The 68,418-nt window shown below is 36.3% G+C and overlaps 3 protein-coding genes across 3 annotated transcripts; all 3 read left to right on the top strand.

Moving 5' to 3' along the window:
• Positions 1 to 11,648: 11,648 nt before the first annotated feature.
• Positions 11,649 to 13,377, top strand: LOC110027584 (UPF0481 protein At3g47200-like). Its single transcript, XM_020729073.1, has 2 exons — positions 11,649 to 12,362; positions 12,445 to 13,377. The coding sequence occupies exons 1-2, from the start codon at positions 11,739 to 11,741 to the stop codon at positions 13,096 to 13,098; spliced, it is 1,278 nt and encodes a 425-aa protein (XP_020584732.1). The 5' UTR covers positions 11,649 to 11,738; the 3' UTR covers positions 13,099 to 13,377.
• Positions 13,378 to 13,590: 213 nt separating this feature from the next.
• LOC110027583 (protein REDUCED WALL ACETYLATION 4-like) lies at positions 13,591 to 42,835 on the top strand. The gene is made up of 14 exons (XM_020729072.1): positions 13,591 to 13,833; positions 13,900 to 14,046; positions 26,868 to 27,005; positions 27,132 to 27,188; positions 27,273 to 27,345; positions 28,163 to 28,321; positions 37,413 to 37,562; positions 37,641 to 37,896; positions 37,985 to 38,106; positions 38,204 to 38,290; positions 38,390 to 38,478; positions 38,560 to 38,622; positions 40,884 to 40,940; positions 42,700 to 42,835. The coding sequence occupies exons 1-14, from the start codon at positions 13,718 to 13,720 to the stop codon at positions 42,818 to 42,820; spliced, it is 1,635 nt and encodes a 544-aa protein (XP_020584731.1). The 5' UTR covers positions 13,591 to 13,717; the 3' UTR covers positions 42,821 to 42,835.
• A 9,201-nt stretch (positions 42,836 to 52,036) lies between these two features.
• Positions 52,037 to 54,172, top strand: LOC110027585 (glucan endo-1,3-beta-glucosidase 13-like). Its single transcript, XM_020729075.1, has 4 exons — positions 52,037 to 52,177; positions 52,740 to 53,324; positions 53,525 to 53,555; positions 53,663 to 54,172. The coding sequence occupies exons 1-4, from the start codon at positions 52,120 to 52,122 to the stop codon at positions 53,811 to 53,813; spliced, it is 825 nt and encodes a 274-aa protein (XP_020584734.1). The 5' UTR covers positions 52,037 to 52,119; the 3' UTR covers positions 53,814 to 54,172.
• The last annotated feature ends 14,246 nt before the right edge of the window (positions 54,173 to 68,418 follow it).

Genomic DNA, 68,418 nt, shown 5'->3' on the forward strand with positions numbered 1-68,418 from the left:
TGTGTGCGCGCGCGCGTATCTAAGTTTAAATCATAGCAGCTCTTGTGGTCATATGGTTTTGCGATTTCTATTGTACAAAATTAGTTTAGATTTGAATCCAACACCCTACATCTATTTTTTCCAATTAATTTTAACAAGCAAATTTCGAACCGAACACGAACACGAACAAAAATATTTAAATCGAGCCGAACATGAGCACATTGTTCACGAGTCAGTTTCGAACGCGAGCAAATTTCGAACATGAGTAATTTCGAACGAATCGAACACAAACCTAACCTGCACAATTAGTTTACAGCCCTATGTGTGCCATGTGATATGTGATCAGCCTTCTTGGCGTTCGATGTGATCATTCTTACCTCAATCGAACAGTCACAATATGTTGGGTCTTTTGCATGCAGTATGCACATCGCCCAACTGCCTTGATGACAAATCTTACTTGTTAGAGGAGGGGGCGGGACCCCCTGTTGGACGTAATGCTTAAACGAGCATTGTTCATAAGCATATCTAAGCGAGCAATGCGAGTTTTTATATTATGGCTACCATTTGTATGATTGTTCTAAGGATTCAAGAACTCAAAAGTGTCGCATTTGCATATTACACACCCTTATTTAATGGTTCTATTTTAAAATATAAAAATAGATATTTTCTATTATGCAATATCTGTCCTATTTTAACATTATGAGTTTGGTCATATGTGAGGCCTCTTAAAAATGACATCCCCTAGTGGCGTACATTAGATCATTTGGATCTTTAGAACGAAGCCAGTGTCGGTGACCCTGTCAAAGTTATGTGGTAGCCCTTACCCACACTGTGCACACACTTAGATTTGTCATTAGGATACCTTGTGGTAGATGGTTTGCTAACTAAGGCTAGTGTGTAGTTAGGCTTTTTCAATGCTTGACTATTGTGGTAGATGCTTTGCTAGACTAGGCAATTTTGTGATGCCTTGAGAGTTTACTGGGTGTGGACTTGTGCTCCAGCATATTATGGCGGTCTTCTTGCAGGGTGGCATGTTCAATAGAAAAAGGGTTGTAATGATTTAAACAAATCATTTTGCCTGCAGGTGGTGCTTAGCCCCCTCTACCGATAACCCATACTAACTCTATGTCGCAAGTCGAGTCTTTATTTTATACTTTTATATGTCTTTTTAGAATCCTTAGGTAGTTTGCATTGGGAAAAAGAGACGGGCATAGGTTCATAAGCGCTTGATGAGAGACCTATGCGGAGGGGACCGAGAACAGTTAGTATGTGTTATGTATCTTAATTCTAGATATATATTTGATGTATATCATTAGAATCATATATGTTTATGCGGAAATTGGCGGCTTTGAGCCCATTCATCCTTTATAATTTTATTGATGTCTCATTTTGCTGACAAACTTTTTGTCCGTTTGAATACGGTGATTTACCTTATACCCTTATGACTCAATTAAGCTTCGAAGCGGTGGGACGAGCGTGCTTAATGACCTGGTTATTTTCTCGGCCTCGATCTTCGACATGCTGCCGACCATTCATGGATATGAGGACTCACCCCCTCCCATGTGGCTTAGTATAGGCTATCAAAATGGCGAAATATTCCAATGGAATAAACATCCTTTTTGGTAACATGTCCGCCAATTATCATAATAATGTAAGCAAAACCCCCCTTTTATCGATAATATTTTTGGGTATCCCTCAAGATGTAATTAACAAAAGTGATACATTCATTTGGGAGTGCTCTTGACCCCAAAACAATAATACTTATTTCTGGTTCTCTGGTTATGAGTGGCTTATGTAGGGATTCTCTTCGTGGATATTGTGTTTTGAAGTATTTCGATCCTATTCTGTTATGAGGTATACTATCGATCTATCACACAAGGATTACCTTATATAAGCCTTCCATGTTTCTTTTTGATGTGTTTGACTATTTTTATTGTATATATTTCTTTTTTATTCATCTCCTCATTGCATCAGTTTTATAATTCGAGAAAGATTTATTTGAAAAAAAGAATCATATGATAATAAATAAATAGAGAAGCCGATGACTCCAAATTCTATTAAAAAGAACTAAAAACAGTAACACTCGTATGTGTTTTGTCCCTCATTTTAAATACTTAAATTAAGCGTTTGAAATCGTTGCACGGGTTAAATTGCACAATTATGTTAAATATAATCAACCTCGAGAAATGTGCAATTATTATATTTTTTTATAAAAATCTATTTTCAAAATCACAATTTAAAATATAAAAGTTTGCACATTCTAGAACAAGCAACGTTTCCTATAAAACAAAGTCATAAGTCCCACAAAGTCTTTCGATCTCTTATCTATTGCCATCTTTATTTTATGTATCTTGTTTTCCTCCTTCTTAATAGAAAGATTATGATATAAATTATCAATAGTTATAGCTTTTGATTTAACTATTCCACTTTCTGCAAGATTTTTAATTTTCTTCTAATCATTATACAACTTAATAGGGTTCATCTTCTACCGTCCTTTAAAAGTGCCTTTATTTTTCTTAATAACATTTTTTTTAGTTTCTTGTAAGCAAATAATATTTATTCTCCTTCCACTCCCCTGAAATCCAAACAAAACAATAATAAAGGGTCACTGATCTTTCACTTCCACTGAGGCAACTACTCTCATCAACATCTTAGCACAACTAGAAAGCTACTTTTACTTGAGAAGAATATTCCATCAACAGGGTGCAACATGTTTACCCAAGCAACATATTACCAGTCATAAACTTCTAAACCAGAAAAGGTCGAAGGGAAGGTGGGGGAGTTAACCCCACAAAAGGGACCTCGCCACCAGAATGTGCAAGTAATCAGCAAGGGTATTACCTTCCTTAAAGATAAAACTCCAAACCACAGTAATATGATGTTGGGAAACTAAAACATTAATTATGTTAAACAAATCGAGTAAATTCCAAAGAGGGGGAGAGTGCCCTGATAAGATCTTGTAGAGTATTTGAGAGTCCATTTCCACAATAAGCTGTCGATACTTAAAAGAAGTTGCAGTCTTAAGAGCCAAAAAGACAGCCCAACATTCAGCAAGAAGTGGGCCATCAACATCAATGGGAGAGGTAAAATAACATAAGAGGCTGCCCAAGTGATCTCGAAAAACACCCCCAATAGAAACAGCCTAGGATGTCCAACGACCATCCACATTCACCTTAACCCAACCCGAAGGAGGGGGATGCCATGTAACCAGTGTAGGTGATTTAAAACATTTAGTGTGGGGGCGGGGGGATATATTGGTACCAAGTATTTGGAAACACTTGTGTTATATTTATAGCTATTTCGAGCATTCTAGATGAACCGGAGAACCACAACTGGGAAAGAGAGGAGAGTAGCATTTAAATCCTCCAAGTGTTTCCAAATCCACAAGTAGTTCACCAAGGTGCTTCTAATAGGCCAAGTAATGCCAAAATGAGAACCAAACAAATTCCAAACCTCCACAGAAAAAGTGCAGTAAAAAAAAGTGTGCATGAAACTTTCCTCAGACATCCCACATAAAGGGCAAATGGAAGCAAGCCGTAAACCTTTCTGTTTCAGGATATCATATAAAGGTAGTAAAGAAGAAAAGTATCTCCAGAGGAAGAATGAGATAGAGGGTGAGAAGATTTTATCCCAAACCTAGCCTCCCCAAAACCAAATGGGGATAGAATGTTGCGTAGCATAAATCACCTTACTAATAGACTGAGAGGAAACTTTTTTCCAAAGAGGTGTGTCTTTCTTAGTGTCCTTCAAAGGTATAGTTGCAATTTGTGAAGCTTTGTGCTCATCAACCAAAGAAAGAAGCACATTCATATCCCATTCTCCATGAAGCCAACAACCAGAGACTTTTAAGTGATCGGTGTGAGAGGGATGAGGGGAGTCCTGAAGGGAGGTAATGCTCCAATTATCATGTCAAAAGGACAAATTCCCCTTCCTCGGGTCCCAATATATAAATTTACTAGCCAATGTTCTAGGATTAACAACAACCTTCCAAATTTTGGAGTCCCCCACCTTCCAACTAACATGGGAGGGATGGGAGGATCTACAATATTTTTGATACATATAAGTAGACCAAAGGGAGTCACCCAAACAAAATTTGAACCAAAGTTTCCACATATTAATCTTCAAAATGTGTTGTAAAGCCTTAAAACCCAAGCCACCAACCTTCTTAGGTTTACAAAGCTTATTCCATGTTACCCAAGTCTTTTTAGCTTCATCACCACACCATAAAAATTTGTTAAAGCAGTTCTGTAAAGACTTTAAAGAACTCTTTTTGGGGTTTAAGACCTGCATAGCATAGAGAGGGATACTTTGAAGGACACTAAAAAGAAGGGTTAACCTGCCCCCATTAGAAAGAAAGACATTCTTCCAATCTACAAGTCTCTTCTTGATTTTATCAATAAGATCATTCATCTAAATTTACTTCCTCCTGCCACGGAGCAAATTAACACCAAGATATTTAAAAGGAAGAGAAGCATGCTGGTACCCGGTAAATTAAGTACCCCAAGATGTAGTAGCGCTAGAAACTTTTTTGCCAAATTAGAGAAAACATTTCTCCCCATTAAAAGTTAGGTCAGAGCATTTCTGAAATTCACCTAAAAGCAACATTAATCTCTGGGTAGAAAGCTTAGAAGCATTAGAAAAAATAATGACATCATCAGCATATGTCAAATGACTAACCAACACATTAGCCTTATGAGAAAATTGAGTGTGAAGATGATGCATCTGAAGGCGATTAAGAAGCCTAAAGAAGTAGTCAAAAGCAATAATGAAGATTATGGGAGAGAGAGGGTCACCTTGCTTGATGCCTCTCAAAGCAGAGAAGAAACCATGAAAGGTGCCATTAACCATGACACTATAATGATTGTGAGCAAGCCACTTTTAATAAATTTGCAAAAGGAGACATCAAAGCCCCTAGCAAGTAAAACATTAATGATGAAATCCCAGTTTATAGTGTCAAAGACCTTTATAATATCCAATTTAAGAACTAAATTGCCCCCCTACATTTTTTATAAAGATCCTCAATTAGTTCTTGTGCAAGTAAAATGTTGTCAGAAATATCCCTGCCCTTAATAAAAGCAGATTGTTGTTGTGAGATAATAACGTTTAAATGAGGTTGCAGTCGAGAGACAATCACTTTACTTATAATCTTGGAGAGGATGGTAGTAAGGGAGATAGGTCAAAAATGTCTCCAATGAGTTTTATCATTAGTCTTAAAGATTAAAACAATCATGGAAGCCATGAAATATTTACCCCGATTGTCTCCACGAAAAAAACTTTGTATAGCCGCTATTACCTCGTTTTTGACAATGTCTCAACAGTGAATATAGAAAGCAGAGGTGAAACCATCTGGGCTAGGGGCTTTGTTGGGGTTGATATTTTTGAGTGCCTCATAAATTTCGACTTCAGTAGGAGGGTAAGAGAGGGATAAAGAGGCAACATAATCCCTTTTTGCAGTAAAGAGATTAGCATTCACATTAGAAACTTGCAGGTTATCAGCATAGAGAGAAGAGAAATAGTTCACAGCATTAGCACCAATTTGTTCCATATCAGTAAGCACCACCCCATCATCAATAAAAATCTTAAGAATAGCATTTATATTTCTCCTATGTTTGATTGTAGCATGAAAATATTTTGTGTTACGATCACCTTTAGCAAATTGCACGTCATTAGCCTTTTGCCTCAAGTAGTCTTCCTCAATGGATATTGTATGTAGCAGATGTTGATGTGCCCTAGCCACACAACAACAAGGGAGGGATTTTCAAGCACTTGAGCTTCCAAATTATCAGCTATATTTTGTGCATTTTGAACATTAGAATGAATATTCCCAAAAACATCCAGATTCCACCTTCTCAAAGCATCAGAAAGCCTTTTATGCAAATGCCAGAGGATAAACCAAGGGGTGTCAGCCATGTCCGGCTGCCAAACCTGCTTAACCAAACTGAGAAAAGAAGAGTGAGAGGTCCAAGCATTAATGAAATTGAAATGATAAAGTGCAGGTTTAGAATGAAATGCCAAGGTCAGCAAAATAGGGTTGTGGTCAGAGGTGGCATGAGAGAGGTGTGGACCCTACAAACATTGAAATGCTCAAGCAGAGAAGAGGTCCCCAAAAATCTATCCAATCTTTGCAGCAGAGTGCCCCTGCACCAAGTATATGGAGAGCCAAAAAACCCTAAATCAAAGAGACCCGCATCAGTAATAGCATCACAAAAACGAGTAATGAGACCCTCTTCTCTCCAAAGGGGACATCATAATGTTAAATTCACCACCAACAAAGCCAATTATCTGTGATAATGGAACTCATGTGAGAAAGTTTTTGCCACAATAACAACTTATCATGTAATAAAGAGCTAGCATAAACAAAGTTTGCCCAAGAATGGAATTCCTTCATACAAAACTGATGAGAACAAACTGCTGATCATATTGGACAATCTGGAGGTGCAAACAAGGCTTCCAAAAGATCCAAATTTTATTGTTAAGACTGCAGTAGTGCGTATAACTTTTAAACTTCATAAGAATGGAATCCTTATGCAGACTAACCAAAGGTTCCAATAACGCAAAAACAAAAGGTTTGTAGACCCTACATGAATGTTTTAAACGTTTAAGGGAGTTAGGGTCAGCAACTCCCCTAATGTTCCACACAAATATGTTAAACACGAGGTCTTGAAAACCCCCTTCTGGTAACCCCAGAAGTTGGATGCAAGAGATCACTTTCAGAGTGATAATCTGGCTCAATAATATCAGTTGAAGAAAGCTGGGAAATGTCAGTTTTTCTCTTCCCACGTTTCCTACTTGATTTCTGAATTTGCCACTCAGTGGACAAAGCATTCGTAGCCTCATTGACAGTCATAGCATCATTGACAGTTTGGCTAGTCCTAGTATCTTGAAATAAATTTGTGCTAGTTGCTGCAAGTTCACATTCCAAAATGGGAATGTGAATAAAATCATCATAATCATCATTTAAAAGAGAGGGTTGTTGGGATACCGTAGGGGGTAGCTGCTCAATATCAGTTAAAATAAGAGAGGCAGGTGGAAGAGCAGGTAGGGGAGGCAGAAGTTCAGTAGAATCATGTTGGACAGGGATGGGTAGCTCAATATGGTCCCCAAAGCAATTGGTAATCTCAGTGGTAGTGGCTAAATTAGGAGGGGTTCCAGAAAATTCTTGGTAATCATGGGTAATCAACACAGGGGCAGAGGAAGTAGAAATTGGATCAACATGAAGGTTATCAGTGTAGCTAGGGTGAGGCAAGGAAGGGGGTTCAGAGGTAGGGTGGGGGATGACAGGGAGGTGGGGAGGGTCCTGTATTTCAGAGCACACAACAATAGCAAGATCGGCAGAGGGAAGAGGGTATAAAGGAGGAGGAAGCTGTGTAAGAGGAATATCAGTACGAGGATTTTCAGTATAAGGCTTCTCAATTGGAAGTGGGCACAGATTTAGATGTAAACAATAACATACTGAAGAATTAGGACCAAACATTGCACAGTAGGAACAGTAAGGGGGGTGAGTCCCCATAACGACTTTCTGTCAGCAGCCCTTATGGTTGGGTCCAATCCAAACTTCATCAATATATATATATATATATATCATTAATTTTATTAAAATGTCCAATCCTTAAATTTCATTACATTGATTGGTTGTCACGGGTTCTATTCCCGGTGGCGCGGGGTTCTCGAATATTTAGACACATGACGCCAGACCCCCATCATAGGGTTGTAGCTCATAAACAAATCAATATTTGGGCATCTGTCAAATACTGATATATATATATATACTCATGAGTATTATTTAAAAAAAAATTAATTGAAAAAATTAATTGACTACAAGACTACTACAAGACTACACATGATACCTGATTAGGGTTGTCAAAATGACTCTTTGTTCGTGAACAACTCGTGTTCGGCTCGCTAAGCAAACAAGTCGAACACGAGTACACTTTTTGAGCTCGAAATATAGACGAGCCAAACACGAGCTGAGCCTGGGCTCGCTCGTGTTCGGCTCGTTTACACCCCTAGGGACAGACACGAGAAGTTATTCAAGTTCTCTTCCATTAATTTCAATCGACCTAAAAAATTATTTTCATTTGGTAAACAAACTTCTTCTAATATATTTTCTTGTATTGTCATGAGATTTTTAAAGGAGCTTCGCTTAAACAAAGCCTGAGATAGGAGAAACACCAAAGGAGAAATTACATCCACGATATTTTTAAAGGAGCTTCGTGAACGAAGCCTGAGATCAGAGAAATGCCAAAGGAGGGATTGCTATTGCAGAACGCACTTGACAGCTACGCACTTGACAGCTTTATGTTTGGGTCAATTCATATGTATATACATTTACAGCATCTAAATTTTATTTTTTATATTTGTGTCATCCCAATCTTTCATGTCACATTAAAAATATTATCATTTTAATTTAAAAAAAATGAAAGTTCACATTTATGTGCACATATAAGGTTGTATGCATGTAAAGATTGATGTGTAAGTTTTAGATATATATGTCCAATGACAGAGTCAAACTCAAAATAGGGGCAAAGCTCTGCGGGAGGAATAACAAAGGTGCAGGACGAGAACACTGTCACCAGAATATTGTTTGGCCATATGGGGTACAAATCTACGTGTGGCATACGTCCAATTCTTATGTAGTTAGATATTTACATACCTAACACCAAATATTTGCTTTTTATATTTATATCATCCAAATCTTTTATGTTCCATTAAAAATACTAATCAATTTTAACTTCTAAAAAGTGAAAATAAATGGATAAGGTGATATGCATGTAATACATGAAATTTAGGTGTTAGATATATAAATACATATGAATGAGAAAGCAGTAATGAGAGTTTAGTAGGGAAGACAACGATGGGACTAACAAGACTACAGAGAAAGAGGAGTTTGTAAGACTAGGGAATTTAAGTTATGTTTGTCCAAAATCCTAAATAAAAAAAGAAAAAAGAAAAAAAGATTTAGAATTTCATAAAAAATTAATTGATTTGTTGACAAGCCAATATGTTGAATATTATCAACACTAACATAAGCTCATATGTTATAATTATGATAGTGATTAAGGGGAAACTCAATTACTCTTTTGTGAAAAAAATGGTTGTGAAAATAAAATATTGATGCCACTCTTCTTCTCTTATGACAATTTTTCCTTAGTTTTTGACTTTTGTATAGCCAAATGCAGTCTTATCGTAATCAGGACCAAGACATGGACAAACCCCCAAAATTCCTCAGCTTCGCTATCCATCCAAGGCTAACTGGTTGTCAAGTACTAACTGTCGAGTACAAATTGTCGAGTGAGCATTACTCGTCCATCTTCCATGCTAAACTCGACCATTCGACAAAGCGACTTGATCAGCTCCATGGAGATCAGTTTAATCAAAGGGGGCACAATTCATTCTAAGGCCAAATTAGCTTAGGGTCAAATTATCTCAAGGGTCGAGCAGACTAACAAAGATGTGACCCAATGAATGTATGAGGAACGGATAACGAGATACAACACTGCTAAAGAATAACACACCAGCGATAATATTAACTATTATGTTAATGACAGAAGAAGATAAAAAAGCATAAGTCAGAGATGCCTTGAGATTTGTGTGCAAAAACTATATGTTTATATTATATGAGAAATCTTTTATAAATAGAGGAGGATTTATGCAACAAGTCACAATTGATTAATCCGCGGCCGTTGTGTCACTAACTTTTTTCTTCCTTGGTGTGTACAATGATCCACTTCTCTTTTACTCACTCTATTTCTTCTTTGTAACTATTTGCTTGAGGTGTGAGCTCGCAGGCATATTGAAATTCAACATCCTTTTTTTCTCTTCTATCTTTTTTTTATATTTACTAGTTACGAGATGTCGAAGGCCATTAATTTATTCCACTTTGTAGGGTTGTAGTATAACATAACAAAGGTGAAGAATTGAGTATGAATGAAGTTTGAGCTAAATAATCATCTTTTTGAAACATTGAATATGAATGAATCTTAAGTTGATAATTAGATCAATACTAAAAATTTGGAATTTAAAAATGATGTGTGTCGGAAGATTTGTAGCGGTAGAGTAATAAATTTAGTGTCTTAGCATTGGACAAAAATCTAACACACAGGTAAAAGAGAAGTAAGCACGACGAAACACCTTAATTTTTTATATGAAAAATCCAAAAAAAGGAAAAAATCATGGAGCTTAGCATTGTTGAAATAATCCACTATGTAGTTATGAGTATACAGACACACACTTCTCCTGAATTAGGAAAGATGGAATTACAAAGTTGATATACAAGTGTAGTTCAACAAAAATAGTTATAATGCGATGCAAAAGTCATTGTTGATTGATATAAAAGCAATAGCCCACCATGAATATTGCGGACAGTAGTTGTAGCACTAGCTTGTCGTAGATGCTATGGTTGAAAGTTGTCGCAGTAGTTTATCATGTAAGTTGATTCAGAAGCGTCAGTTGGCTATGAAGGCACTAGTAGGGAGCTACAACACTTGTGAGCCATGTAGGTCGTAGTTGGTCTTGCAAGCTGTAGTGGTGAGCTACGATAGCATTCGTATGCCGCAGAGGCTAAAGTTGGGGGTTCCATGAGTTGTGTCACATAGGTCATAATGAGGAGCTGCAATAACGTTCGTAGGCCAGTGACGCTGGAGTTGGGATTTGTGTGAGCTGTGAACCACGTTGAGCATAGTGATGAGACGTGATAACATCTGAAGGTCATAAATGTTAGAGTTTGGAGCTGCATGAACTGTGGACCACATAGGTCGTAGTTGGTCACGTAGGCTATATTAGTGTGCTACAATAACGCTCGTAGGCCACTGAGGCTAAAGTTGGGAGTTGCATGAGTTGTGAATCACGTAGGCTATAGTTGTGAGCTGCAATAACGTTCTTTGGTCATAGAGGCCGGAGTTTGGAGTTGCATAAGTTGTGAGCCACATAGGCCATAGTTGGTCACATAGCCTATAACAACGAGTTGTAATTACGTATGTTGGTCGTAGAGGCCAGAGTTAGGAGCAGGTAGACTTAGGATTATAGTGACTTGGGATGACGGGTCTGTGGTACGCTGACTCAACAACATCAACCTCTAGCTGCCAGAAGCCAATTTTGCATAACCTTCATTTTTTCTCTAAATTTAATCATTTTTTGCTCCTTTCATCACAATCATTCATTTTAATCATACCTACAAGAAAAACACATAAATACCTTCCATTAAAACGCAACATCATAAAAAAATAGGTATAAAAATGTGTACAAAAATATTATATATTTTAAGTGTATCACACAACTGCAGCTGCGCCAAACAGACCCTCACTCTTAGCCAAGATAAAACACAAAAGCCCAAAAGGCTTTAAGAAAACAACACTTTCTTGTGGTTAAATTTTTTAACTGTTTAACTGCAAATCCAATGATTAAAAATAACCTAAAAGGAGAGTTTCTTCGCCCATCTGTTTAACTGCAAATCCAATAATTAGAAATAATCTAAAATGAGAGTTTTTTAATAGTTAGAAATAACCTAAAATGAGAGTTTATTCGTCTATCTATTTAACTGTAAATTCAATAATTAAAAATAACTAAAAAAGAGAATTTTCTAATAATTAGAAATAACTAAAAGGAGAGTTTCTTTGCCCATATGTTTAACCCCAAATCAAATAATTATAAATAACCTAAAAGAAGGAGAGTTTCTTCGCCCCCGGTGACTCCGACCAAAAGGAGAGTCCATCCCCCATCCATCTAAGCCTTCCTCGTCTCCGGTGAAACTAGATCTGAAGATGGCGGAGCAATGGATTTTAGATTGGGCCGAAGAGCTCCAGCGTTCACTTGACGCGCTGGATCAAGAGCTATCTGCCAAATCCATCTATCGCGTTCCCAAAATCCTGACGGACGTCAACAGCCAAGCCTACGAGCCCCAGCGCGCCTCTTTTGGCCCTTACCACCATGGCTGCCTCCGTCTCCGCCCCATGGAGCAACACAAGCATCGTGCCCTCATAAAATTCCTCCGCCGCATCGCTAAAGCCTCCAAAACCCTCAGAGATGTAGTCGCGGCCATGAGAGATGTGGAACCCCATCTCCTCGCTTCCTACGACAGCCTACACATCGAGTACGAAGAGGAAGACTGCTCGGAACGAAGCCGTTTCAGCCACCGCGACTGGCGCAAGGAGACGGACGAGTTTCTTAAGCTAATGATCGTCGACGGCTGCTTCGCCTTAGAGGTCATGCTTGTCGAAAAGAGGTCCGCCGCAGGGGAACAGAGCGATTACGACTCTCACGATCGGGTTTTTGGAGTGCAAAACAAAAACTACGTGTTTCCATATCTCAAGAGAGACATGCTTCTCCTTGAGAACCAGATCCCGCTTTTAGCCCTAACTACTTTGGCAGCTATCGATGGTTCAGGGGTAACCTTCTTATTAATTAGCTTATCTAATTTTATAATTTTGTATGCTCAATCAACCATTTGACTTAACTTTTGCATATCAGATTGGAGATGTGAGTACTCTAATCAAAACATTCTACAACGTCTCTTCTGATTCACCTGATTATGGGTTAGCTGACGAGGGCTTAAAGGGGCCAACCGTAGAGAGCTTTCACATCTTGGATTTATACAGAAAGATTTTGACAGATTATGGAGAGTACTTTCCGAGCTATGAGGCGAATGTACAGTCAGCTACAAAACTCAGAAATGCTGGAGTATCATTCAGTAAGAGCAATACCAAGTCCTTTAGAGACATAAGTTTCAATGACGACGTTCTATCTCTGCCGCCGCTAGAAATTGATGACACCACCGAGTCATTGCTGCTCAATCTCATGGCCTTCGAAGGCTTGCATGCGACTGCAGGCAACGAAGTGACTGCATATGCCTTCTTTATGAATGGGCTCATCAATACTGCCGACGATGTTGCTTTGTTGAGGAGTGAAAAGATTATTATGAATCGGGTGGGTTGCGATGTAAATGTAGCCAACATGTTTAATAGGATTACAAAGGAAGCAACTTTGACTTTTTTTAAAGTTGATATACAAGTCGATGTGAATAGTAGGCTGAATAATTACTGTAAGAAAAGAAAAGGATGCATAGGTGCAGGGAGAGCTTTGTGGAGACATATCTTAAGAATCTTTGAGTCTTCACCTCACTAGGCGGTTTACTTCTCATGGCTATAGTTCAAACTGTCTACACGATGTTGCAGTTTTATGAAGCCTAGTCATGATTGTAGAAGTTTTGAGAAATTTTTTGCTTGTATTATGCATGTCATCTTAGTTTTAAACTATTGAGAGTTCAGCTTTCAATTATGAGATATTGAGTTTATGATTTTGTTATCTCAGGTTCGTGATTTTGTACCTGCGTTGTGTGTGTGTTTGTGATTAAATTTATTAAAATGTCTAAAAGATGAGAGAATTTCTACTTAGGTTCCGATGCTTGTTTGTTGATTTTGTAAGATTTATCAGTCTATTTTTCTAGTTCCTGAACGATGTTTGATCTTGGAGAATGGTTTTGACGTGTTACAGTCTATGAATTTCTTATTGTAAAATGATGGAAAGTTTTCTCATGGAGAATCTTGTACTCATATGTATTGACGTGCTACTGTCTATGAATTTCCTATTGTAAACTTTCCAAAAAAAAAAAAAAAACCGGGTGAAAATTCTGTAATTCAAAAACTATGGCAGCATAATGATACCTTTCCACTATCTATCCACTCCTCTATAGTAGAAACGAGAAGGAATGCTTTAACTTACTGCACGATAGGAATGCGTTTGCATGAGTCTGGAGGAGGTTATTGGAGACGTAAAGAATATGGATTATTCGCCATACGATCGGTCGATCTCTTATAACGACCGATTGAAGAGAATGAACGGCCCTTCAAACACTATACGGTTGCATTAGTACTTACTTCTAGATGTTTTGGATTCAATTCTCTTGTTAAAGTTGATTGAATGCAGGCGGGGAGAGATGGAGCAGAGGCTGGCTAATACCTGGCATATGGCCATTAATGAGAAGAATTTCATAGAGACGGCACTCAGTGAAAACATCCGAGTTGATGGCCGCAGTACGTTTGATTACCGCCAGTTGACTATCAAGTTCGGAAGGCAAGCTTCTTTAGTTTCATTAATTCATTTAACGCTGTTTTTATTACTTTCTTAGATTTATTTATTTTTTTTCCAGTCACGTTGTTCTGGTAATTTAAATGGTTTTCTTGCCATCTAATGCAGCATAAAAGCAACTCCAATGGATTTGATTTTAGGAAGATTTACATACATGCTACTCAATTTTTATGTATTTACATATCTAACACCTAAACTTTTACATATCTAACACCATATCTAACACCTAAACTTTTATTTACATACATGCCACCTTATCTATGCATGAAAGTTATCACTTTTTGAAAGTTAAACTAGTGGGATTGTTGATGTGATATGATAAATTTGGTTGGTATAAAAGTAGAAGGGAAAATTTTGGTGTTAGATATGTAAATACATAGGAATTGGGTGGGATGTCTGCAAATGCCCCAATTTTGTTGGTTTGCATAAAAAGAAATTGATTGGCGTGTATCATAAACAATATGAAGGCTTCAGGTGGATATTGTGGGTGTAGAATCTACTTGATTTTATGGTTGATAAGAACTAGCTTATACAGCAAACTCAAATGTTGCTGTTGGGGTTGATTAAATTTGCGACTTTTTTGTTAAGAAAATTAAGAGATTCAACTTGCCCTTACGGCAAAATTTATGAAAATTTTATCAAAGGCTACTCACTTATCTCATTTAAATCTTTTATAACTTCAGATTAATATGTGGCTATCTGCTTTATCCATAATTGTGCCATTGTTACACGTACAATAATGCATATATGAAAATCTACTTATGACGGTACAAGATATTTATGATAATCATTCAAGTTAAGCATTGATTTGTGTTTTTCCCTAATGGTTGCTGGGCATTTTATCAAAATGAATTTACAGAATTTGGTTTAATGGTGCTAATTTTGATGGAATAAGATTTATTGAATTTTGTTAGGTTATGGGGCATTCATTGACTTGGGTTATATTTGTTTGCTTTGTACCTTGACAGTAAGAGAAAATTTTTCTCAATTTTTACACTTCCATGAATCATAAAGAACATTTTCATTGGAAATAAAATGGAATATTTTTGAATAATTGTTGTTTCCAAATGAAACTATTTGAAGTTTAAATTAACAAAAAGTTCCCAATACAATTTACTTCGACACCTATTAAGCTAAATTCAGTTTTGTTTCTTAAATATTAAGTAAAGACTTATTGAAACCATGTTTATGCTTAGGAAAAGGGAACTGGAATGAACTTCCTGCCTTGCCTGCTTACATTTTTTATATTTACAAATATACTGTAAATGCCCTTTTACTAGGTTGAACACTGTGTTCCGTGAAAAGCTTATCATTATAATTTAAGAATTTTAGCAATTACCTTTTTCTTGAAACCTTTTAGCCACCTTTAATGATTTTTTCATCTCTATTTTAGCACCTTCCTATGATCTTTATGCATGCAGTGCTTTATCAGGAAGCATAAAAATTGCACAACTCGTCATCTTATTCAACCATTAATTATGACACCATATATTTGTTTGTAATAATCTTTATTTATTCATCTATCAGTTGGGAGCATGGGTGTAAATAAGTTAAGTTGAGCTCGATTCCTTGCTAACTTGACCTCTGCTTGTCTATCTTATGGTATACTCCAACTTGAGCTTGAGCTTGAGTCAAGCTCATATATTGAAATCGAGCTTGGCTCATTGGATCAACTGAAAGCTCCACTTGACTCATGAGTTTGAGTTTTGTCCATGAATTATCGTAACACTTGAAACAAAGAAGCAAGAAAGTCGTGATATAAGCTAGTTGGAGAAGGCATTGACCTTTAAAGCCATTACAGGAGTTGAAGGCTTTGATAGTGAAATGAAAAGGAAGCTTGATGGAGATGGAGGGTACGACCCTAATTTTGGGTTTCTAGATGGTGTATGATCGATTAAGGATAGGGGATTTTGTAAAATTTGAAAAAAAAGGTGAAACCCAATGAAAAAAAATTATCTGGGGAGAGAAAAATGAGGAAGCTACGATTTTGGGGACAAAATGCTGAGGAAAAGAGGTCTACCGACTAGAGGGGGGATTTACGACTTTTGGGGATGATTCACCACCTATTCTTGATCAAGCTATAATTACAATTTTAGGGAGTAGAGAATACAATACTTCAAAAGTGAAAACCAGAGGAAGCAATCTCTATGAAGATAAAAATTGAACCAAATGCGTCTAATAGGTTTTAGAGCAACATATTTATTATAAAGAAGTAAAATAACCCAAATTCACCTCTAAATATGGTAAATAGGCTCTAAGTAAGCCGTGCAAGAGAGGTGGGGGGGTTGATTTTGTTGCCACGTTCTTATACCAAGCGGACGTTTACATCCTTCACTCTGAATAGGAGGGACTTTGCTTTCATCACTAAAAGCATTTTGATTCCTGTACTATGACGACAAATCAATAAAATTGAATGTAGCTTGAGTGTTGTTGTCACTTATGTGCTAGTTTTGTACGCATTGTCATGGATTCTCTTGACAACCTTGAATGAACTGTCAACCATCGATTTCAGCTTTCCAAATTACCATGCAAGATATCTTTCAAATTTTTAATATAATTAACATCAGGTTATCTTCCTTGAAGATCATAACCTTTTTGGAGTTGTTAGTTTGCTTCTGGAAGTTGACATTCTACTTGTTTATTTTCTTTTTCATCTAATTATATGAGGAAGATATGAATTTTTCTGGTGATGATCTATGTATCAGTTTTAAGCTTAGTAGCTGTAGGAGTAGACACCAACTCTAAAGGTGTGAGAGTTCTACCTTTAGAAAATCTTAAAGGAAATATGACCTATAGGCTAACCAGTGAACATATTGTATGCAAACACATCATGAGGAAGAATCAAGCTTACGTTCTGATTTTCTCGAATGGAAATCACCTAAGGTTGTTTTCTATTTTATGATTAATCATCTCCATCTACTTATCTATCAACGGTGGACTGTTGAACTGATTGGAGTTTCATGCCCATTTTATCTCCTAAGGTCATCTAGAAATTATTCACTTACTTCACATCTATATCTGAAGTTATGGTCATGGTGAGTTCAAATGTGTAGCATATTTGTTGGATACAAAGTAAAAAATCTCAAAGTGCTAGGTTTGAACGTTCACTCTGCCTGAAAAGTTATGGTTTTAGGCATACCATGAAGATAGACTATCTCCCCATAATTAAAGATCAATGATATGTGAAGCATCCATCACTCGATGACATATTACAAAAATGTGCTAGTGTAGAGAAGTAGTTTGCCACCATAATAATAAAATTTTCTCATTATTGTGTTCGGGGTAGACCCACTACGAAGTCCATGCTTACATGCACCTATGGTAGATTTTGAGAGGAAATGAAGTATAGACCTATTTTTTGCCCTCGGGTTTTAGCTAGGTGACACATGTTGTGCTGTTTAACATGCCTCTCCATCTCCTGTATCAACGTTGGCCTAAATAAATTTGAACTTAGCCCTCAGCTCTTTTAGTTAGATGATACATCTTGTAGGAATTTACTGCTTGACATGCTCACGTCTTGTATCAATCTAGGCCAAAAGAAATTCTTTCTCATTAAGGAAAGAGTATTAACCTCGCCAAAGCATCTTAACGCCCACTGCTTCTCCATTATAGTACTTCTATAAAATAGCCACCCTAAATGAACTTTAGTAATGCACAATTTGTTTTATAAGAACATATAATAATTAGATATGACATATGTGATATTAGGGTCTCTCTCGACAACATATCAAATTCTCAACTAAGTTCTCATTAGTGGCAAACAAATCCTTTAACACTTCAAAATCAGTTGCCTTCAATTGCATTAAGTAATTATGATTGGAAATTTTGCTTGAAGATCAATCTTGAAGAACATTGATCACTAGAAAATCAAGTTAAATTTTGGCTTGAGTTAGAGCAAGTAAGTCGAGCTATGAGCTAAGAGCTTGACTCAAATACTTTGCGAATTGAATTTGAGACTTACACGGATCACAACTTAGCCCGACTCAAGATTGTCTAAAATATTTTTATTTATAAAAAAATATTTTTATATGTATAAAAATTTGTTTAATATGGAATATTAAATAAATTTTTAGAATGCATAAGTGTTAGGATTTTTTAGATTTTTTGCAATTTATTTGTATATTAGTTTTAAGTTGACTTGTTTCGAGCTAAAATAGATTCATGCCAGCTCATTTAAATTTTAGGCTGATCGAGCACGATTCAATTTCTAGTTAAGTTGGCTCAAAATTGAATATGTGCCACAAGCTAATTTTGAGTCATATTGAAAACTTTTGAAGTGACCCTTGCTTAGCTCAGAATTAGATTGTTTACAACCCTATTAAAAATTGGCGACGGCTTAAAGCATTAGCTAACTTATTCTGACTCTTGTCATTGTGTTTAAGCACAAAATGAAAGAAATCTTGTTTGGAGATTCGTCTATTTTTCAACTTATTCTAACTGTTCAAGAATCTCAGTATTTCATGATTGTTGTAGAGAGTAAATTAACTGGCCTACATATAATAATTTCAAGAATTGATGACTCATTTTAGCATAATAATCCTTATTGTAAGTAGAATATATTCTACTTTAATCATTTGAAATTTTACTAATCAGAATGATAGGTTTCAAAATTCATTAAACTTTGCTCTAATCCCCACATTGGAAGTAAAATGAAAATTTGAATGGTTATAATGTGGGCCTGAGTGACCCGTTGCTTCAATGCATTAAAATTGGCCCATGTTTTATTTGACCATGCAAATCTTTTGACTTTAAGGAGCCTTGTAGTGTTGCAATAGAATTGAAGTTCCCAATGAATCTTCGGTAGAACGAAGTCATTCATGAAACTGATGCTTTTGAGTGCAAGAATGTGAGCTGAGCCAGTTCACGATAGCCTTTATCTTCATTGTGTTTATCTCAATAGCAATTATTGAAACAATATATCCAAGGAAGCACGCCTTTAGTGTTAGAAACTAATATTTCTATCACGACCCGACCCGAGCTTGAAATTAATCAAGGTAGGGATCAAATGGTCAGACGGTGGAATTAAATTTTCTATATTTCTAGTTCTATCACTAATAGTTTAATATAATTAAAATTAATTGAATGAGCCAATAAAGGAAATATTTAATTAACAAATATAAGTTTCCTTTTTGGTTGTTGACCTCTTCTTTTGTACACATTAGTTACTCTAGTATTCGTCTTATTTTAAAAGCTTAAATCTGAAAAAAAAATATTTAAGCAACATAATGAGCTATCTAAGATAATCCAAGAGCAATCATATTTCTAAACTACAGTAACTTAAGATAAAGAAAACAATACGCATCCTGATATTTTATATTTCTATAAATGTTTTATAATAATGTAATGTATGTGTCCATGACATTTACTTAATAGAATAAACTTATATTTTGATATGCATTAATTTTAAGTGTACTCTTCAATGTTTAATCTTTAACTTTACATTTACTTCATGCTATTACTATCTACATCTATTTTAGGAGCATTGTCAAAATGTAAACTAATGCATCATTGACTGTTTTATCCCATCGACACAACGATTCATGATCAAATTTACGATTGTTTAGGATGGAAAGGTGTCTGCTCGCTCTTGACCGATATTCTCTTATCGGCATAATGATTAGTTATCTAAACATCACAACTGTCTGGGGTGGTAGAATAATATCTATGTGTGCCGGTTCACTAATTCCCTCTGCCTATAACATAAACAGATGAGCTTCTCCTCTTAGCATGCAAATACAAGTATTCATATATACACTATTTCATTCTTTATATTATATATTCTTTCCTTATGAAGCACTTTACCTGTATCTACTGATGAATAAATGTAATCTTATTAAATCTATAGGTAATGAAATAAACTGATATATGCTTATTTTCTAAATTTCTAGAGATCAAGTAATAATGTGACATATATTTGGTCATGCAATAAATTAACATATATATAGAACATATGAGTCATGCAATAATCTGATATCTTTTTGAAATAAATTATTATGGAACTATTAGGGCAACAATATGTAATATGCATACCTCATGACTAATGATATGAAGAATTTTATATGATTTTAATTTCATTGATATGGCATAAGCTAACATATATATCTTTATTAGAACATAAGAGTCATGCAACAATATGATATTTTCTAAAATAATTTTTTATGGAACTATAAGACAATAGTATTTAATATGGATACCTTATGACTAATGATATGAAGAATTTTATGTGATTTAATTTCATTGATATAAGATTTAATAGTAAAAATTATAAGCATGAATATATTAAAAGCAAGAAATATTAGTGGAACTTAAAAGTATAATTACTCACATTTTCTTTAAAAGTCATCTTTAAAGCTTATTCTCCCACTTCTTTTCCATGACTAACACCTAATTTTTTTCTTTAAAATAGCTTTTGAATCAAAATTATTATTAATTCTACTCATGAAAACTTAAAACTTATCTAATGACATATAATTAAAAACTATATATAAGTAAATATATAAATCCTTACCTTAAAAGACTTGGTTTGTTTTTTTGTGCACCAGATCTTCTTTCCCCCTTACAATTCTATTTGATTCAATCTCTAATCTTATGCCTTTAATATTCGATTAAGTTAAACCTATTGTTAGCATTTAGCAAATAAAACATATAATTTCCATTATATTAAATAACATTAATAAAACCCTAGATACCTTATCCTCTTTGACCACACGCTAAATCTTAGGCTCTTCCTGTCACGCATGAGCTGCCTTCTCCCTCTTCTTCTTCCCTCGAGCGTTGATTGACTTCAACCCGCATGGTGAGTTTGCTTCTACTTCTTTCTCCTCTTCTTTTGCATGCGAGATTTGGTTTCCTCTTACTCACACTCGATGCCGCCGCCTCCTTCTTCGATTAGGGCATGACTTCACCTCCCGCGGACGCGAATGATGACTCTTTTATCCTTCCTCCAGTCTTCCATCACTCGCAGACAATCTTCGTGGAAGCAAATTTCTCATTGGACCTCTTCTTGCGCACGTTCTAGTTTTGTCTCCTGCAAGTGGCTTTGACACACCTACAACCTTGCAGATCTACTGCAAACAATGAGGCCGATTCCCCTTTTCAATTGGCGAGGGCATGATACTTCCTCCTCTCACTCCGCAGCTCTGCTTGTAAGTTTCTTCTGCCTCTTCCTTCTCACAAGATGCTTTCCATTTCCCTGTTTCTCACTCTTGCTCTCTTGTGTTTCTCTTGTTCCTTCGCTGGTTTGATATTTCGCTGGGTGAGATACTCGTCTCCATAAATAAAAAATGTTGAGGCGATTGTTCAAATCGATCCATTTTTTAGGTAAAATATGTTTTTTTAATTAATATTTTTTTTCATTTACTACATTCTCACATTCTATAATAATTTTGTTCTCGAAATTCATGAACTTCATACTAGCTAATTATTTTGCAATTTAAACATAAACTAAGGGTCTGTTTTGGATCACTTTCTATTTTCAAATTTTTTCATACATTTTTACTCTGTTTTGTTTTCTGTTTTCTATTTTTAGAAAATGTGTTGGTACTGTGACGATTTAATGTAAAAAAAAAAGAATACAAAACATGTTTGACTGCGTATTTTTTATTTTTTAAAAAATATATATATATTTTTTCTTAAAACGATTGGGTCCACATGTGCTCTGGTAGCGTATACAATATTAAGCTCTGTCTCTCATAGCGTATACAATATCTTCCTTGCCCCACCTAACACGAAACATTACCAGTGGGCGGGAGGGCAGCGAGTAGCGGGAGGGCAGCGGGTGACGGTCGGAGCCGGGCGGTAGTTGCAACTTGCAAGGGCTGACCGCGATGTGCAGCAGCTACTAGCGGTAGCTGCGGGTTGCGGCTGACGGGTTGCGGTTGGCGACAGGGGCAAGCGGCGGGCGGTGGCTAGATCTGGGCGTTGGGCTGGTCATGCTTATTCGGGCTTTGACTAGTCAAGGCGGGCTTGGGCCGAGATTGGGTCCGATTTCTATTAAAAAACAGATAGCCAAGCCCACTCACACTATATGTCGGATCCGGACAGGCTCAAGGGCCTTAAAAAGAAAATTCATTTTTTTACGAGAAATATTGGTTGAAATGGAAGCTTAACAATGAACCGATAAATGCAAGATGCATAAAGTCTGCTGTTGTTGACCTTGAAGGTGAATAAAAAAACAACAGGTTTGCTAGAATCCTATTGAGAGGAAATAAAACAATCTCAAATTTTGGTGCATGGTTCTCTTGCTTCTTTGACAAAACAGAAGGAGTTGGATTTGTAAATATATTATGAAGCCTTGAAGATCAAAACCTTGAGATGGGGAAGGAGAAAATCAATCATATTGAACTGGGAGAGCTTTATAGTTTATCATTGATAAATCTGCAAGAGAAGTGAAATCTTGATGACTGAATAGGATAAAGTGGAGATTAGTTGCAAAATTGTTCGGGCCGGGTTGCCATGCTTTGGCTGAGTCAGGCTCGCAAAATTTCTATTTTTTTCACAGCCAAGCCCGCCCATTCTTAGCAGGCTTATGGCTAGCCCGTCAGGCCACCTACCCAACACACAAGTCTAGTGGCGGCGACCGACCGACAGGCGGGTGGTGGGTGCGGGGTGGGCAAACTAAGGGTAGCGATGAATCGACGGCGTACTACGGTGAGCGGTGGGTGACTACCAGCAGCGGGAGGTGGCGGCTTGCGGCGACGACCTGCGTGCTGCGGCGGGCGGTGGAGAGTTGCCTTGGTAATGCTCCAAAAAATATATTTTTAAACCAAAATAAATAAATAAATAAACAACCGCTACTTTTGGGTTTGTTATCTGTTTTTTTATTTTTAAAAATAAAAAACATAAACAAAAAGTGATCTCAAACAGGGCGTAAAATTTAGTTCTTGTTAATTGAACAAAACAAATATAATAAATCCAACATATGAGATATGCTAATTTAACATATGCTAATTTAACGAAACAATTAACGAAACAATCCCCAAACATCTGAAACATGATAATATAACTAACACAATATCAAACTTCTGAAATCAAACTACATAGAGATACTCAATATCAGATAACCAACATGACACCCAACTAGTTTTTCAGAGTCATAATGAGTTAAAGAATAGACTCTTGGTCAAACATTTTGCCTTGGTTGCTCCTTACGAGTCACAATACAAGCTTTTGTCATCCTTTGTTGACCACTTCTAAAAGTAGATCCCTCATGGAAATTGCTCAGAGCTAAATCTCTTCCTAAGTTAGTATTTGACTTGAATATCTGAGCTAGAGTAATTCTACATCTGATGTTCAAGTTGCCTACATAAATAACACTCCTTCAAACCAAATAGACATTTACTGCAATGTTATTTTCCACACTTCAAACAAAGCTCTATATTGTTACTGTCAATCTGACTAATAACTCTGTCAGTGTATAACTTTATTTTCTTCCCATTAGACTTTTTCAAAATTAACTGTTGGTGCCACTTTTTCCAAACGCTTTGACTTTTGTATGTCTTTATGCTTCTGAGTCTGCTGAAAATTAATTTCTACCTATCTATCCCTCTCCACTAACACTGAATAGTCCTCAGTCCCAAGTGTCATCAGTGGCTGCTTGATTAAGTTGTTCAATCCAGAAAGAAAATTGTGACATTTCTCCTCTGCATTTGGAATGAGTTGTTGTACATATCTTGACGATATATTAAACTCTGCTTCGCATTACATAACTGATCAATCTCTCTGCACCAACCTAATAAATTTATTATGCATATTTCTTCTGATTGATAGTGGTATAAGCTAATATCTGAAGGTTCTCACAAACTCTTCCCACTTTACTGAGGGTTAGGTTGACCACCAAATTTCTTCTGTAACTAATCTTGCCTCCATCTCTTTGCTTCCCCCTCAAAAGCAAATTTGGCAAGGGTAACTCTCCTCTCAGGTGGACATACCATACCATTTTTAATTTTCTCCACCCTTGTCAGCCAGTTTTTAGCTTCCTCTGGCTCTCATGTTCCAAAAAATAAAAGTGATTTGATATCCTGAAAGAGCTTCAAGTACTTATCCATTGATCCTCCTCCACTGCCACTAGCTTGAGATTAATAATTCTTAATCAACTGAGTTACAACATTCATCATCAATAAATGCATCATCATTGATTGTGACATCTTAGGGTATATCAAATTCAACATTATCATCCTTGACCTCTTTCTCCCAATCATCCATAATTTTGAAATAATAATTAAATAAAATATTAGACTCGATTAAAATTTTAATTTCTATTATTTATAACTTAAATCAATTATCAGAGTACAACTTTCATAAAAATTCATGTTGTTTAATCTAAACTTTGGCTCTTATACAACTTTTGTTATGATTCAATTCGAGGCTTGGAATTAATCAAGTCGGAAACAAATGGTCTGACAATTGAGTTAAACTTTATATATTTCTAATTCTATCACTAACAATTTAGTGTAATAGAATTAATTGAAGGAACCGTTTAAGGAATGTTTTAGTTAACAAATAAAAGTTCCTCTCGACGCTACAAATGCGCCATAATAGGCGATTAAAAAATTCAACAGTTTAGAGCACAACCTGGAATACCATTATGAGATCAATGTCGAGGGGGTGGCGATGAACGGATTTTGAGGTGCACCTTTTATTCTTTTTTATCTCTCTCTCTCTCTCTCTCTCTCTCTCTCTCTCTCTCTCTCTCTCTCTCTCTCTCTCTCTCTCTCTCTTTTTTGTTATCTGATTTTGGAGGGGAGGTGGCACCAAGGAGAGGTGACAGGAAGGATCGGTTTCGACCTTGGGGATGTCGGCTACAGTGAAGGTCATTGAACTATGGTTCAGAGACTAAGAGAAAGAGGGGATTGGGAGGAGTTGCGGGTTTCTATAGTCAGAGTGTGCTATCAGGTTGGAGGAGCGAGAGCAGAGACGTGAGGTGGTTGTTGTCCGAAGGAAGGTTTCCGGCGAGGTGTTGAGCTGGACAGGGTCGCTAGAGGATGGAGGGTTCACAACGACAGGTGGGTGTAGGAATTAACCAAACCCTAGGTGAGGTGGCGCTCATATTAATGGGGAGTGGGTTACGACTGTGAAAGAAATATGAGTTGGGAAGAGCACACTATGTGGGGTCGCTGGCGTGATGTTATGCGGGCTGTGAGGTGCGACAAGAAGGGGCTGGTTGTGTGGAAACTTACAAGGAGAAGCTTGTCGGCGGGGAGTTTTGGATTGTTGGAGCTAGATGGGTGATTCTGGCGAGAACAACGAGTGATCTGGGGGAGTGACGCTCTGTCTGTGGCCTAGTTGTGAGAGGGAAGCCGGTTGGGCGTATGGGATAGATGTGGAAATCAAACAGAGAGGGGAATATAGAGTATTGTTGTGAGAGAATATTAAGAAAAATATGAACAATTAACCCTTCGACGTGCTCCAGAAAAAAAGCTGATTTAGGTGGGAATATTCTCTTTTGAACCATCTCGACAATCCATACGTGCTCGCTCTGTTTAAAAAAAATGTTACTTCGATAACAAATTTGTGTGGGCAAAAATTCATGCATTGAGACCTTATGCGCATAAAATTATGTAGGTGAGCAAAGCAAATTTGGAGGTTAATAATGAATGACTCTATGATCACATAAAAGTTAACCTCATTCCAAGTTATCTCATGATGACAACAAAAATTCCTATCATCTAAAATGTTATTTAATAATAAAATCAAAATTCTCACAAATGCTGATATTGATGTTGATTGGGCTAAAGGCACATCAAACAAAAGATCCACCCTTGGCTATTATACTCATGTACGGGGAAATTTGGTTGCATGGAGAAGTATGAAGTAATCTGTGATCTTAAGAAATACTGCTGAAGCTAAATATAGGGCAATGTGATTTAGTATTTGTGAAGGAATGTGGTTAAACAATGTTAGAAGAATTGAATTATCATGTGAAAGATCTGTAAAATTCTACTATGATAATTGGACCATCATAAGTTCTACAAAAAATCCACACTTAGGTTTTACCTACAATGAGTTTGTATAATATAATTGATTAGCTGGCGTTATCAACATATGCCTCTCAATTTAAGGGAATATTGAAGTAATGTAAAACTTATGGCCAGTACTTTTCTATCTACAATAACCCAACAATCAACAGACAACAATTTTTTATGTAAATAATCCTGTAATTCATGACCAACTTTCCAGCCGCAACAATCAGTGGACAACATTTTTTTTTACCTATAGCAATTCATGGACGGTGACATTCCATTTATTATGTATGGTTAATTTTGATTTTAGAATTAAAATAGATTTCCAATTTAATTCTTTCCTTGATTGTTGTTTCTTTTCTGATTTATAAGTCACTTATCATCCTTAAAAAAAAAAACGAAGTAATGATATTCAGTCATAAAGCTTTTCATTTTATACAATTTGCTTATGTCATCTAATTTTAAAGAACGCATAAAGCTGACACTAAATAGCTAGGATAAAGCTTATGATGTTGATGAAGATGCTCTTGTTTGTCAAGTTTGGTTGCAGACTATGTTAAAATGGTAAATGGTGGTCGCTTGAATAATTATAAACCATTAACCCGATTTCTTCCGTCATAAACCACAAAGTATATTTCACCAGTTCTTTTGTTATGATACTACTTCTAGATATGAAAAACATCCAGCATAACTTGTGTTCTTAATGGAGTTGGGAATGAAATAAGTGAATATGAGGGACAGTTTTACCTTTTTCTGATGTTGCTAATTCTACAAAAACAACAATCTGGAGCTAAATGCAAAAGCATTCTTCTTACACATTTTGAAGTCCGGTATATGCTTTTGTAGCCATTTTAATGTCAATCTGGTCGAGTTGGAGAATGTTGTCGTTAAAGAAGAGGATCATGCCGTGTTACTTGAAGGAGGCCTTCCTAAGTGTGCACCTTCAACTTTTCAGAGTGCTTCTGTGCGTACAAATTTAATCAGGTTGATTAAAAGAAATAGTTGACATTATGTTATTTTCTTAGAAGAAACACTTAAACTTTAACCATGGATGTTTTGGGTCCCCATGGCGAGAAGTTTAACAGCTTCTGGTGCCCTCATCTGTTACAGGTTTGCAAGCATGGATGAATCTTTCTTGCTTGAGAATAGAGCTCTATTTAGAGCCATGTAAGGTTCTCTGGCATTGAATTTTTCAATACCTCTTGATGTAATGACCAATTATCTCTAGGTTAACTTCTAGCTTTCTTGCAGGTCAAAATTTGGGATCATTTTGCTCTACTTTTACTTATGTGATCGGACTAACTTGTTTTCAGAAACCAAAAAGGTGTTTGTTTCTTCACATTGGAGTTAACAGAACTTTAGTGAAGATAATTGCAGTAATAATTTTCGCTTTTACCTACAATTTTGTTTGTAATATGCCGATCTTTACAAGTTACAGAGGTTGAATGCTTATAGGTATAGCATGCTGTTCTCGGTTATTTTGGTTTATGAAATTTTAATTCTGCTTAGTTTGTTTTGCTATTAAATTTTACGAAGGATTAGAAAATTATTGTATACAACATGCACTTGAAGGTTTATCTATATATTAGAGTATGAATATTCTTTGCACAAACTTTGAATTGCAATGAGGAGCATCTTTTTTTTTACATTAATTTTACTGTATTGTGCTTAATTTGCTCCAACTTTTTGAATCAAATGTCTTCCTTTGTTCATGCTTTGTTATGAATTTATATTTCCATTTTCGCATTAAAATCATGTAGCATTTTTTATTTAATTGTATAACTTGTTTTTGATATTCCTATTACCTAAAGTTTTGCTTTACCACGACCTGCTTAAACAGCCAGAATTAGCGTCCAACAAATTAGAAGATGTGGACAATATATCATCAATCAACTGGAGTTTCTCCTGTCTCATAGAGGAAATCTAATTCATTTTTCATTTGTTTCATTTATTTTCTCCAAAACACTTTGTTGTTGTGATAAATTGTAACTTTTATCATGATTATCTAACTATTCCTTGTAGCAACAATATTAAACGTTTGATGCGCTTTTTAAAAGATGTTATACATGAATTGGAAAATCTTAACGATTGTTAAAATATCTGTAAAATAATGGGTATACCCCTGCTTTTGATTTTGCCAGAGTTACAGCCGAGATTTGTTTCTCTTTCTATATCTTCTTCTTGTCCTAGCATCAGCCATGACCTCTCTAAAGAAGCACAATGACAAGTCAGCTTTCTCGGGAAAATCCATTCTTTACTTGAATCGTCATCAAACTGAGGAGTGGAAGGGATGGATGCAGGTTGGTAATTTCTCTATTTGGCACTATGCTATGTTTCTTATCTGCTCCTATATATCATTTGACTTGATTTCCTTATTTAATTGTTCTTACATCACATATATATTGGCTAACTCTTGCATCTACCGGTTATCTCTACTTGTTTCTTATGCTAGTTTCTTAGTGATGATGTAATAATTTAGCAAGCGGCCAACTTTGATTCATTGTTTGGGGATGGAGCTCCTTATTCTTTTCATTCTTATGAACAGAAGCATGTAAATTTGGAATTGTTTAAGGTCTTAAGAACAATTTAATTCCTTCCATCTCTCACTTCCATGGTTGTTTGCACTATAATTGGTATAAGTTTTTTGGTGGCATATAAATGATTTTTTCCTATGTATACCGTAGCAATTGAGCCGTGTAGTTTTATAAGATGTAGAGTTGCCATGTAATCAAATTAATGATGTTTTCAAGATTGGAGAAAATTTTTTTCGATAGTACTATCTTGAAGTCAGTGTTCTATTTATTGAAGTTCGATGCGTTTTATTGTGGAAAATATAGCACCTCTGCATGTTATATCATCTTTTAAAGAACCATGGATACTTATTATGACTTAGGTTTCCGTGATAAGTAGGCTCTAGGTAAGCTTTTTATTCTGTAAGTTGTATGGAGCTCATTTAAGTCTCTAATACCTGAACCATTAACAACTCTAGCTGGAATTTTTTATAGTTTTCTTCCTATGAGCAGAATCAAATGTCCATAGAAATTAATTAGTCAAGCAACTGATTGCTATCTAATTCTGATTATCAAGTTGATGACAATGAAAAAATCCTACCCAGTTCGGATAAAATGAATGATGAGACTTTGTTTGGCTATGTTGTTGTGCTGCATTATTTATTATGATCTTCAGATTCTTTTCCATGTTGATTTTTAGCCATGTGTCAATTTGTTGAATTTTATGCATATTTTAATTATATTGTTAAATGTATGTTACTAAGACATTATGTATTTTCATGTTTGTTTAGGTTATTTTTAACATGAGGGCTGTAGGAAGTCAAATAAGAATGCTTGAATACAGTTGAATTCTTTTTTAATTCTTTATTCTTGTCACGATTGATTCTGATTTTCTGCTCTTTTAGGTTTCTCTCCTTAAACCTGACTCACGCGCCAATCTGCATCGCATGGTTTCAAAGTTGAACTACTCCTTTTATTCAATTAATTTACTCTGGGAATAAACTCACACCATTGGTTTTTGGAAATGCCTGAGACCTGCTCGATGTCTGTTCTCTCTGGGCATTCGTCATTTGTCATCCACATGCAGCACACCACATAACCCCTTCTTTATTTGCTGTTTCACTCTTATAGTTTGTTATATCTATTAGTGCTTTGTTCCTCCCTTTTGTGGCAATCTAATTATCATTTTCATTCCATATTTATCGCAATTTTTTTAAATTGTTTAAAGTATTAGCTCATCTTTATCTTAATTTTTTTATTAACGCAAACATTGGTTCATATTACCATATTGTAATCATGATCAACATTACAAATCATATTAATGTGAATGTTGCGCTTGCTTCATGATAATTATGATCTTTACTCTAATGATATGCACCAAAAATCACGCCCTTCAAATTTCTATAATGATTTTTATGTTGATAATTATCATACCACGAAGTTTCATTCTTCCCACTTTTCATGATTCAATTTTTTTGAGCATTGGACAAACAAATCAACTTCATATGATTTTGCTGGATCATCTCATGGCTGTCCTGGGTACTCTTGTTTGCTATATCATAGTTTTCAATGATCTTATCATGATGGTCATGCACACTCTAATCATTGATATGACATTCATTATAAATCAATCAAATTTTTTTTTATTGATATTTTTGTAAATCTCATTAAGCATCCAATCAAACTTATGACTCATTGATACAGATTGTCTTAGAATATAAGGTTCACTCAAATTAGAATGTAAAATATCACATTTCGTAAAATCTGAAAAGCTGTTCCCTCCAAATAATAATTTAGAAGGTACCAAATTTAAAATTTTTCAAGAATTCTAAGAAAATTAAATCAGTTTATTGGAATTTAGAATTTACGCCATAAAACATAATCCGACACATAATGAAATTCATCTAATCTCAATTACATATAAAAACCAATCATGAAATGTTTAGACAAAATGAATTAGAAATCACCAAAGTGAAGATCTAGGTTTCTCGTCAATATAAGAAGCATCATCCAGAAGTGGTCGTTAAGACTTACACCTCATTTCAAGAATTTGAATCTAACCAACGCACCTAGGTTTGAGACGACAACGATGAGAACAACAACAACAATTTACTACTACAACAAGCCTTTATCCCATTATTTGGGGTGGGCAACATGAATTCTTTTTCTCTTTTGTGTTTTATTGACTCTATTATTTTCATTTAATTCTAATGAATTAAGTTCATTTTTTATACAATGTCCAAGTCTTTTTTGGTCTATCTTTGCCTTTCTTAATATAAGTTTAAAACATTTACTCTCCTAAATGGTTCTTCAAATGATTGATGTTTAATGTGATCAAATAATCTTAAGATGACTCTAATCCCACGAGAGCTATTCCAACCTTTTCACGGATGTATTCGTTTTGTGTTTTGTCTCTAGGTGTAAAGCTACTTATCCACTTGAGCATTCGCATCTCAGTAACCCTTAACTTAATTTTTCAAACCAACATTTTGCTCCATAAAATATTGCAGGTGATTTCAGAGTAAGTCGAAGGACAATCAAAGACGATTATTATTGTTGAAATTTAGAAAGAAGCACAACAAGAGTTCATAAAACTAGAAATAAAATAACACGGGTACAAACGAGACCTTAAAGCGAGGGCGAAGGTGATGAGAGACTGTGGCAGTTAGTAGGTGGAGGGTAGGAAGGATGCAGCAGCATCCAGCTGCTGGAAAAGTTTGACGATAGTGGAGGAGGGTGTAGAGGAGGTTGACAGTAGTGAGACTAGGATACAATCGAAGCACCACCTGTCATCTGATATGTTGCCCTAATAAGGGAGAAGACACCTGGCCATTGGAACCCTGAAATCAGAAAGAGAAAACTAAACCCGAAAACACACAAACGACATATATATAGTGCTAAAATAAAATAACAGAGTGAGCAAATGGAGCGTTAGTTCCTGTCCCTTGAAATAGCTGATTGGTCCAGCCTCCTGTCGGACTGAGACCCTTGCTGAATTGGTTGGGCCGATTCAGCCATACGAAGCCTCGCGACAGTCTCCCGTGATTTGGGGAGCTTTGACTTCATTCATTGAAGTCTCTGGGAAGTCTTTGTAATACGGTGTTAGGTTTGTAATATTGAATGTGGAGGAAATATTGTAGTCCCCTCGCAGGTCAATCTTGTAGGCATTATCATTGAACTTCTGAAGTATTTTAAGTGGATCTTTTGCTCTGGGCTTGAGTTCTCTGAATGCTCATACTGGGATCTCTCTTTCTTCAACTGGATCCACACTGGATCTTCCTTAAATGTCACATTTTTCCTTGTTTTGTGTGTCTTTGCTTGGTATTTGTGATTCTGCTTAATGATCTCTTTTTCAACTTTCTTGTGGAGCTTCTGATTCTCGTGCACCCGTTCCTCAGCATCCTCACTAATCTCCGACATTTGCAATATCGGTACTTATTTGAGTGAGGTGAGCAGGTTGTGCTCGTACACAATCTCAAATGGGGTGCGACCCGTAGTTTGACTTATAGATCTGATTTACGCAAACTCGGCTTGAGCAAGAATCGAATCTCACTGTTTGATATTTTTACCAACAAAGCATCTCAGCAGATATCCAACGCTCCTGCTTACTATCTCTGTCTAAACGTCTGTCTGGGAGCATGCTGTTGAATTGAATTGAAGCTTACCTCCTAGTTTTCTCCACAAAGTCCTCTAAAAGTGACTCAAAAACTTGACATCTCTGTTTGAAGTGATGGTCCTGGGTATTCCGTGCAGTTTTTCAATCTCCTTGAAATACAAGTTGGCTACATGCAATGCATCCAGTGTCCATTGGTAGAGTACGAAATGTGTTATCTTTGAGAATCAATCCACCACGACCATAACTAAATCCTTGTTTTGTCGAGTTCTCGAAAGTTCCACCATAAAATTTATGTTACATCCATCCACGATGCCTCTGGTATTGGTAATGGGGTGTATAAACCTGCATATTTCTCTTTGATTTTTGCCATATGACAAATCATGCATTTTCGGACGTGCTGCTCCGCATCTCTCGCTAGTCAGGGCTTAAAGAAGTGTTCTTTTACAAGTGTGAGTCTTCTTTCTACCAAAATGCTCCTTAAGTTTTTCACTGTGGCTTTCTTGAATAATGGACTCCCTTAGCGAACATTTGGGAATGCACAACTTGCTCTGGTAGAACAAGTATTTATTAGCTCTGCAGTATTGCCTGATAGACTTCTCCTAACACTGCTTCCAGATTTTCCCGAAATCCGCATCTCTTGTATAGCTCCTTTACTACCTCAATGCCCACGACTCGAGCTTGCATCGCAGTGATTGGCATGTGACAGAGGCTCAGTGCATTCGCTACTTGGTTTCGACTCCCTGCCTTTTGCTTAAGCATGAGCTGGAACGATGCTAAGAACTCCAACCAAGTTGCGTGTCGGCTCTTCAGTTTACTCTAACTATTTAAGAATTTCAAGATTTTGTGGTCCGTGAACAACATGAACTTGCTCGTTCGTAGTAATGACTCCATTGTTTAGTAGCTCTCATTATAGCATAAAACTTCAGGTCGTGCATTGTGTATTTCTTCCTGGAATCATTCATCTTCTCACTAAAAAGGCGATGGGATCACTTCCCAAGCTCAGCGCTGCTTCTATGCCCACGCCGGATGCAACACAACTTTACCTCAAACAGCTTGTTGAAATCTGTTAATGCTAAAACTGGTGTCTGGGTCTCCTTCTCTTTAGGTGCATTGAAATTATTCTGAGCTGCATCTGTCTACTGGAATTTCTCTTCCTTCAAAAGTTATGCAGAGAGGCGGTGATGGTACTGAAGCTTTTGATGGATCACCTGTAAAATGACACTAGTCCCAGAAACTATCTCAACTCGGTGAACGAACGCGGTGCGATCTAGTTTGCAATAGCCTCGATCTTTATAGGATCCATCTGAATGTCTGTGCTAGACACAATATTACCCAAAAAACATACATGGTCTATCAAAAAGTGACACTTTTTTAGTTGGACATGAAGCTTTTCTTCTTGCAATACCTCGAATACCGCGCTCAGGTGATGTAAGTGTTCCTCAGATTGGTTGTATATTAAACCACCTCAAAATTTTCAATATGGGTGCATTTGACAATCAGAAGGGCATAACCATCTACTTGTATAACCCATCTCGTGCCTTGAAAGTGGACTTGGTGATACCCACTGATCTAAGAGTTCGTCTTGGTGAGGTATGGGGAATCAGTACTTGATTGTATTCTTGTTGATGACCATGCTATCAATCATTCGTCACGAACCGTTCTTCTTGGGTACCATCATGGTGGAGACAACACACGGACTAATACTCTATCTAACCAACCATCTTGAGACGAGATCCTATACCTGTCGCTTCAACTCATCATACTCTGTCAGTCTCAATCTCTAGACAAGCCAATTTGGCAACACTGATCCTGCTATGAGATTTATGGTGCGTTAAATGTCCCTCGGTGGAGGTAATCCCTTTGGAAGACTTCGGTCATCACATCCTGAAAGTCATGTAGTAGTGGTTGTAGCATTGTAGGTATCTCACTCTTCTCAGTTCCCTCTAGTAGCGCTAATGTCAGTACCACTGAAGCATCCCAAGTTGACTGCTTGAAGGTGGTCATTGAGACTAACGCCTCCTCTTTGTCGCCTATCCCTCGCCTCCTTAATAGGTAACAACATGATGTGTTTTCTATTTTTTTAAAAAAGCAATTATTCTTGAAGCCATTGTGCTGAGTCTTGTAGTCGAACTACCAAGGCCTCCCCAATAGAATATGACACGCATCCATCGGAATCACGTCGCACCCCACTTGCTCTTGTAACTGATGCCCAATTGAAAGTTCAATCAAGCACTGCCCATGCACGCATATCTCGTTTCCCTTTTCAATCAGGTGAGGGAATATATTTGAGGATGTTTCTGTGCGGCCAATCCCAATTTCATTATCATCAGCGTGGACACCACATTTTCATAACTCGCACCGTCAATGATCAAACTGCAAACATTGTCCTTTACCGTACACTTGGTGTGAAAGATATTGTGTCTCAACCATGAATAATCTCTTTCCAGCTCTGACTGTAGAACTCTCTGTATGACTAACATTTCTCCTTCATCACCCTGAAACTGAATTTCTTTCTTTGGACTATCCTCTGACTTCATGTCTCCACCTTATCGACGACACCCTGGTCTATGAGTGAGACATCTTTGCTCGTGGGCCAGCCGGAGGCTGTGTGTTCTTAGCCATGACAATCGACACCTCCTGACAAGCACTGTATTGGAAGAAGTTCCTTTTTCTGGCCTCTTTCCACTCATATTTGTCTTGTTACTCCCCTGTCCTGCCTTGCTAACTCCCCCAAAGGTACCCTTGTCAGTTGCTATAGTTGTAGGTGCTATAGTTGTAGGTGATTGCCCTAGGTGATTGCCCGTCTGAAAATTGCTGTCTCGAGATTAAGGCTATGTTTGGGGGGGTAGGGGGCATGCGGCGCGGGGAGACACTGCGTTTTTTTTCGATTTTGGGCGGCGTTGCTGCCGCAACTTTGTGTGATTTGGTGTGAAAGCCGAAAGCCAGCTATATGTCACGGCTCAGCTTCCTCAACGCGACTTTTACCTCTGTGCCTCTTCATCTGTTCCATCCTTCCTTCGCCATGGACCTAATTCCCTTTGTCGATCCATCCAGAAAATGGCGGTTATCCACTTGAAAACCCTTATCAGCCTCCAACCAAATTAGCCGCGGAGCTTCGAACACTGGAGGAACTAGCTGCTTAAGGCGATAACACCGGTGAAGGCTGAATATCTCTGGCAGCCTCCGTCGAGAACGGCTTTTACGGCTAATGAAAACTGCTCCTTCAGGCGTGTTCAAGGAGAAGTCCAAGCGGCAGTGGAAGAAGTCCTGTGTATATTTTACTTGTTGGAAATTCGTGATTCAGGTTCAGACTCTTATTTCAGAGCTAAATGAAATATTGGCACATGGTGTTTTTGACCAAGATGGGCAGTGGAAAAAGAAGCTCACACAACAGTCTCCTTATGTTGTTTGAATTCCTTCCCCAAGCAGTCCAGGAACAGCTTCTTTTGGAAAGAGATCCTCATGGCAATGTTCAGGTACTTAGAGCATCACTGCCTCTGCCATTTGATGTTTAATGAAAATTTTCATCTTCTTTTTATCTTCAGGACTCCAATAGAAGCCTTAGGAGCTTTGTGGTAACACGATTTGGGCAGCATTTAAGCAGGATTTGATCTGCATCATGCCAATTAGCCAAAATTGATGGCTTTATATTGTTGTTTGGTCCTTCTACAATTGGAACCATGCTTGTGACATCTTCTTTTAATTAGCTTGCTTTTGAAGATTGGTTTGGATTAGATGGAATTCAAGGATCTTACGTGATATACTGTCAATATTTAGAGTAACTTTAATTTTTTAGTTGACTTCTGATTTGTTTGATGATATTTAAGGTTTTCTTGTTCAAAGCGTGTGGTAGTTTTGATAACTTTTTTATGTTTCATCTCCATATTAGATTTATTATTAACACGATGTGATGATGTGGGTATACTGCAACAAGATAAAGTTGATTAATATCTGTAAATCTGGACTATTTTTTTACTATTTTGATACTCACTGTGATGTGAGATGAATATTTGTAATTCTGAACTGTTTTTATTTGAACTTTTTCCTTAAAAGTATCAAAATTATGACTTCTAAGATTGACTAAAAATTGTAGAAGTTTATTTTTTACCTGTTTAGCTTGGAAAGAGAATTTTTGCTTCTGATGTATCATATATAAGACTATCATTGTTCTGTTTCAAACAGTTTAACTAAACAGGGGCAGAATGATCATTTTTTTCAGAAATAACTACCTCACAGCTGTTTTCACACAGCTGCAACAAACAACCAGCTAGCTTCCCCGCAGCAGCTTCCCCACAGCAGCTTCCTGGGGCAGCGCAATAGCAGCTGAAAAGCTGGAAAGCTGCGGCTGCACCAAACAGACCCTAAGACTTTGTTTTGCGTAGCTGCAGCTTACCAGCTTTTCAGCTTCAGCTGCGCTGTCCCAAGAAGTTGTTGCGAGGAAGCTGACTGTCTGTTTGGTGCAGCTGTGTGAAAACAGCTTCAGAGCAGCTGTTTTTGGAAAAATGATCATTCTGCCATTCTTTGGTAAAACTGTTTAGGGTGCACATGCTTCGTAACACCCCAAGAATGTACCACGATAAACTCCTTCATGCTACTAAATATTACATATCCAAATTGATATACGAAGCTGGCGATGGGAGAAGAGGAAAGGGAGGAGCAGAGACGCAAGGGAGACTCTGGAGAGAATTTTCGAAGATCCATATACCTTGATTCTTATGGTTTTCGAATGAGGAGTAGAGCAGAGGAATGTGCTTCTTTTTTTCGCACGAGGGGAAGACGCGGAGGAGGAGGCCACTATGGCAAAAGTGTCGCGAGGGTAAAGGTAAAAAATTTTAGGGGCCAATGTGGGGCCATGGGGTTGATGCCGCGGCCTGCTTCCCAAAAGCTTCTTATCACCGCCCCCGCAAAGTTACGAAACAAACAGGGAAAAAATTTTGCTCGCAGCAGTTTGCGGCCATGCCGCGCAAAAACCGCGGCCCCAAACACAGCCTAACTCTATTTTAAAAAGCATGGGAAGAGTCCAGTTAATAGAAACTTAAATGAAATGAGTCGCTATCTTTAGTTGCATGCTATAAAATTGATATAAACCCTAAACCCTAAATTTTGAAGGTCAGTGCACTACCTGGTATGTTAACAGCTTGTACAAATTCGAGTTCCTCCTAATCATTTACCTTGTTTTCCGCATTTGTTATTGTTCCAAAATAATGTAGGATGTGGTTTTCTTTTTGGATGTTTATCATGCTTCAAATTTCTATTCTTTATTAGGTCTTATTTCTAATGTACCACTACTTTTCTGCCACGGGAATGTACAATGCGATCCGCATCTTTATAGCTGCTTATGTCTGGATGACTGGATTTGGGAACTTCTCTTATTATTTTGTCAAAAAGGATTTCAGCCTCGCTCGATTTGCTCAGGTATGTATGCAATTATGTGGTTTCTATTGTCTTGTTTGTTAAATGTGTTGTCTTTGATGTTTCACACTTCAAACACAGATGATGTGGAGACTGAACTTATTTGTGATCCTGTGTTGCATTGTCCTCAACAATGATTACATGCTGTATTATATTTGTCCAATGCACACTCTATTCACCCTTATGGTTTATGTGACACTCGGTATTTTCAACAAATACAATGAGATTGGGTCGGTTATTGCTGTGAAGATCTTCTCTTGTTTTTTGGTTGTTATCTTGATATGGGAAGTTCCTGGAGTTTTTGAAGTTCTGTGGACTCCCTTCACCTTCTTTTTAGGCCAGTTTCTTGTACAATTTTTTGCGGTCCCGTGTGTCTTGTTGATTATCTCAGGTGGTAACAGTTCTTTGAATTTTTTTTGGTGCAGGGTACAAAGATCCAGATCCTTCTAAGGCAAGCATCCCTCTTTTGCATGAATGGCACTTCAGATCTGGTCTTGATCGCTATATCTGGATCATAGGAATGATTTATGCCTACTACCATCCAAATGTAAGTTTCTTGGACACACACTCACACCCCCCTTATATATATATATATATGATTTCTGCCTTGGTTTGCTTCATCGTTCGATCTTCTTGCATGCCAAGTTGAAAGATGGATGGAAAAACTTGATGAAACCGAAACTAAATTGAGATTATCAATTAAATCAAGCATAGTTGTAGTTTGCTTGTTGGTAAGTCGCATGCATTCCTTGTTCTTCTAATCATAGGAGATGTCATCATCATTTTATGTTGGAACATATGATTAACAAGAATTTTATGCATATTTCTAGGTTGGTGGTTTGTGGTATGAATATATCTACAGGCTAGACAAAATTACTTACAATAAATACCATCCTTACACTTCATGGATCCCCATCACGTAAGAGCTTATTTGAGAAATGTAATCATATTTAAGTTAGTGCTTCGTGCCAAACTAACGCATTCTTATTATGTATTTTAGCGTTTATATTTGTCTAAGAAATGTTTCACAGCTGCTTAGAAGTGACTCGTTGACCCTCTTTGCGTAAGTTCTTTTCAAAGCTAAAGGCATACATCTCCAATACTTTTAGATCTCGTTGTGAGTTAATCATTGCAAATTTTTTTTTCCCCTTTTGTGTTCTTAGGTGGCTTGGCAAGGTCACATTGGAGACATATATCTCGCAGATCCATATCTGGTTGAGGTGGTGCACTTCAAGCTTTTTTTATTTTATTTTATTTATGTTAAACTATTTGATTTGGCAATAATTTCACATTGTTAGGCTTTAAATGGGCTTATGATTTAGCAATCAAACAAGAATTTGTGAGAAAATTTCTTTGAGTGCCTGAATAATCAAGTATGATCTAGTTTATCAGTCTCATCAAACATCAGGATAGTTTTCTTCATTTTTCTTTGTTAGTGCTACCATTTTTTCCAGCATGGTCGAGCTTGATCTGATTATTCCATTTAAAATTAGAAGTTTGTCAAGCTCATCTTTGTTACATTCTTACCATGTCTAGCCTTTATATTATTTCTTTTTGTTGAAACATTTACCCCATACTATATTTACAACTAATTAAGATCATTAAGGGTAACCAACTAGAAATGAGATTGATTGTATAAACTCTCTGAACTCAACCGAGAGAAAGAAAGCTGAATATGCATCCAATTTTCAACTCTCCTAAAGAATAAAGCTTCATTGAGTATGAGTTTGGGTTTCCTGATTGAAATTTGCTAGTTAATGCCCCAAATAAAAAATTGTGTATCATATGGCAATTTCATCTTCAATCAAATCGAAGATCTTGATTATTTAATTAATATGTTATTCATGTAAACCGATCTCTAGATTGTGCTATATACTGTGGATGGTACTAGCAATTTAAAAGTTGTACCTATCATATTATACGATTGTGCTCCTGATGTATAATATTGTTTTTTCTATACTAATTTGATTGATGTGTAACAAATCAGCCTAATATTTTATTGAGGTCAACAGTAGGATGTAGTTTTCTTTTTGGATATTTATCATGCTTCAAATTTCTATTCTTTATCAGGTCTTATTTCTAATGTACCACTACTTTGCTGCCACGGAAATGTACAATGCGATCCGCATCTTTATAGCTGCTTATGTCTGGATGACTGGATTTGGGAACTTCTCTTATTATTTTGTCAAAAAGGATTTCAGCCTCGCTCGATTTGCTCAGGTATGTATGCAATTATGTGGTTTCTATTGTCTTGTTTGTTAAATGTGTTGTCTTTGATGTTTCACACTTCAAACACAGATGATGTGGAGACTGAACTTATTTGTGATCCTGTGTTGCATTGTCCTCAACAATGATTACATGCTGTATTATATTTGTCCAATGCACACTCTATTCACCCTTATGGTTTATGTGACACTCGGTATTTTCAACAAATACAATGAGATTGGGTCGGTTATTGCTGTGAAGATCTTCTCTTGTTTTTTGGTTGTTATCTTGATATGGGAAGTTCCTGGAGTTTTTGAAGTTCTGTGGACTCCCTTCACCTTCTTTTTAGGCCAGTTTCTTGTACAATTTTTTGCGGTCCCGTGTGTCTTGTTGATTATCTCAGGTGGTAACAGTTCTTTGAATTTTTTTTGGTGCAGGGTACAAAGATCCAGATCCTTCTAAGGCAAGCATCCCTCTTTTGCATGAATGGCACTTCAGATCTGGTCTTGATCGCTATATCTGGATCATAGGAATGATTTATGCCTACTACCATCCAAATGTAAGTTTCTTGGACACACACTCACACCCCCCTTATATATATATATATATGATTTCTGCCTTGGTTTGCTTCATCGTTCGATCTTCTTGCATGCCAAGTTGAAAGATGGATGGAAAAACTTGATGAAACCGAAACTAAATTGAGATTATCAATTAAATCAAGCATAGTTGTAGTTTGCTTGTTGGTAAGTCGCATGCATTCCTTGTTCTTCTAATCATAGGAGATGTCATCATCATTTTATGTTGGAACATATGATTAACAAGAATTTTATGCATATTTCTAGGTTGGTGGTTTGTGGTATGAATATATCTACAGGCTAGACAAAATTACTTACAATAAATACCATCCTTACACTTCATGGATCCCCATCACGTAAGAGCTTATTTGAGAAATGTAATCATATTTAAGTTAGTGCTTCGTGCCAAACTAACGCATTCGGAAGTTACTCGTTGACCCTCTTTGCGTAAGTTGTTAAGCTAAAGGCATACATTTCCAATTATTTTTAGATCTCGTTGTTGAATAATCATTGCAAATCTTTTTTTCCCCTTTTGTGTTCTTAGGTGGCTTGGCAAGATCACATTGGAGACATATATCGCGCAGATCCATATCTGGTTGAGGTGGGTGTACTTCAAGCTTTTTTTATTCCATTTTATTTATGTTAAACTATTTGATTTGGCAATAATTTCACATTGTTAGGCTTTAAATGGGCTTATGATTTAGCAATCAAACAAGAATTTGTGAGAAAATTTCTTTGAGTGCCTGAATAATCAAGTATGATCTAGTTTATCAGTCTCATCAAACATCAGGATAGTTTTCTTCATTTTTCTTTGTTAGTGCTACCATTTTTTCCAGCATGCTTCATTTTTCTTTGTCAGTGCTACCATTTTTTCCAGCATGGTCGAGCTTAATCTGATTATTCCATTTAAAATTAAAAGTTTGTCAACCTCATCTTTGTTACATTCTTACTATGTCTAGCCTTTATATTATTTCTTTTTGTTGAAACATTTACCCTTTACTATATTTACAACTAATTAAGATCATTAAGGGTAACCAACTAGAAATGAGATTGATTGTATAAACTCTCTGAACTCAACCGAGAGAAAGAAAGCTGAATATGCATCCAATTTTCAACTCTCCTAAAGAATAAAGCTTCATTGAGTATGAGTTTGGGTTTCCTGATTGAAATTTGCTAGTTAATGCCCCAAATAAAAAATTGTGTATCATATGGCAATTTCATCTTCAATCAAATCGAAGATCTTGATTATTTAATTAATATGTTATTCATGTTAACCGATCTCTAGATTGTGCTATGTACTGTGGATAGTACTAGCAATTTAAAAATTGTGCCTATCATATTATACGATTGTGCTCCTGATTTATAATATTTTTTTTTTCTAAACTAATTTGATCGATGTGTCAAATCAGCCTAATATTCAGTCTATGAATCGAATGATTATATTGCACGACCATCATCGTACCATACAATTATGATTGTACAATACAATTAGCCAATAACTTGAATTTCAAGTTTGTATCCTCTTTAATTTGAAGGTTTTTTTATTGAGGGCCGCCATATGCATGTTTGGAACATGCAACGGGTGGGTTAATTTTATTCACTCGAAACCCCTTAGAAAGAGATTAAAAAGTGAATTTTTAAGTGAGCATATTTTCTACACCAAGCTATCTTTCTCCTTAAAGCCATTGATATTCAAATTTGTGTATGTAGTTATGGAGAGCTAATTTTTTTATCAAATGAGAGAGATCCTTGATCTCAAATAAAGCAGCAGTTTGTTTCTTTCTTGCAGTAAGTCTCCATAGCAAGGAGAGAGGAGAGGGAGAGGAGAAAGAATTTGGAAGAATTTTGAATTGAATTTTACTCAGGATTCCTAGTTTATCTCAGGATTCCTAGTTTATATAGACAAAATTAAAGTAAGAGTTAATTTGACAATAGAATATGTCCAGAGAGTCTTACATCGGCAAAGTGCTTCTTGATGTGGTGTTTGATGTGGTGGTCTTGGAGTTTTACCTAAACAAGAAAGTTATCCTACGTTATGTGCTTAGAAATTGTTCATAATATTTGTGACGATGAAACTTATCACTTATTGCTGCTATAGTTGTTTACTTTAATCGTGCCATACAATTTGAACGCAATTTGTTCAATTTAGTGGGGCTTTGATATAAAGTGGATCAACCAATGACAGTTACTCCTAGTGAATTCACGCGGACTAAAAATTGAAGGTTTTTTAGTTTGTAGGCTGAATCGATCATCCTTTTTGTTTATTTAAAATTCATACAAATTTGTTAGATTCATGATGCTATGTCATGGTTTCCATCAAGTAATAAGTAGACCCATAATAGTCCTTCTTTAACTTGCAGGTTGGGCCGACCGAATGGGCAGCCCAAGTGGCTGCTTTCTCTTATTCCAAATTATCCACTGCTCAATTTTTTGCTAACTACCATAATCTATCTATTTGTGAGTAATCTCACCACTTGTTAAGTTAGATTTTATTCTATTTTTTTTTGTGCATCTTGCCTGTTCATGAGTGCATACATAACACACAATTCTTATCTATTTACATATTTCACCCCTAAATTTTCATATTTACTCACATATTTAATATCACATCAAAAATAACACCATCGTCATTTTAAAAGTGAAATACAAGTGATAGGTTTAAAGCACCAAAGTGCTATGTATGCAAATATCAAAGTGTAGGTGTGAGATATATAAATACATTAGAATTGTGTGCTATGTATATATTTTTCCCTAAATTCAATCGCTTTTGCCTTCTTCTGCAGATGTCCTTTAGAGTGTTTGAGCTTACAAATACACTAAAGAGTGCATTCTTACCCACCAAGGACAACAAGCGCCTTCTGCAAAATTTTCTTGCTGGGGTTGCCATCTCCATTTGTTTGTATTCTATTTCATTCATTCTCCTGCAGATACCAATACCCGCGGTATTTTTTATTTTGATTCTCTTTTATTTCTTATAATTTTTTTTAATCACAGATCCTCTCTCTCCCTCTCTCTCTCTCCCCCTTTCTCTCTCTCTCCCTCTCTCTCCTGTTTGTTCATTTAATAGCTGTATAGCAAATTGCAAATTCATTATTGGACCTTAATTCACAGGCATGACATCAAGCTTTTCATAATTTAATGAAGCTTTCATTTTGGTATGGTGCTGTGGAAAACCGATGATGAATGATTTGATTGAAGAATGGAATATTGGTGGCTTAATGTGAGCTTCAAATTTTGGAATATATATATATATAATTTTTGTGTTTCACAGTTCTGGTTGGTCTTCTTTCATTCTGGACAACGGTCAGATGCCCATGATTTCAAATTGTAAATGCATGGTGAAGGTTGGTTATTCCCTATAAAACTGAAAGCAGTTGTTTTTATGTTTATTTAGTTTTATATATTTGTTCATTATGTAAAGTTTGTAAGACTGCAGTATAATTTTTTTTCTAATATTATGTCCTCTCCTTCTTTTGAAATGATTTTTGTCGTAGTGAATGACAGTGGATAAATATTGTGCGCAGATTTTATCTTTTTCTTCATTTTAAGAATGTTTTGTTTGAAGTTGGTTTCTGTGATTATTAAGAAAGTTGGGTTTATCAGTAATAGTGGTAAAAAGATTTCTTACTGGAATTAGTCTGAACTTATATTACTATGTTTTTATTGATTGTAAATGGAAAAAATATTACATCAATACTCCTAATGCATTTGGAGTCCAATGGTGTGGCACCACGTGTCAAGTGGGTCCATCATTTTTAACACTGGCCAATGTCAGTGTGTTGCGATGGGGCTCACTTGATGTGTGCGCACAAGTTCCTGATTGATATAGTCAGCATAGTCCTTTCGGTTTTTCGCTTATGACACCATTTTTGAGATTACATCACAGAAATATGTAGGCATGATTTTCTAATTTTATTTATTTTCTAATTTTATTTATATTTTAAATTTATTATTTTATTTATATTTTAAATATGGTGGTACTTTTGCGCTTATGGTGTGATGTCTGTATATTAAAAAAATATTATGTACGAATGATGTATATATGATTTGGTTGGGTATTATGGTGGTATAATTGTAAATACTATTACAATATAGTTAAACAGGCATCTACTAGGCATCTACCTCTATCTGGACTGGTCGAACGTAATATTTGCCCTCTACTTCTGAATAAGTGTGGGAGTGCAGAAATCCTAGCCATGATTTCTTTTGCATTTATTCACCTTAATAACATCGATTATATTAATTTTAGTTTAAACGCTAACCTATTTTAAAATTTTCTCAAATAACAACCCTCTTGTATATCTACCCTATTGTATGTGGGCGGATTAGTCTTTTATTTTTTTAATTACATGTCATGTGAATTTCAATTTACCCATCACATCACTCTTTATAGGACTGTTAACGATCTGCTTTTGAGCTAAGTCGGCTAAAAATTGGCTCTAAAAAAAAAAGATGAATATCAGGGCTCATTTGTTTCGATACGATCTTGATTCAAGCCCAAAATTTGAATCAATCCTTGAGTGAATATATGATTTTCGAGCAAAATTCATATCCCTCTTCCAATCAGAGCATTAACAGCAAACATGCTAATGTATTTACAATTTCCATTGGAAAGATATCTAAGCGCCATACTTAAGAATGCAAAAAAAATATTAGCGAAAGAGTCCAGATGCATTCGAAATCTAAGGATGCGGTGTCACATCTCAAATGGGTCTCAAAAATTTTAACACTGACCAATCTTAATATGTTATGATGGGCTCACTTGACACGTGACACCCCGTCATTAGATTTCGAACTCAAATTACATCTAAAATTCGAATGTAATATTTGTTCTAAGAATGCACACTCCACCATTTCCCACTCCCTCTGGGCTAACCACCAATCCTCTGACCTCCCCTTCTCCATCTTCATCCCCACCAACTCTCCCTCCCCACAACAACTTCTATCCTCTCTTCGCCTCTCAACAGCCGCGCTTCTGCCGCCATCTTCCGTTCCGCATCCCTCGCACTCCTCTTCCCCAACCCCTTAAGCTTCAGCATTTTCCTCAGCACGGTGGTCAAAAGGCGCGGTGCGGGCTTTGCTTTGGGACGATGGTGGGGACGCGCCAAATGAAGTGTTGGCTTTGGAGGGTATTTTATGTGAAATTTATTTTCTTAGTTGAGCGTTAAGAGTTTTTTTTTTATATAACTATTATTTTCATTTTTATAACAGTATTATTTTAACTTTTAAAAAGTGAAAGTAAAATGACACGTATAATCAAAAATTGAAATTTAGGTGTATGTATGTAAAAGAGATTTATTATAAGATCTAGGGCTGTAAACGAGCCGGACTTGAGCGAGCTTAGGCTTGGCTCGTGTTCGGCTCATTCGAAATAGCTTGTGTTCGATGGCTTGTGAACAATGTGTTCGTGTTGGGCTCGATTTAAATATTTGTGTTCGTGTTCGGCTCGATTTAAATATTTGTGCTCGTGTTCGGCTCGAAATTGGCTCTTTAAAACTAAATTGAAAAAAATAGATGTAAAGTGCGGGCTTCAGACCTCGACCAAAAATATACAAAATAAAACACTAACTACATTTCTACATGAGAATTTATGATTTAATTTTAGATATAATCATATATAATATATTATTACATAAATAATATATGTAATATATTATTATATAAATTGTTAACTTTTTTTTTATTTCGAAAATGAACGAACAAAGAATTGTTCGTATTCGGCTCTTTTATAATTCGAGCTTTAAAAATTTGTTCGTGTTCGGCTCGTTTTCTTAACAAGCGATAAGCGATCCGAACATGAGCTACTTAACAAGTCGAACATGAGTTGTTGCTAACAACAAGCTTTTTTGACAGCCTTAATAAGATCATCGCAAATCTATTTGGTATAGAATATAAATATTAACGATGAAAAGTAATTTTTATATTGATGACATTAAAGATTCACGATTAAAATGATTTACAAAGGATTCACATTCCAAACGTTGAATGGGCTCTTCTTATTGGGAGAAATTATTGTTATTATGTGGAGCTTTATATTATTAATCAATTCTATGTCTATGTACCATACCTAAAACACTTAGCATCCCACCCAGTCAAGCTTTAGAACCCGAGAGCACTATGCTCCAACGACGCTTTGGAGGATCGTGGTGGTGCGTTGACACCAGCAATCAATTTTAGATAGCATTTCACTTATGAGTTCAGGTTTTACAGAAGGGAATATATAGGATTTAATTCTCTTATGCAAAGAATTAGATGATAGGAGTCGAGTCAAGCTCGAGCCATGCCCTCATCAAGCTCGGCTCATAGTGATAGCAGCAAGCTCGCGAGCTTCAGCTAAAAATTTAAGGGGAATTTACATACATAGCAGCCAATTATTATGCATTTATTTATCTTACACCCAAACTTTGATTTTTATGTGATAAGCATCTTTTCTATGTATGATAAGGTGAAAATAGTGCAATCCACCTTTTCATACATAGGTTAGGTTGCTCACAATGTAAAAATCAAATTTTGGGTGTGAGATAAGTAAATGCGTTAGAATTAGGTGCCATGCATGTAAATTATCCAAAATTAAATTTTTACATTAGCTGGCCGAAAAAGGTATTGGTGGCCGGAGGAAGAAGATACAGCTGCAACTCACTAGAAAATTTATCATATTAAAATGACTAAGGGTAGGTTAATCTAGCCAGCTCACGAGCAAATGAATCTAGCCGAGACAAGCTCGATCTCGAACTCATTTTCAACAAACTCAAGCTTGAGCTCGAGCTCGAACTCATGGCTTGATAAGCTCGGCTCGTGAGCTTCAGCCCACTCGTGCGGTCCATACTCGCGAGCATGTTCTGCTCATTTACACTCTTCTAAGAGTGTCATTGAATTTCCAAAGTGTAGAAAGACTCGAGTATGGTAAAGTTTATATGATTCTCCTCATCTTTTTCGTAGTGGATTTCTTAACATGATGTGGCTTCATCATTTTTTTCTCGTTATCAGATTTTTTCTCGTTATTAGATTTTTTCACTTTAAATATGGCGTTTTCTGTAATTTAATCCCTCCCAACAATTATTAGACTTGGAAATCTCTATTTGTGGTCTACATAAATATATAATCCAGTGGAGTATAGAACTAGCACCATAATAGTATACTCTACGTGTGAGTTGTTTTTTTAGAAATTTAAACGAATTTAATTTAAATATACTCTATTTGTTCAAAAATTAAACTCCTAGCTAATAAAGGCTAAGATAACTAGCATTACCATACATGTGATTGATTTTATCTTCATACACTCTACTTCAAATAATTATTCCCAACTGATTTGTGGGATTGACATACATTCTACTTAAATTTCATACATTTATATGTTAAACTCATGAACTTTAACATTTCCTAAAATAAGACTCATAAAGATATAGATAGATAACTCCTCTTATTCAGCCATGAAAGTTTGTAGGCAAAAAAAAAAATCAGTCTGAATGCTAATTCCTTTAGTTATATAGCCTTCTTATTTTTAATTATTTTAAATAAAGCTTCTCCTCAAAGCTCACACTTACTAGAGCAAAACTTTTCCTCATAACAAAACAAAGCAAAATTTTGATATGCTGATGTTTATTTTTTTAAAAGTAAGAATCCATCATTAATATCATTCAAATCACCCAATTTCAAAAATATCTTTAATATATATAAAAAACTATTATGATTTACCCTCCATCTTTCTATAATATTGCATTTCTTCTATATCAAATGTTTAGTGATATACACATAGGATTTGCGACTCATATATATACATCTTCCATGATCTTTATACATGTTATTTAAATATATGATCATCTTTTCAAATGTTATGCTCCTCTAATATATAATATTTGAAATTTTATTGAAAATCTATCAAGCAATTGTAAAATACATGAGCTTCTTACATAAATAACAGACCTGAGAAAGAGAAAGAGGCTATCTAAACTTCTATAAATAACAAAACTTATCTGCATATATTTGAAATCACCTTTGATTAATACCTTTAAAAAAGAGTAATGTGTCAAAATAATCTGCAATTATTTATATGGGGTCATTTTAATCCTAAAGTTTATATAAGTGACAAAATAGCCTCCGAACTCTTTAAATTGGGGTTGAAACCGTCACTATTCAAGACTATTAAAGCTCAATTTTAAAATAGCTCTCGAAAACTATTTTGACACTTCAATAAACTTCAAAACTAAAACAATCACATGTGAATAGGCCGAGGACTAATTTGACAATCTACTCCTTCAAAAAGTCATGTAAATAGGCCAAGGACTAATTTGACAATCTATTCCTTTAAAAAGTGAAATCATTTCAACCAACCCTATATGATTAAGATTCTACAAAATTAAAGAGTCGGCCCTACACAGGCTTATGGCCATCTCAATCATTCTTCCTTTCAGCAAAGTTAGGTTAAGATAAGAACGACAAAGCTAATCTTTTTGCTCTGCAATTCGGAGAAAGATTGAAGGGAGAAGCGTAAAGCGACTTCAATTTTAATTTGAAATGATATTAGCCAACCAAGTTGATTAGCTACCAGGAACCAGATATCTTTGGAAAGAAGAGAATGGGCCCCTGGTCAATTAAAATATTAGCGTGTAATGATGAACAATAATTAATTTGGTGAACCTAAATAAGATTAGAGTAACTATGGCTACAAATGTCAAAATGAATGTGGAATGGGAATATGAGAATCAAGCTTTTTGGATTTGGATTTCTGTGGAAAGTGAATGATGTGTGATATTTTCACAATAGTTAATATATGAAAAATTGGCTAATTAGGTTGTCGGCATAACATAAAACCTGATGAGCATGTTAGGAAGTGCTCCAACCATTTATTAACCATGATGAGCATGTTAGGAAGTGCTCCAACCATTTATGAGGGTACGCTTGGGATGGTTGTTGCTTTTTGGAGAAGCAGCTATGAAACTGTTTTTTGGAGGAGCAGCTTCACAGGTACTGTCAGAAAGCAGCTATTGGAATAGCTTGAATATGTTTGATTAGATTTTAATTTAGAAGAATTTATTATTTAAATTGATTTAAGATATGTTGTGATTGAGTTTATAGAAGTTTAATACACACACACACACACACACATAAATATGTGTATGATAAATGTGTGTTTTAGGTTGTAGTTTATTTTTTAGATTTATTTGAACTTATTAATTTATTTGGGTTAAAATTGATATCCAAATTTTAAATTCATTTCTCAATTAGGGTTTAATTTTAGGACATTAATGCACATACCAACCACTTCATATGTATCTGCATATTTATACAAAGAAAGGGTGGAATACATGTAAATATCCCTTTTAACAAAAAAAAAAAGAAATTATTTGAAGAAATTATTTGAATATATTTCATTTGAATATATTTCATTTTAATTTTGTTCAATTTAATTCCAATTGAATATCTTCGGTTAAATTTAGCTTTAGTTTATGCTTAATTTTAAATTTTGGCTTGATTTAATTTAACTTTGGTTTACTATAACTTAAAGTTACAATCAAAATTTCAAGTTTATTCATCAACTTTTTTAGGTTTATTTTAATCTTGATTTGGGTTCATTTATCTTAAATTAAGTTGACTTCAAATTTAAATTTGTTTACTTGTTGATTTCAATTTCAATCTTAATTTTAATATTAATTTAAGCCAAGCACAAGTCTATCTTAGGCAACCAGAGCACCACTAAACCAAAGCAAAAGCCCAACCCAGACCACACCAGGGTCAACTGAATCTAACTTCAGTTAACAAAATTAGGGTCAACTAGGCCACCGAGGGATTCTAGGAAAAGAATCTTAGACGAAGATAACAAAGGGAAGAAAGAAAACCAAAAAAACAAGGATCAACATTGACGCATTGAGCGGAACTTTATACATGCTTTTCGAGCATGGTAAGATGAAACTCATACATGACGCTCGCTACATGATGAGCAATTCAAAAACTCTCGAATCGCCTATTGCAGCGTGTTGAACAGATCTGTGTATATTTTTCATAATGTGGTGAGGCAAAACTCATATATGATGCTCAAGATGAGGCAAACAATTCAAAATTAAGTACATATATATGTTTTTCGTAGCGAGGTGGAAAAAATATATGAATTTTTCTAATGCAGGTAACCTATCAGCGCTTTCGTAGCATGGTAGGTGATGACTAACAAGTCGCGATGTCAAACTACCCATAAGCGCATTTAGTAGCGTGGTGGGCAGACTCCGCTTTCTCAAAGTAGCCCCTATCGCAAGAATGATTTTGGGAGGCTGCTGAAATGCTACCAAAATTCTATCTAATTACCTCTTATGATGAATAACTAAATTGAACTTGTTCGAGCTAAAATACAATTAAAATAAAGCTTCCAAATTGTAAATTAAAGTTAAAAAAAATTGGGACTTAAAAATATTATATGAATTATTAAGTTAAAAAAAAAAGATGCAATTAAATTAAATATAACCTGCATAAGTTTTATAGGGGACTCAACAACTCACCAATGAGCTATAATGAAACATGTAATTGTCTTAGTTGGCTCACCAATGGGTATAAACTGAATTGTTGAATTTTTGAAATTATAAGCTTCATTGAATGAATTAGGGAGCCGCAAGAAATTTGCTATGATTTTGAAAGTATATTTTTCAACTGTTTTAAAACATATGGTCGGCCCATATTGAATTTAATTGCAAACAAATAAGCATAACAAAAGTTCACCGAACCTCAAAAGAGATCCCTCTCCTGTTGTTGCTAGCTGCCAAACCGGAATATCATGATTACACAAGTTATATCACAGTACACAAGCGGGGTGTCATCTCCCAAAAGAGCTTTTAAGAGGGGTGGACAGCTCAGGATTTAAATACTGCTTTTCGGCATACACCTAGCCAATATGAGACTATTTGTCCGTGACATTCTCCTCCACCCAATCACATGACGCCCTCGTCACGGATCGGCTCCACCGAGGGTCCACTGGACCATGGAGAGTCCACACACCTTGCAAACAGTAATCTTCTCTGTAACTATTTGTCACCTCCCAAAAGAACTCTTAAGAGAGGTAGGTAGCCCGGGATTTAAATATTATTTTTCGGTCCAACACCTAACTGATGTGGGACTATTTGTCCGTGACAAGAGCCTACCGCAAACGAGTTCCAAGTTTTTCCTTTTCCTTCAAGTCCCTGTTTTAAATAGCTCGCCAAACCAATAATTCAACATTAACCAAAATAAATATTTAAAACAGTACATTAATCATGACTTCACCGACTGGGCTGCAAGAGCGAGATCATGCGCGCGCTTTACAGACACCCAATTCCTAATAATTCTTCCCTGACCACACAACAGGTATATTAAATTTATAACCAGGTCAAGCCTCAAAAAGAATCCTAGCTTCTGCAGGAGACGAGTGCAATCTTTTCACTTTTATTATTATATGTTATAAATCAAGATCCAGTGGAGAATTTCGAAAGAGGAAATTGAGACGTGCTTAGGGCGGCTGTTGTTGCTGTCACTTTTATTAATCTCATCAATTTTGATCCCGTTAAACAGTGAAAAGATATACAGGAGACAAAATGCTTCTCAGATCAACAATGTGAAAAAGTTAAGATTGACTAACATGAGGCTTTTATCATTAAAAATTAAAAATATATATATGGAATCCTGGAAGAATATAAACGAGAAAGTGGAATAAAATACCTCCTTTTTCAGAGCCCGGATATACTTGCTTCTTCATAGAAGCAGCAGTGGCAGTGACCTTCAAGCGGCAGGAAGAAAGGAACAAGAGAGAAATATCTTGAATAATGGACCTCAGACACGTCCAATGCCTCATTTTCATAATGAATTTGTTCCTTTCATCAGGTAAATCCTCTTCCAAAGCTCTGTCTAATCCTAGAGTAGTCTTCTGAATTCATTGCCATGATAGCTCCCACAAGGTTGAATTCTACTTCTAAGTAGAAACCTTGCGCATAATCAATGAGATCAAAGAAGCATTCCTTTTCTTCCAATCATATTCATCATGAAGATGCAGGGAGAAATCTCCAAGACTTCTCAAACAAGCTGTGTATCTCTCCACTCTAAATGCTGGAAATTTCCAGTCTCGCATGCACACCTCTGTTATTTTCCCTGTTCTAAAGCAACTAAGATTCATGTTTTAGCTCAAAGAATTTTCTTTTTGTCCCTTCTCATGTAAATTCACTTAAACTTTTATTTTCATGCACAGAGATATCTTTTCAAGCATAAGCAATTCTATTCAAAGCAAATCTTATGAAAAGTGCAATATTTTTTTTCTATCTATGTTCTTTCCCATTCCCTTCCCTTCAACTTATGGTAATACCAGCACACCATATCTCAAGTCATTTACGCAGAGCTGGGCTGATAGATTTTTATTGTAAAATCGACATTAACTACTTCAACATTGCAGGAAACTTGGCTAAAGAACCAGGAGATTCAAGCCACTACATATCTGCTTCTGCAACTGCACTAACAGCCATACATGAAGAGGTACTGAACTCCACACTACAGGAAAGAATGCTTCTGCCCAGACCCGAGCTGAAGCTCCTTACTTCCATGACTCAACACGACATTTTAACCCCAATTCCAACAGTTCCAGCCACCAACCCATCAAACCCAGCTACAAGTACAACGCCCACATATAATCCAATACCTACAGTATCAAATCCTACAACTCCAATGACAACTCCATCAACAATGAATCCAATAAACCCTTACAGAACTCCTAGCATGGGGATACCTTCATCATCAACAGGACAGAGCTGGTGCATTGCAGGCCAGTCAGCTTCACAAACTTCGCTGCAGGTTGCCCTGGATTACGCTTGTGGCTATGGTGGTGCAGATTGTTCACAAATTCAGCCTGGTGGGAGCTGCTTCAACCCAGATACAGTTCGAAATCATGCATCTTATGCCTTCAACAACTACTATCTAAAGAATCCAATACCTAGTAGCTGTGATTTTGGAGGAACTGCAGTTATCACGAATATTGATCCAAGTAAGTTTTAATAGCTCAGATATCCTCATTATTAATACGAATTTAAAGGAGAAATTGATCCACATATTAATGCATACTGGTTCAATACAGTTAACCCACACTAGAAGATGTTTCCCAAGTAAACTTCTACATATACTGAATGCAAGAATCAAACATAAACTGAATTTGAAGAGTGTTAATTGTTCCTCTCCTTGATTCAGGTACTTCAACATGTCAGTATCCCTCAACAAGGTAAATTTTCACATTGATAATCAAACCTCAGTAATCTTGAGATAAATTTTTACATCTCTTACACTGATTTATGAATTAAAAAAAGAATATGTTATGACTCCGTACAGTACAAGTTATTCTGTTCTCAACACAACAAACCCATCAGGATCAACAGTCTTTGGATCAGCTCCTCCAGATTCCTCAGGCAGAGATCCCATGTCAAGAACTCTACCACTATGCCTCACTTTTTTGAGCGTACTAATGTCAAAGAGTTTATGAGGCACATGAACTTGTTAAGACTTTTTTAATGATTACGGATCACTAGTCCAACAGCTGATATGATGGAAGAAACTTAAGAGATGGCCAGAGAAAATGGGAGTAATGACACATTATAAACTCTAACATGCAATGGCATATCATATCAGATGTTCGACGCATAGTCCTCACCAAGACAGGTCATACAATCAGATAGAAAGATCCTAGTAGTAGGTGACATAAATCATTTACTTCTCATTGTAAAGTTTCTAAGGGGAATAAAGCATTATTTTTCTTCCCTTTTTGGCTACTAATTCTCTTATTTTGTGTAAAGCAATTACAGTAAGAATCTTCTTATTCCAGGATTGCAAATTTGAAGAGAACATCTGTTGGCATTTTGAGATATTTTGATATTTTACAGCATACATCATCTCGTTGGAACTCATTTAGCATGACATTGAAATGCCTTGGGTAACAGAAGACACCTTCACCCTTCTCTAACTTGCATAAACCACGGAAAACCAGATACAAGATTCAGAAGTCCACCTAGAAGTTAGTGTAAAACACACTCATTTGATGTAGGGATTGAGGAATGAGCTTTGCAATAAAGAGTAGAAGCAAGGGATTCAAATCATGTATTAAGCTAACCAATTCTTTATTTCTATCCATTCTCTTTATCAGTAAAAAGGTAGCTCGGTCGCTTTTAAACAGGGGGCAGTTTATTGAGAGGTAGGCATAGAAGAAAGGAAACATCACTTTCAAAGCCGCAAGCAAGTCACATATCTTTTCTTTCCTCTCCGTTTGAAGAGGGAGCTGATGGGTCCCTGATGAGATTTATACCTTGAATCATCTACGAGTCAATAGGCCATACACTATTGAATCCACATCTGTACTGAACCCTACTAACAAGGCTTGAGAGGTTGGGGATAAGAGAGAGAGAGAGAGAGAGAGAGAGAGAGAGAGAGAGAGAGAGAGAGAGAGAGAGAGAGAGAGAGAGAGAGAGAGAGAGAGAGAGAGAGAGAGAGAGAGAGAGAGAGAGAGAGAGGCTTTGACTCTTCTATTAAGCACTCTTCAAAATACAAGACATTGTATAAGTCCCACCATACCCCATTTATCCCTTAATTTATAAGATTATGGGGACTATTGGAAGAGCCATACAGGAAAATTAACAACAACAACAACAATAAGCCTTTATCCCACTAAGTGGGGTCGGCTACATGAATCTTTTTTTTCCATTGCATCATATTGAGTGGCATATTTTCATTTAATTTTAACATATTAAGATCCTTTTTTATACAATATGCCCAAGTCTTTTTAGGTCTACCTCTTCCATTCTTAATATAGGTGGCATCTAAAATATCTATTCTGCTTACAGAAACATCATATTATCAACGTTTAATGTGACTAAACCATCTAAGAAGACTCGTTATAACCTTGTCCGCCATTGGAGCTACACTAACCCTATCACGGATATATTCATTTCGTATTTTATCTCTAAGAGTCAGTCAAGCCACTCATCCACCTATCCACCTAAGCATTCTCATCTCAGCAACACTTAACTTTGTTTTATGTTTCTCTTTTAAAGGCCAACATTCTGCGCCATAAAGCATTGTAGGTTTTACCACTATTTTATAAAATTTTTCTTTTAGTCTAAGTGGTACTTTTTTATCACACAATAGGCCTGATGCATTCCTCCATTTCATCCAACCAACTTGAATTGTACTAATAACATCCCCATCTATATCATCAATCACCATCACTTTGAACAAGAGACTCGGGATATCTAAAATGATCACACATTTTAATAATTTGATTATCAAAAGTTACAACTCTACCACTACAGCTGCTACTACTAAAATTACATTCCATCCATTCAATTTTAGATCTACTCACATGAAGCCCTTTAGACTCCAATGTAGACCTCTATACTTCAAGTTTTTTCTCAACTCTTTCTAGTCTTATCAAAAAGAAGGATATCATCAGCGAAAAGCATACACCAAGGCACATCCTCTTGTAAAAGTACAATAAGAGAACCCATAACAAAAGCAAAAAAAAAATGGGCTTAAAACCGATCCATGATGTAAAGCAACTGAAATAAAAAAAAAAAATTTGTCAATCCTCCTTTGTCCAAACATTAGTAACAGCTCTATTATACATATCTTTAATGACTTAAATATAAGTCACATCAACGCATTTCTTCTCTAGAACTCTCCAAAGGACTCTTCTTAGAACCTTATCATATGTTTTTTTTTTTCTAAATCAATAAAAATCATATGTAGATCCCCCTTATTCTCTCCATACTTCTCCATAAAACCTCTCAATAAATATATAGCTCCCATAGTAGACATGTCTGTCAAAAATCCAAACTGATTATAAGAAATCTTTATTTCACGTCATAACCTATGTTCAATTAGCCTCTCCCATAATTTTAAAGTATGACACATCAACTTAATTGCTCTACAATTTGCATAGTCTTGTGCATCCCCTTTATTCTTAAAAATAGAAGCCAAAATATTCTTCTTCAACTCCTCAAACTTTTTTTTTGTTTTTAAAATAATATTAAAGAGCATATTAAGCCAAGAAACTCTCCAATCTCCTAAATATTTCCACATTTGAATTGGGATATCATCAAGTTCTATTGATCTCTACAATTGATTTTCTTTAAAGCTTCATCAACTTCTTTCTTGCCAATGCGATGGGAAAAATAAAATGTTTTATCATTATTGGCGATATTAAGATCACTACGGTCAATCACACTTTCAGAAACTTTATTGAACGGTTGATCAAAATAGTCACCCAAATATATTGAATATTTTTTCTCGCACTTTTTTATTTTCATCTTTAGTTCACTTTATTTGATTTAAATCTTTATTTATCTTTTTATCTTTGTTTGGCTAGTTTATACATATATCTTTCACCCTCTTTAGTATTAAATCTATTATAAAGAACTCTAAAGGCAAAATTTTTTGAATCATAAATTGTTCTCATAAACTCCCTATAAGTCATCTTATATTTTTCTCAGTTCTCTAAGTTTTTATATATAAACCAATTTTTTTAAAAAAAATTTTATATTTTATCTTTTCTCGAACATTATTATTCTACCACCAACTATTATTATTTATAAAAAAAATTCATTTCATTCTTCAGGTACATCTTTTGCCACTTATTTAAAAGTATATGTTTTTTTATCTCACATAGAATTCAGTTTTTCAAAAACATCTCAAATCTTGAAATCATGAAGTTTACTTACAAAAATAATTTTATTTGTGTCTTTTAGATGCCCAAATCTAATTCTATGATAATATTTTTTTGTATTATTTAACTTACAACTCTAAATCTTAAAATCAAGAACTAATAATCGATGTTAAGTACTTAAATTTTCACTTGGAATTGCCTTATAATCTTTACACTTTCAAAAATCTCTTTTTCTTATAAGAAAATAATCAATTTGTATTTTATTAAATCCATTCTTACACATAAAAATATGTTCATCTCTTTGCTTAAATAAATTATTAACAATAATAAATCATACGCTAAATCAAAATCTAATATAGTTCTACATTTTTATTAATCACTCCAAAATCATAACCACCATGAATATTTCTAAACTCTTCCACTACTCTACTAACATGCCCATTTGAATCTCCTCCAATGAAAATTCTTTCTTCAAGATGTATCATTTATATTGATTCTTTTAGGACATCCTAGAATTTTTCTTTTGAACATATATCTAAACCTACTTCAGGAGTATAAGCATTTATAACAATAAAATCATACTATCAACAATAATCTTTATTACTATAATTTTATTTCTAATTCTATTAATTTTTACAACATTATGTTTCAAATTGTTCTCTTTAATTACACTTACACCATTTCTAGTGCAAATCCTACCTGAGTACCAAAATTTAAAACCTAAGCTATCACTCTCCTTAGCCTTTTCTCCAACCCATTTAGCATATTTATCTTCCTATGAACTATAATATCAACTAATTTTATTAATTTACCTGTGAAAGTACCTATATTCCAAGATCATATCCTAATATTAATTTTATGGACTAACAATTTTGCCCTCATCCGTCCGTAATGTGAGAACTCTTACTTATTTGACACTACACTCAAGTGTCGGTGTAGCAGATCTTGCACACTTTTCACTATATTCAGGTCATACAGCAGGCCATTTTCAGGGGACGTCCTAGCATTTACACAATGATTTAAAGGATTCATGTCATGATTTTTAGATAAATTTTACGCTGGTTTTCAACTACCTAATGTAACCCTCCACTTTTCGTATTCGGGCTAATCATTGCTTGTTGAAACAGCCAAGTGGACGTAAGGACCATAATATAGAGTCAGTATTATGGTCATCCTAGACAAATCCACTAGGGACATTTGCATTGATTACACAATATTGCTTGTCAAGTAGGAGAAAAGCTTAAGTTTGTACCTTGGGCTAATTCCACTAAGGAAATCCCTGAGAAAAATTGATAGTCTAAGGCGAAACAAGGTTGATTACCATGATCCCTTTATTTTTTAATACAAATCAAATGTTTAACTTTTGAGTCCTCTGGGAAACCTCCCTCATCGGACGAGTTTACTCTTGATGAGCAGAGTCTTTGTTGGGATTTAAGTGTGCCCTTGGTATGCCTTTTTGAATTTTTTATTCAGATGGCATACCCTTACAGAACAGGTGCAGAAAAGGTTTACTTCCTAGGCTCACTGCTTCACATACTAGCATTGAAGTATTGCTTTGTTATTTGTTAAAAAGAATAACAAATCTTTTAACACAAAACATATTCTAGCTCTTTTTCTTCCCTTTCCAAAGCTTTCAATCATAACAAATTAAGCTATTGGAAAAGGCAATAATCTAGCCATTTGTGGTGATTTTTCACATTGATGTAGCGCCTGGGTATGTGGCCGTTGTCAGTAAACACTGTGGAACCACAAACATTTAAAAGAATGAAAACTAGCAAATCTGCAAAAAATAATGTCGCACAAAATTACAGAAGTTACAACTGAAACACAAAAATATTAAAAACACAAAAGGTAAATGAGTTGAGAGAGAGTCATTTTCTAAAACATACCAGGGAACAAGCAATGAAAAGATGCATGACAAATGAAAACATCTCCTTAGGAGATCATAATCTAAGTACTTTTGTTATATTTGTTTTGTATAATCTTTCAACCAAATATAAATAAAGTTTCAAGTAACTTCTATTTTGAATACACAATGAGACATTAAATTGTGCTTAGGCTCAAGCTGGTCGACCTGATCTACAATCCTGAAAAGGGGGGTCCCCATCACACCCCTATAGTGTAGACAGTGAAAAATTACCTTCCCAATATAACTAAGAGAGGACTCACTTTTAGAGTTCATATGATAGAAGAAGAATAAGTTTTATGTTACAATTACTATTGATAAAACAGAGATTGATTGTCGTTTAGCCTGTCTACGTACTCTAACATCGAGGCAACTGAAAGAAAAATAAGTTCTGACATTGTCTCACTACAATAAAATTATTTAGAACCTTTGGTGATCTACCCCAAGAGAACCAAGAAAAAAAAACAAGAGATGAGGTACAATAAAGAGAAATTACATTCAAGATGAAACTACAACTTAAAGTGACTACAATGGTTGGGAAGGAGAAAATAAAGTAAAGGAGACACCCGAGCCTTATGAAAAATGTAAAGATTTGAAAAACTTTAAGAGCTTTGAAAGAACCCTTGAGAAAATATCCTCATCATGCCCTTCCTTTAAAAGTTTAAGGAGAGGTGAAAGGGCGGATCCTCATACAAGATTGTGGAATATATAGCAATACAGCTTGTGAACTACATGAAAAAAATTTTAGTGAGTAAAATCAATAACTTTAGTGATTGGGCATGTGACACAAGCATGCAACCCCTAAGTATTCTTAGTGTGGGGTGTTTATGACAATTTTGAACCCACTAGTTTAGAGCTTCATGATGATTAAGCTTATTGGAGTTAGGACGACAATAGAGGGTAGATAGTGTAGCATTGTAATGAAGAAGAAGTGGGTTGTATGCGTTTTATTGTATGAAAGAATGTTGGATTCAAAGCATTGATTGAGTGGTGTGGCAAAGCGGTGGAGCAAGTTGACAATTAATCGTCAAAAGATCCTAGAGCACAGTTGATTATGGAGGTAATAACTATATGCGGGCTTGCTAACATTTTGAGGCCCTTTAGGAGTGACAGATAAATTGGTGAAGATGTGCACTCCATACACTGAATGAAAGAAGTGTAACTCGGGTTTGATGTTCTTCGAGTTTATTATGACAAAGTGATATTTTTTGGGTTTGTTGTCATATGCTGGGAAGGTTATGCTGAGAGTTATGTATTCATAATTATGATGAATTCATTTTGTGTTATGCGGTTATGTTGTTCTTTGTGTTTACGATGACACATACTCTTCTTTTTTTTTAGTTTGTTTTTTTGTGGGTTTGTTGTCATATGTTGAGAAGGTTATGTTGAAAGCTCTCTATTTGGAATTTTGATGAATGTTCGTTGTGCTATGGGGTTATGCTGAGAGTTTTATGTTTTTTTGAGTTTGTGATTGTCAAGAACCTCATGACTAAATTTTTTAAATGGTTTGATGATAGCGAGGAATCCACTTAAAATGTTGATCATGTCTAGAGAGAAACTTTGGAAAAATATCTACAAATAACTTAATCGTTTGGACATAAAGAGCAATATTATAATAACATCAATTGTTGTTATTGTGATTTCTATTATTTGTATTATTGTGTGTTAAGTGATGTATAATAATTGATGTAGTATAATAATAAAATTTTGACTTTTTTAGAACAATTGAAATTTATTTATATTATTCTGTTTGAAAAGCAACGCTTCACTACCCCGGTATTGCCACAACTTGCTCGAAAATGTGCTATATGCTGTCTGAGATTTCCAGTCCCGTCAAATATCTTAAAGTTTGGCGTCACAAAATCTTTCGGGTAGAGTACGACATTGAACTCCTTTGGATAGGGTCTACCCTTTAAAACTAATGCACCACCCTTAGACTGGGTTAAGGCCTCCCAAACTTGTTCGACCATTTGTTTAAATTCCCTTTCTAGAATGACGCTTTGAGCAGAGTCCCTCTTTTGTTGATCGTCTCTGTTAGCCGAGGCAACCTCCCTCCTCTCATCTACAATCTGTATAATTTCTGGTTGATTAACTTCTGGAGAGGCTAACTGCTGTGGTTGAGATTATCCCTGAACTGCAGTCATTTCTTCCATTCTATTCTTCATTTGGTTGATTTCTTCGTCGTTTAGGAAGATAGCCCTACGCACCTCATCCACGACGTTCCCTTCAACAAGAGGTTGAGCATCGCACGCAGATGTAGCGGCTCTAGTTTTGATGACATGAATATCCATGAAGTCTTCCTCAAGGTAATCTTCAAAGTTTTCATTTTCATCATCCACGAGGACTCCGTGCTCTCGGGCTAACTCAGAGGGCTAACTAACTCAGAAATCTTGGTCCTGAGCTTCTCAACCTTTTCTTCAATTATTGATTCTTGTATCATCTTGAGATCCAGAGGACTCTGTTGAATATCCTCCACTTGCTCATCCATCCCACTAGCCATTGTTGTGACGGTGCTGGATACTTCAGATTTCTGCTTTATTCTACAAATCTGCCCTGTGAGCTCAACAGAAGGTACTGGTGCAGCGACCTTAGGTACCCACACCCTCTTCTTCGACATTGATGCCTTAAGATGAAGTTTATCGGTAGAGGCATCAATATGTTGAAGAGTGGCATGCTCCCTGCAGTGCAGACCAAGTACGTCATCCGATGACTTCTTCCCTTTATCTTTCTTTGAAAGCTCTCCATGGACGACAGTAGGCAATATTCTCGGACCTAAATGCGACTTAAGTGGTCGACGTCCTACGAGCGTCAGCGTAACAGGTGTGATATCTGTGATAGCAACTGCAGTGCTGACTCGGTTTCCAAGGCAAAATCTGACTGGAATACGGGCTGGAGGTACTTCCACTGATCTCTGATGCTGGAGGACAGGCCTGACATCCTTCAAGATCTCTATCTTCATCTGAGGCAAAACTATGCATCCCATTTGCTTAAGCAACTCAGCGACATTGCACTCCTCTTTAGCAACCAATCTTTCAAACAGTGTGCGAACTCTGGTGATAAGAACAAACTTCTCCCTTCCCTCACCACGACCATGAAGTAATGGTAAAGCAATGGCGATCATGTGGACGCTCTGATTCCCAGTGGTGTTCATCATTGGATGAAACCTACTTCCTTGTAGGAGAGGAGATGTCATAGGCAATCCAAGTTCCTCCTGTTGAGGAATCTCATCCACTGGGGCTATCTCTGTAGCTTGGGCCCTGGCGGCCCTCTGAATCTTCTGATTACGGTTTCTTCTTTGTGACCTGGTCAGTGGCACAGTCTTCAAACTGGAACCAATCTCAAATACTGACGACGAGACAGTAAATGCATCGACTGAATCCCCTTCAACCAAAACTTCCTTTCCTTTAGCAAAAGGTACGACGGGCACAGTAACAGTGAATCCAGCGGCAGTAGGTGTAACTACTCTCGAACGAACGGACGAAGGGACGACTGACTTAACGGACGTCAGGGCGGTGACGGTCTTCGCCTTCTTATAAAAAGGAAAGTCCTGGGGACAGTTCAAGTCAAACCCCGCAGAAGACTCTTGAACTTCTAGAGGAGCAACTTTCATGACGACGAGTGGAGCCTTTCCAAGTATGACTTCAAGCTCGTCAAATCCAGCTCCAAATTTGATCTTAGGGGCGACATTGCGGGCCTCTCGGTCGGTGGGCAGGTCGCAGGAGAAAGTGTGAGTTGGGAACTTCATCGTAGCAGATTCAAAAAGAAAGTTCTGAGGGTCAGTATCGTCCAATCCCTCATAATTTTAGTGACACTAAAAAAAAATGAAGGTCGTTCTGTGAACTGGGTACACGCTTTCCTTATCATTACTTGCTTTTATTTTGTGAATTTTAAGATGTGTTAAAAAAACTTATCATTTGTTTAGCAATTATAATATTGAGATATTTAATTAAATTAAGCAAACGATTAAAAGGCGTAACAATTTGGCTCAATTTGCAAGTAGTAAACTAAATCAGAGAGATACGAGGAAAAGACAAAATTGAGGACCCAATGCGGGACCTACACAACATACAATGCCCAGGCGGAGCTAGTCCACCAACACATTTATCGGGGGTCCGACCCCATGCAAAGATAAAGTCCTAATGAACTTCTGAACCTCTCTATTTAAAGTTGATTGAACAGACGGTCTTGAAGTCCGAAAGAGTTGACCATACTTACCCAAGAAAGAAATGGGTGAAGTATGTCAACGGAAGAAGAGTAATCTGGTCCATAAGGGACATGGACACATTACTGATGTATGAAGATAAGATTCCCTGATTTAAATGGAGAGAGAAACTATTTCCCAGCGGAGTCGCTAGAATTTGTCGGCGCTAAAAAGAAAAAATGAAGTGAGGTTTGGGGGGTTTGCCCGTAAGAAGCTGTCGGTCACCAGAATTGAAATCTCGTTCCCCGCTTCGGAAAAACGTTTTAATTTATATATATATGTATATTTTTAGAAAAATATGAAATCAAACTGACCTCATATTTTTCACAGTTTAAATGAAAGAGCGCTTTACCTCAAAACCTGTATCTATCCCGAGGGATAAACATAAGGCTTGAGGATGATGCTCGATCAAATAAACTAAGAAATATATGACATCCGTTTGGTCTGCGAAACTGTTTTATTTGCTAACAGGTTGCCCTATTTAATACAAAGAATTAAATAGAGTTTATTTTAGGCTGGGTTCAAAAAAGCTTCCAAAAAGCTTCCTATAAGGGCACCTATAAGGGCAAACCCCTATAGTTAATTACATCTTAAATGACAGAAGTCACTTATAAAAACTCTCGATAAAAATCATGAAATACTATCTTCAAAGAGGTCAAAATGATAGGACTTTTCAAAGAAATCGGACCAAAGTGTGTCAAATGGGAAAGACTCAAATTCAGAACATTGTTAAGGTACCCAAATGAAGAAGAACTAGGGGAGGTCATAAATCCGGAGGCGAACCTCGGTGACTTCCCAGTCTATCCTATGGTTTGGCTTCAGTTTTGAGAAGAAATTATTCAGGTGTTTCATCTTGCCAATTTTATTTAATTATGGCTTATACTTGCGTGACACGGTCACACAAGTCTCCTAGAAGATATGAGGGTTTACGTCGTATCAGACGACAACCTCAGAACCTAAAACGAGTTAGAGCTTAAACTGCACAGTCTGACTGTGCAAAGACCTAACAGATAAAGTGAGAATTTATGTCGCGCTAAGCAGACTACCTCGAAATCCTATGGCTTGTTTAATTTCTAGAAAAAGAAATGGTTTTGCTGGGGAAGACATGTTCTGCTGTTAAAGATGGTCTTGCTGCCCACCGTGCTAGCTCCAAGCTCCTTGCCGTGACGAGTTTAAGTTTTCTAGGGTGTCCAGTTATGATGTCAAATCAAACGACCCTATGGTAATAGTCCTCTAAACATCTTATGTAAAAAAAGAAGACATACTTAAAGCTATATAATATAAAATGTGTAATACAGGACAAACAGTAGGATGCATGTAGAACAGTAGCGAATAGAAACAGGAATAGTATAACATGTTGTACGGTACGGTAGCAGGTAGTATAACATGCTATACAGGAAGAACAGTAGCAGACAAAAACATAAATAATATAACATGTTGTACAAGAAGAACAATAGCAGACAGAAACAAGAATAGTATAACATGTTGTACGGTACAATAGCAGGTAGAAACAAGAATAGTATAACATGCTGTATAGAAATAACAGTAGCAGGTAGAAACAGGAAAATGAAGTGCTGTCAAATGTAAAACAAACATGTACGCCCGTGAGATCCACTGTTCCTTAAGTATAGCAAGTCTAAATGCTCTAAATGCATCGAAATGCATCGCAAAAAGCGAAGTCTAGAAGAAACGTCGTTCAGGATATCCGAAGAAGAGTATAACAAAGACTCATGACAGAAAACTCGAGAAAATCAACGAGAAAAGACTCAAGTAAAAGCAAAGAAAAAGAATCCACAAAAATCTGGGAGAAATCCCGAAAGAAAGAAAAAGTAACACGAGTGCCCTGTCCCAAAGCTTTGATAAAACAAAACAAAAAAAATTCGGGTGAGGGGGACCGCAAGCACTTGTATGGGGCTAGGCTCAAATATATATTTATACTCGAGGGTCCGCGAAGGATACTTGGTCACCCAAATGTATAGAACCCACCACTCGTCTAGAAGTGTGTCTTGAACCTCACTTGGAGGACTATTTCCCAGCCTAAACAGGTATTCGTCACGTCAGGAACCAGCTTTAAAGTATGTTTTATGTTTTTAACATGCATACAAATTTTAAACATGCAAAGAAGAGTTATCAATTTTTGTTTCGTAGAAAAGTATGTTTTTGCTCGAAAAGGGTTTATCAAAACTTATTTTTTTTTTATAAATTTTTGTTGTCCACGAGTCAATTACACTATCGGGCATGGGACTGCCAACAACCTGAGGAGGTTCGAGCCAACTCCCGCTATACCTATGTTGAAGGATTTCGTTATCCTATTTTTCATCAAATACATAGATCTTGATGTTATAGGATAGGACATCTTTCTGCTCCATCTTCGGTGTGCCTTTATCGTCACCACCGTACGCCCCAAAACGACTACTTGTGACCTTGCTTGATGGTTTCACGTATAACAAAAGGCTAACGTGAACACTTATGCATCAGACATAAGCGTAAAAAAGAACAAACCAAGAAGAAAGGAAAGAAAAGAACAAAAATGGGGTGAGAGAGAGGAGACACTGATCCATCTAAAACACAAAAAAGGTGAATGGATCAGCTCTCAAAACTTCTATCGAAAAGACCTGGAAAAGTAGGACATAAGGCCTTTCATAAGAAACATAAAGGGCCACTTTGTGCTGATTTTCTCAAACCCTAAAGACGTAGGATTAATCAAGTCAACCAAATGTTTTTCCAAAATGAGGCTTAGAAATCTCCCAAACTATACGAAGGGAAAAATAACTCGGAGGATACCACACTAGTACTCTCAAACTCATGCAAGAAATTGGAGTCCTCCAACTTTCAATTTAATCAATAGCCTCATGTATCAAATAAGCATAAAATCTTCCCATATAACCAAATAAATGCTCACTACCAGGGTCAATAGAATAGAGGAAACAACAGCTAAGGCTCTCGACCAAAGCAACCCACAAGGGAGGTAATCACTAAGGCTCACGGCCAAAGGTAGCAAGGGACAACTGCTAAGGACCATGGCCAAAGGCAACCCAAGGAACAACAAGTGAGGCTCAAGGCTAAGGCAAACCCAAGACCAAAAGAAGCTCACGGCTAAGGCAAACCCAAGGCACAGGAGCAGAGGAGGCTCACAGCTAAGGCAAACCCAAGGAACAACAAGTGAGGCTCACAACTAAGGCAAACCCAAGACCAACAAGTGAGGCTCACGACTACGGCAAACCCAAATCATTTCCCTAAAAGTTTTGATATACATAAGAGAGTACAAAACATCACCAATCTCTCAAAGTAATAAGTTTGATCCATCTACACTCATTCAAATGATTCAAACTCAACAAGAGGGGGTAAATTAAACTCAAGAAACTCCAATAGGTCTCACGGGTAGGAGTAGAAACCAAAGCCAGCAAAACCACCTCCAAAACACCTCTCGGGTAAGGGCAAGACAAAGCAAATCGAGCTCCCTACTAGAGCCAAATCGAACCACAACTGGGATTCAAACTCAGGTTACAACAAAAGAGTAAAAAAAATCTCCATGCCCTCCAGACATCAAAATCTAGAACTACCATATGTTTTAAACAAGAACAGCGGTGGAGTTCCTCCAAATCAAAAATAAATTTCTTCACTATATGTATATTTAAGCCAAAACACCCTCAAGATTTCAAACCGAGCCCAGCAAGAGCCAAAATTGAGCCCAACAAGGGCCAAAAACCGAGCCCAGCATAGATTAAAATCCAAGCTCCAATAGAAATTAAAGTTCTAGCCATTTCAAGATAAAACCAAGCCTCCAAACCAAGCCCAACAAGGCTAAAACAGGACCCAAACATTGATACAAATTCAGACTTTAACATAAATTAAAGTCCCAGCCACCTTAAGGTAAAAACGAGCCATCCAAAGCCAAGGAACAACCTGCGGAACAACCTAGCCAAGGAACAACCTGCATGTCTAAATATTCCAAGCATGAAACAATTCCACAGATTCTTGACCAGGGGAGATCTCAAAACAAGTTACAAAGCTTTCCAAATTAAATAAATTTTCTCATGGCATGCATTTCAAGTAAGGGAAAGCCGCAGGAGCTAAACCAAACCCCCATATATGTATAAAAAAGTAAACTGAACTCTCTAGCATTCATGAAAGGCCAAATAAACTCTCTAATATCTCATGCTATATGAAAATAGATGAAAAACTTCATAATACATATCCCAACATGCTGTAAGAGGAGCAAAATTATTCCAAAGCCGTGTTTTAACTCCCCTAATTGCTTCCAACATAAATGTGCTACAATAAACACAAACATGTCATTGCTTCGCTACTGTAAGCAAGTAACCAAGTCTAGCCTAGAATATGCCCATATTTTATTCTTCACATACTCTTAAGGTGAATATCTCAAAATACATGAAAGTAAAGTAAACTAGCATGCTGTACCATCCAACAGAGCCATGCTCAATGGCTCGACAAAGAGAAAACCAAAAGGAAGCAAGAAGAGATACCTCTCTAATGCAAATGTAAAGCTCCCACAGAAATATTCCTTCTAAAATCCTTCAAAAGCAAAGTTCTCTACCTCCCCTCTCCTTAGGAAATTTTCAACAACCACAAAAACCAAAAGAAGCTCTATTTTATAGGCAGAGAAGAGAAGGAAGAAGAATGAAACCATCCCCCCCGGTACTCGAATCGGGTCAAAGAAGAACAGAACGCTCCCCTCTGCCTTACCGCAGGCGTGGCAACCGAAGTGCCAAGGACCAAGTGGCGAGCCGAGTGGCAGGGAGAGAAGCATCGGGAAGAAGAGAAGGTTGCCACTCAAGTGTTCCAGGGAGCAAGTTCATCAGAGTCAACCTACCAAGAAAGGAAAATCACAGCTCATAGAGGCAGGCGCAACTTCGGGGGAGTCTCGAGCAGAAAGTGTCGGACAAGGACGAATGAGAGGTCAACTCTCCCTCGCGTGGAGTAGAAGGGGCTCGAAGGGGCTCGGTCGGCTCGAGATCGAGAAAGGGGAGAGCGGGACACGCAAACGGGAGAAGGAAATGGAAGCAGAGCTCGGGTGCGTGAGTTTAGGGATTTAGGGCTTTAAAAGGAAAAAAAGGAGGATTAGTAGTCATGCAATAATCTGATATCTTTTTGAAATAAATTATTATGGAACTATCTAGGCAACAATATGTAATATGCATACCTCATGACTAATGATATGAAGAATTTTATATGATTTTAATTTCATTGATATGGCATAAGCTAACATATATATCTTTATTAGAACATAAGAGTCATGCAATAATTTGATATTTTCTAAAATAAATTTTTATGGAACTATTAAGACAATAGTATTTAATATGCAT

This window comes from Phalaenopsis equestris, unplaced genomic scaffold (genome assembly GCF_001263595.1).
Source record: "Phalaenopsis equestris unplaced genomic scaffold, ASM126359v1 Scaffold000428, whole genome shotgun sequence".
NCBI classification, from domain to species: Eukaryota; Viridiplantae; Streptophyta; class Magnoliopsida; order Asparagales; family Orchidaceae; genus Phalaenopsis; species Phalaenopsis equestris.

Excerpts from the sequence above, each read along its gene's own strand:
- LOC110027584 (XM_020729073.1), top strand. The coding sequence starts at position 11,739 with ATGGCGGAGCAATGGATTTTAGATTGGGCCGAAGAGCTCCAGCGTTCA. Across the intron at positions 12,363-12,444 it reads CAGCTATCGATGGTTCAGGG|ATTGGAGATGTGAGTACTCT; the intron begins GTAACCTTCTTA and ends TTTGCATATCAG.
- LOC110027583 (XM_020729072.1), top strand. The coding sequence starts at position 13,718 with ATGAGTCTGGAGGAGGTTATTGGAGACGTAAAGAATATGGATTATTCG. Across the intron at positions 27,006-27,131 it reads GTGCGTACAAATTTAATCAG|GTTTGCAAGCATGGATGAAT; the intron begins GTTGATTAAAAG and ends CATCTGTTACAG. Across the intron at positions 40,941-42,699 it reads CAGATCCATATCTGGTTGAG|GTTGGGCCGACCGAATGGGC; the intron begins GTGGGTGTACTT and ends TTTAACTTGCAG.
- LOC110027585 (XM_020729075.1), top strand. The coding sequence starts at position 52,120 with ATGGACCTCAGACACGTCCAATGCCTCATTTTCATAATGAATTTGTTC. Across the intron at positions 53,325-53,524 it reads TATCACGAATATTGATCCAA|GTACTTCAACATGTCAGTAT; the intron begins GTAAGTTTTAAT and ends TCCTTGATTCAG. Across the intron at positions 53,556-53,662 it reads TGTCAGTATCCCTCAACAAG|TACAAGTTATTCTGTTCTCA; the intron begins GTAAATTTTCAC and ends GACTCCGTACAG.